Source organism: Seriola dumerili, unplaced genomic scaffold, assembly GCF_002260705.1.
Source record: "Seriola dumerili isolate Sdu_G_001 unplaced genomic scaffold, Sdu_1.0 BDQW01000321.1, whole genome shotgun sequence".
NCBI lineage: Eukaryota > Metazoa > Chordata > Actinopteri > Carangiformes > Carangidae > Seriola > Seriola dumerili.
Window position 1 is genome coordinate 4,375,418 of NW_019174576.1, and position 72,089 is coordinate 4,447,506.

The 72,089-nt window shown below is 41.5% G+C and overlaps 1 protein-coding gene across 1 annotated transcript; it reads left to right on the top strand.

Annotated features, from left to right (window-relative positions):
* Positions 1 to 380: 380 nt before the first annotated feature.
* hapln4 (hyaluronan and proteoglycan link protein 4) lies at positions 381 to 10,550 on the top strand. The gene is made up of 7 exons (XM_022759309.1): positions 381 to 488; positions 1,942 to 2,074; positions 5,589 to 5,778; positions 6,106 to 6,278; positions 6,461 to 6,576; positions 6,938 to 7,124; positions 9,260 to 10,550. The coding sequence occupies exons 1-7, from the start codon at positions 486 to 488 to the stop codon at positions 9,646 to 9,648; spliced, it is 1,191 nt and encodes a 396-aa protein (XP_022615030.1). The 5' UTR covers positions 381 to 485; the 3' UTR covers positions 9,649 to 10,550.
* The last annotated feature ends 61,539 nt before the right edge of the window (positions 10,551 to 72,089 follow it).

Sequence of the window (72,089 nt, forward strand, 5' to 3'; positions counted from 1 at the left end):
CTGCATTCATAATATCGACACAAACAGCCTCCATTGGCCTTTAATAGCAACAATGTTCTCTCTGAAAGTTAATGAGATTTCACTGCATTAACTGAAACAAAGTGTGACACTCAAACCAATAAGTGTCACACTAATGGGCTTCAATAACACACAGTAAAGACATTCACAAACATTTAATCAGTGTGAAATCATTGCTGTGATTGACTTATCCACGCAGTCTGCACAATCAAGTGTGTGCTGCGTCACTGGAGGACTGCGGGACCCACAAACACCGGTGGTTCCCCTGCAGTGCGAGAGATCAGCGATGGGACTATAAACAGAGAGGAGTGAGAGAGAGAGAGAGAGAGAGAGAGATAGAGAGAGGGAGGGAGAGAGGAGGAGAGAGGTGAGTGCTGCTGCAGAACAACATTTAGCCTGGCTGAGGAGTTAAACGGCGCACAGCGGCACATCTGCTTCATCCAGGCATTAATCCTGTTGTGATAGCCATGGTAAGTTCACTTCTGTGCTCAAATAGTGCGGATCTGCTCTGCAGTTCTCTTTGCTGCATGAGAACTGCAGGGATGACCACTGGACTAACCTTGAGAAAAATGATGCAGCAGCAGGGCTGTTTTTAGTGTGCAATGTGCATGTGAAGTAGCTGCTTTAGTAACTCTGCTTCACTGGGGCCTGTCTTCATATTCAGATGTTATGTACTGCAGCAGTGCTGTTTCATAGGAGGTGATTTTTCACAGGTGGCACTGACGATGCAGACCTCTAGCAGTGCATACAGTGGCAGAATACCCACCTGACTCCTTTGTTATGATGATGTTATTCCATCCACAATGCAGTAAAAGACAAACCTGTGTATCTGAGCATGTGTTGAAGGTTTGTACTCTGCAGAGGGCTACCTCCTTTACAATCCATTATGCACCATCACCACTGGTGTCACATACAGTATATTGGGTCAAAATACACAAGCCACTCACTGTAGTGATCTGTGCATCCACTACAAGCTCATCCTTAATCTAGAGAGGGCACAAAGATAATGAGCACTTCATCAGAATAAGAAGCAGAAACTTTCCAGAAGGAGCTGGTCCATTATTGGTCACTGCCAGAGGAGATTGTTCAAGAGTCCAAAAGTCTAACACCACTTGTCAGACCTTTGGACCACACTGACAGTTTTAAAATGCGTTGTAGCCTTTTCCTGCCCTTCTCTATTATATATGTGTACTATGTACAGAAAGCACAGATTTTACTGTCATACTAGCCTCCACATATTTCTCCATTTACCATTGGCCTCTACTGAAACATGTCTTCCTCCCTCAAAACTTTCCAAATACTTGCTGTTCCTTCAGCTAGCACTTGGCACTGAGGATAAAAAAAGTGCCAAACAAGCTTTAAGTTTTGACTATCCTGTCAGGACTATCTCTTTTTTTCATATTGTGGCAGTGAGCTACAGAGCTGGCAGGTTAAAGCTAGAGAGTGTAGCAGAGTGCTAAGCTATTTTAGAGCATGACTCTCAAACCAAAACACAGTAACCTTATTTTCTTGTTTTGTGAAAGTTGTCTGTTGCCTCTTCCCTAACTCGCTGACCAGCTGTGATACTCAACATTTAAACACTTTAGGTTGAGTTCTCTGGTATGATGTTTGGAGGTTTGAGCATGACTGAAGGATTTTACCCGGGGTGCAAGGGAAATGTGCGGTTATAGTCTACTGCTAATTTCTACTCCATCGCCGTGTCTGTACAGTAGGTCCCACTTTCATACCAAAGTTTCCACTGCTATCAACTCTTTGGAGTGAATACCAGGATGTCATGCTGTTGTCCTATTTCTGCTTCTTTTCACCAATATATTTTTAGGTCTACATTGTGCCCCTGGAATATTAGGGTGCTATTTGTTCAGGTTTCTCCACCTCAGGTGAGAGTGTGATGCTCCTGTTTCTCTGTTGTGTTCTTTCCTGCAGTTCTCAAAATGGTCTGAGCCTATGGCCTTTGGGAAAATGTCCTTTGTGGTTTTCATCCTGACCTCTGCCCTATCAGTGACTTCCCTCCCCGCTGACATAGAAAAAGGAAGGAGAAAAGTGGTGCATGTTCTTGGTAAGGGCATTTTATTCTTCCATATTTCTTACAGCGCTCATAATATGCATAGCTGAAATGGGCCCAGATTTATTTAGGGTGCATACACTTTCTGCAGAGACACTTCCCCCACAGTAGTGAGGTGGCTGAATGGTGCAGTTTTAATAACATGTTGTCACTTATAGACTGATATTGTATAGCACTCGTTAAATCTTCTCCTGGGTTCCACATTAAAGACTTAATGGAGAAAAGCAGTTTTGGAATACTCGCAGGTTTTAATGCAGTATTTTGAAGGGGTTACTGAGACACTGTATGTGATACTGGGCTGTAGAAGTACACTTGACCTTACTCATTTTCTTGGTTTATCACTAAGAATCTTCCCGCGAATTCAGGTTAACAAGTTATCAAAGCCATTAATAACACTGCTCCAAACTATTCATCTGAGGACTGCGATAAATTCCATTTATTTATTTGCTAAGAAAACTGATATCATCAGGGATTAAAATAATCAACTGCATGAGAGCTGGCTGCCTATGTTATCTACAAAGCAGAAGTGAACAAAAATACAGCTTTTCTTGTATTAGAAGATATTCTCAAATGACTGCATTCCTCCTCCCGCCTGCCTGGTATTGTCCAAACAAAACTGCTCAGAGGAGATTCTGTAGATTTATTTTTGCTGCAGTCGGTGGCACAATATTTATATCCTATACTCCTTTACTTGATTAAAAGCAGCATTACCAAAAAAGTCAAAATGATTCATTACATCTTACATTCAATCTTTTTACTTAATTAAAAGTACAGACATAGTATGTGCAAAATATAGCTTCAAAATCAAAATTTCAAAAGTAAAAGTACTCATAACGTCGAGTGTTAAGACTGCATACGATGCGTCGCTGAATAATTATTACTACTGCATTAATGTGCAGCGGTCATTTAAAGATGCAGCTGATTTACTTTTTTGAGTAATGTAATAGCAACATTATAGATTAGATGCTGTTTATGTTTTGTATGTAAAATCTTGACAATCAAACTTTGCTGCTTTGCATATTAAGCAAAGTAAGTAGAAACTAGAGCCACTGCATAAATGTGGTTGAATAAAGGGTATGATATTTCTCTCTGAACCTTTCGAGAATTAGTGGCATAAATGAAGCAGCATAAGATGGAAAGTACCTAAAAAAAAAAAAACTCAATTAAATTGTACTTGGGGGCAGAGGAACTCCACAGTGAGCTGGCAGACACGAACCTCTGGCATATTATTGCTTCATAAGTTGTGGCAAACATGTTAGAAAACAATTGACTATTTAAACAGGCAGAGAGCAGCAAAATCATCCAGTTGCAGTTGTGCTTCGAGCCACCTGTCCAATATTTACTCTCCTTTTCTCACTGTTAGTCTCATCTAACCCTTCAGTTAGTTGGTAACTTTGTCTGTCAGCTGTTTTGTGCTGTGCAGATAGCGTACAGCGGGTTTGTGTGAACTTCTCTGACAAACCAGGGCAGTGTAATGCATGTAGAGGTCTTCAGATTCCCAGCCCTTCCCGCATGCACTTACTAACTAGTAGCAGTCATTAGTGCAGCGACAGGGGCATAAGCCCTCCCCATCTGCAAACACCATCAGTTATTAACAGCAGTCTGTAAACTGCTGTCTCCTTAATCAAATGGTAACATGGTGTTCTTTGTCTTTACATCAGTGTGTTGCAGCCTAGCCCTCAGTGTTGGGAAATAATGTGCTTAAAGTTTTGATCAAACACAACTTCATGCTTTCATGGCTGCTGGTGATAAACAACTTTGCAGCGAGCAGTAAGCAGTGACAGGACTAATTGCTGGCTGGCATGGATAATTGTAGGTGTCTTTATCTGGTCACAACATAGCAGAAAACCTTTTGCAGCCGCTCATTAAATGTTTTAAATGTTTACACCTCACTTGTCATGTGCGTACTCTTTGGTTGCCTAGGTACTCACACACACACGTACAAACTCAAACAGCGTCTGAACAATTGTCTGCCAGAAATGCAAACTAGATCTTGTTATTGCCCATTTGGATGGTGAGGTCCGTGCTTACCATTAGTCTTGGATGATTTTGGTGACTTGCTCTTGGCAGAGGCTGAGGTTAAAATTTTGGAGTGGGTAAACTGTTGACAGATCCGGGCAGAAGAGAGACTACACTGCACACTGGACCCTTTCATAAAAAAATGTTTACCACTATTGATATGCTGAATGTTGAAACTGTAATGTGACTGAACTAGTAAACAGCTCAGGCTTTATTAGCCGACGCTGATTCAATTTTGCAGGCATTGTGCTATGATATCCCTCACAAAGAGAATCAAAGATTGAATTTTATGATTAGAATATGAATAACAGATATTGGCAGTGTCAAGGTTGATTGCAAACAGCACTGAAAGGATTTAACTGTGCATATTTGAATGGTAATGGGGAATTCCTTAGGCATTCACTTTTATGCAGCACTTTTATGAATATTTACCCCTAATTTAACCAAGTTGCACTATTCAAAATATAGATATCTGGTCATGAGAGCAGTACTGTATCAATGACAAGTGTGCAAATTCTACAATGACAATTGGGGGATGAACCTTTTTTCCAGGGCAAAAGCAAACCCAGTACAGTGCAGGCACGTGCTTCAGTGAACTGAATGTTACGGTTCTTACAGTATCTTGCTTGTTTAACTAAAACTGTTGAATAAATCCAGTAATAAGAACAATATTTCCCCCTGAAATATATATAGCGTAAAATGGAAACACAAGTCCAAGTACCTCAAAATTGTAGTTAAGGGTGAAAAGAGTGTCTATTATAATAGTAGCTAAACCACCACAGTCACACAAAGACTAATAAAATTGAATAATAAACTCTGTATTGATGTTAAAACATATCTGTACAACAGCCAGTCCACCATTGTCTCACTTCTCATGACTGAGCACCAGTGTTTGCTAAAATTTGATAATATATGACATTTTATATTCATTGTGAAATGCCAAGTCAACACTGAAAATGAAAGGGTGTGCAGTCAGCCAGCTAAAATTAGTTAGCTAAAGTGTAACTTAAGGCAAGAGTTAGAAACTAACAGTAGCGTTCATCTGTAGATACTTGACACAAGTCTAATTCAGACACTTAGAAGATAGTAACAGAAACAAAACAAGCTAGACAGTTAGCTACTGCTACTTACATTTACCTGTCTGTGCGACGCACGTGGCAGAGTTTTAAGGATGTGAGCCATGGATGGGAGTGAGGCAGGCAGATGAGATGTTCAATCAAGGTCAATAAGAAATGGTATGGTCCACTTTAGGGGTGTCTGAAATCATATAACATGACTCTTCCATGCATGAATATGGGAAATATATTGTAATGTTTACAATTCCAGGTGAGAAGGATATATAAATGTTCAAACTGTTTCTGGGTCCAAGTCTTAAGCCCCCCCCCCATTTCCCCTCGTAATTTGAACCCTAATGACAAGTTACAAACATCAATCATCATATGCATTATTTTGATAATCCTGCCTAGTTTTGTCTTCTACCTTCCCACAGAGGACGACACCGGAGCGGTCATTGTGCAGACAGCTCCTGGTAAAGTGATGACACATCGTGGTGGCTCCATCACTCTGCCCTGCAGATTCCATCACGAGCCAGAAGACACGGACCCTGCCCGCATCCGGATTAAATGGACCAAAGTGACAGATGCACTGCAGTTTGAGGATGTCTTTGTGGCGCTCGGAAGGTAAATTCTGCATCTGCATTTTTCACTCATTCAATCTGTACCTATTGTTTTGGTTAAATTTTCCTGTTCATCAGTTGTAGGGTTCAAACCAACAATGCTGTATGATGATTTGACTGATTGAGTTCCTTTTACTACGATAATACATTATATTATCACAAATCATGTTTCTATGGAGTAAGTATTTTTATGAGCCCACTCATAGAAAACACTCTTTTTACAAGCTATTCAGAGAGGTATCCTACTAGAAATCTACGTTTGAACAATTTCTTGCTAATTGTGTTTTTAGCAGCTTTTAAGGAAAGTACATTTTTTGTGAAATCTCTACAGGCAGCAGCGTGTATTTGGAGGGTACAGAGGTCGTGTGTTTTTGGAGCAGGCGGGCCCTGGTGACGCCTCAGTGATCATCCAAAATGTCACACTGGAGGACTATGGACGCTATGAGTGTGAAGTCACCGATGACATGGAAGATGATACTGGATTTGTCAACCTTGACCTAGAAGGTCAGGAATTAGGTCCATCTGGGATTTTGTCAAGGCTATGATACAGTATATCTAATATTCAATTGTACTCGCTATTGTCCAAAGTGTTGGTCAAAAAATGTTTCACTTCAGATGAGATTTACATGAAATTCATAATTTTACAGCCTCACATTCAACAGCAAACTTGTTTCTGTCAACTGTAGGTGTGGTGTTTCCCTACTACCCCCGTGAGGGGCGCTATAAGCTCAACTACCACCAGGCTGAGGATGCCTGCAAACAGCAGGACGCCATCCTGGCCTCCCACTCTCAACTGCATAAGGTACATTCACACCTCAAACGGACAGTCTGTCATGTTCAAGGCAGAAAGAAAAAGGGTAGGGTGGAGGTCTCTGATCACTACAAGTACATTAATTTATAGGCCTATATTTAGATGTAATGATGCACTGACAGGCTACAACCCTTATACAACAGCCTTGGAGCAGCAGCAACTCTGAAATTAAGAATATGCATGTGACCAGAAAACTTACTGCAGGTCTGTCGTCAGACTTTTAAAATCCCTACACATTATAGAAGAGTGTTATGGAGTTATGTCAGAGGTGATAAACCACATTTTCTCTCCTCTTAATAATGTGTTTAATCCTTCACAATAACTCATCAACCTACATTATCTCTTTCCACAGGCCTGGCTGGAAGGACTAGACTGGTGTAATGCTGGATGGCTGGAGGACGGCTCAGTCCAGTACCCTATCTCTCATCCCAGAGACCAGTGTGGCCGCAAGGACACCCCTGCTGGTGTTCGTAACTATGGCTACAGGCATAAGGAAGATGAGCGTTATGACGCTTTCTGTTTCACTTCCAAGCTCAATGGTGAGAATCAGAGAGTTATGTAGGTTGGCGGCTGCAGTTTTGTGCTCATGCATGTGTGTATCTGAAGATCAAAACACTTTCATACACGATCATACTCCTGAATGCCGATATCCTGCCCAGTATCCAGCATCTGTGGCTCAAGATTGGAAGGGAACAAGACACGAGCGGAGCTGGATTGTTGTGATACTGTATAGAAAGAGGATGTATCATGAGTGTTGGACCGTGGGGGAAATGAGGCCCATGTCTCTAATCTCTGCCTGTGATCTCACAGGCCTAAGGCCATTGGATTTAGATCAAGCTGTGTTGATTCAGCCCTGCTTGGGCCACAGTGTCCGCTGGGTGCCGAGCAATGCCTTTCATCTCCAAGTTCTTTGATTTACATCATATTCCCTCAGAGAGTCTGTGAGTGTCTCCGTCATACATGCCACCTCCAGGTTCATAAGCTCAAACAAACTTTGGAAAGTGGGAGGCTGGATTAGTTTTTTGTAGCATTAAACTTATGTGTAGTTTCTGGGCAGTTGAAACAAGTCAACATTGGTTATTAAAGGAATAGTTTGTTGATTTGGGCTTATTTACTTTTATGCTGAGAGTTAGATGAGAAAATTAGTACCAATCTCATGTCTGTACGATAGCTAGTCTTTAATAGTCTTTTTAGTTAGCATTCGGTTAGCTTAGCAACCTGAAACAGGGGGAAACAGCTAGCCTGGTTCTATGCAAAATTTTAAAAATCCACCTCCAAATCTCACTCAAAAACACATTTGTTTAATCTGTGCAAAAACTGAGGTGTAAAAATTTTAGAATTTGTTCTTTTACAGGTGACCAAACTATTTCTTTCTCAGAAACAGGCAAACAACAGAGATAGGAAGGCAGTTGTCCCAGCCAAGAAATAGTACAGACCTGTCGTTTTCATAAGTTTTTGTAGAGGTTAAACAAATCAGATGTAACATGTTAATTAATGAGCTTTAGAATTGCAAGTAGGTGGATTTTCTTAGCTTCAAATGAAGCCAGGATAGCTCTTTTCCTCTTCTTCCAGTCTTTGTGCTGAGCTAAGCTAACTGGCTGCTGGCTGTAGCTTCATATTTAGCTGACAGTGGAGTTAACCATATTATCCAACTCTTGGCAAGAAAGGAAACAAGCATATTTCCTACTTCTTTAAGACATTTACCACATTAGAGAAGCATACTGTATCATTGGTTGACAGGGAATTTTAAAAATTCAGTTTGGAAAAGCATGGCTTCAAGCCTGCATGCACCTCTTTGAAGTTTGAAAGAGAATTAAAAACTTCTCATGCATTCTAAAAAGTAGTTAGATAAAATATAATGCTCTTTATTTGAATGGCAAAACCGTTTCGGGACAGCCCAAACTGTGACAAAGAAACGATTCCTTTCCTCAGTGAGAAATAGGTAATGTGACAGAAACCTTAAATGATTGCTCATGGCTTCCCTTGTGTGTTAATTATTGTGGACAGTCTGTTGTGGGCAGGAGGTTTCAGCAGTGGTCGTGACCGATACTGTTTCTCCGTCCAGCTGGAAGGTATTTACTGAATGTCCCCTGGGGAAATATGAGACAATATTCTGCCTCTCTAATAGCCACCAGTCACATAAACAAGCATAAAATCAATAGCTGAGCCAAGTGCAAAGCTGAGGTTGCGACATGATTTTCATGATAGCAGTAGCTGTTCGGAGAATTCTTGGTTTGGTTCTTTCTCCTGTGCTTCTTTCGTAGGGGAAGCTACCTTGTGATGTGGCTCAGTACACCAAAACAATTCAACCAATCAGGACACCCATTTCTTTATTATTGCCGGGTGAAAAGTCTCCCTAAGGTGAGATGAAAGTAAAAATGGAAGCGTTTTAAGAGTAATGTTGAGTTAGAGTGCTGCCCGCTGACAGAGTATTGCCTTTGATTTTGAACAGCTGCCCAGACAGTTGTTTGAATGAGTTGATATTCTGAACACAATCAGGCAGAGAGGCCAGGAAAACTGAGAATATCTACCCTCAGGGCTCAGCTCGTCTCTGGGGCTTCGCTCTCTCACTCATATCTCTCTCTCTCTGAACAATGCACTTGCTCTGTTTCTCTTCACCTTTTCACATGTTCTTATAACAAACATCCTCTCCTCTCCCTCAATATTCCCCTAGGCAAAGTGTACTTCCTCAAACGTTTTAAGAAGGTGAACTATGGGGAGGCAATGAAGGCTTGCATTCGAGATGATTCTGTGGTGGCCAAAGTGGGTCAGCTCTATGCAGCATGGAAGTTCCAGCTTCTGGACCGCTGTGAAGCCGGTTGGCTGGAGGACGGCAGCATCCGTTACCCCATAGTCAACCCACGTTCTCGCTGTGGAGGATCCCAGCCAGGCGTCCGACACTTGGGCTTTCCTGATAAAAAATTCCGCCTCTATGGGGTCTACTGTTTCCGCAAGACCAAGGATGAAAGAGCAGGTGCTGAAACGACAAAAAGCCCTAAAGATAGTTTGACAAGGAGGAAGAGCAGCAACAGCATCCCCATGAATGCTACAAGGGTGATTTAAAGCAGAAAGACTGAGAGCAAGAGGGGGATGCAATTTTAGATTTGACTGCAACAACTGTCGCCTAGCAGCCAGACTCCATTCATCGCTTTTAAAGTAAAACACTCACAGACGAGATGTACTCATTTGCAGATTTGCCAGAGAGAAGTGAGGCTGTGTAAAATTAAGGGTGACATCTTTATTAGGGTGATTTTCCTTTCGTCTAAAGTCAGTCAATCATCTTAAGGAGTGAGTATGTAAGCACATCTGTCGCTGGAAAACTGTGAGATTAAACAGCAGCTTGATCATCACTCAGGCACACATCAGATCAGAGAGTCTGCCATGAACATCCTTGTTTGCGTGTATGTGGAGCACATTTTTGGCCCCCACTGTGGCTCCTGAGCACTAAGCCCCAGTCTGAGCCAGAATGCCAGTGCCAGGGTGAAAGCATTCATTACTGGGTGAGACAGCATGATCTGCCTCACTGTATGGAAAAAATCCAAGATGCCCTGTAAGTTTTGATTGTACAAAGTGTAATTGCCTGTAACCGGGTGCCATGCTTGGTTAGCAACCCTCTGGCACAATGTGAGTCATTTTTCTCATTAACTAAGACCTGGCAATCTCATTATCAGAGCTGAACAGGCCAAGTAGTAAATATTTTACTTGCTCTACAAATATTTGCACTTTAGAGCTTTATTTTATGATAGCATCTTAGCTTAGACTTTAGTGAGCATGAATAGTTTGGCTGAGAGTAGCCACTGAGGCTGAATTAGCAGAAATACACAGCTACAATAATTGCTATTTACCTCACATAGTGCACTTCTAAGCTATCTGGGCCACCAATTGCACTATAAATGTTACATGCACATAGCTTTATTACAGAGTATGTTTGCCACTACAAAATGGATAACTGTTCTGAGAAAAATAAAAGTCTTGAAATTGTTGGTTTGAACAACACGTGTTTGGGTGCATTTTTTTTTTCTGTATCAAAATACAAATCGGCGTTAAAGGAAAAACCTGATTAAATGAGAGGAAGAATATAATAAATGCTGCACTGCTTCCATCAGTTTAAAGGTGCTATTTGTACGTTTTCTCTGCTGCACAATGTGATTTCCTGCTGGGAGCGAGTGGTGGTGGTTGTGGGTGAGCAGCACTACTTCTTCAGAGCAGATTGAGGGCTACAGTTAGCCCCTGTCGGAAAATGACAACATTTGCGACGTTTCTTTTAGACTGGTTAGTAAACAGCTGTTTAATACTAGTGCTGGCTATGTAGCAATAGCAAAACTTACTAAGTACTAAACTAGCACTAAACACAAAGTACAGCTGAGGCTGATGGGTATGTCATCTGTTTTGTATTTAATCATAAACTTAAATAAGTAGTAATAAAGTTAATTGTGACTTGATAATGGTGCCTGCTTAAAAGTTAAGGGATCAACAAAATTATTACAAATTATCTTGAAGGGTAATATGGATGTATGTACCAAAGCTCATGGCAACCCATAAAATCATTGTTGAGACATTTCACTCAAAATTACACAATATCAGTATCACGGTGGTACAAAAGGAAAAGTCATGGTCACACCAAAGTCAGTGGGATATAAATCCTCTGGGAACCATGAAGATCGGTACCAAATTTTATGTAAATCCATTCAGAAGTCGTTGAGACATTTCACTAAAAAACAAAAATGTGAACCTCATAATGGCACTTGAGGAAAATCCAAGGCATCACCAAAGTCAGTCAGCTTCTTCCTCAGGGGACCGTGAATATCTGTACAAACTTTAAAGGCAATCCATCCAAAAGTTGTTGAGATGTTTCAGTCTGGATCAAAGTGGGGGACCAACTGAGTGGCAGACCAGTAAATGACATTGCCACCCATAGAGCCTCGACCTAAAGCTCATCATATTTTATACTAACAGTTCTAAATCAATTATGTGTGTAGGAGTCACAGTTGATAAGCGATCAATGTGTCGTTCTGGAGTATATGTGCTCCACTCTGCCTCATGTGTCCCAGTGTTTGCCAGTGAGAGAACCTGAGTGGGAGTGAGTTGGTGTTGCGCCAACACAGCAGAACAAACCATGTTATCGTCATAGCAACTAACAGAATGTAATTAAAGTCAAGTTCATGGCAAGTCCAACATCATGAAATAATTGCTGTGAGTAACGAACTTGAGCTGTAAACAAAAAAAAATCACATCAGTTTGCAGCGTATTGACAGGTTTGTGCTGTTTTTTTTTTTTTTTTTCCAAAGAGAAAAAGAACCTCTGAAATGACCTGGATGATCAAAGTTGATGATTTTAATGATTCGCTGAGTACTCTCACCAACCCCATTAGTCTCTGCTACTGTGTGAATTTAGAGTCAGAGCCACTAAATTAATAAGCAAAGTCCTGCTTGATGCACTATGACATTTATAATTTATGGAGAATTATGTATCCCGGATTTCAGTGCCGAAGTAATTTAGATGTTTTTTATGTGCTCTGGATTGTGATGGTAACCCATTTGATATTCACTTTGCATGGCATTTAGCAAGCAACTCCATCTTATGTAAGAGCAAGGTCATCATAAATAGCATCCAGTACTTCCGATTTGACTGCCAGCTCTTTGGCAAGCAAAGAGATGGATCTGTATGCAGTATGCTTTTGTTAACAAGAATAATAACACTAATAGTAGCTACATGTTGGATCAACTGAGTGCTCAAAGAAACCAACACATTCCACAGAAGATGAGCTCAGTTGACAGGTACTGGTTAAAGTTCCTTCACACTTCACACTTTATTGAGTGAAAAGATACCACTCAATGTAAGGACAGAGAGAAAAAGACAGTCAGGTAGAAGATGGTGACACACTGCAGGAAAGTGACTGAAACTGTTACAACTAGTTTGCTTAGAAGATGACAGCACTGTTTTCATTTCATCAGTTCTTCTCATCACCTTTCTTTTCTGAGAATGAAATGAAATCAGGTGACACTATAACAGCAGAGTACGGCCACACTATAAATTCAAAGGGGTGGGATGACGCTGGCTCTGACTTGGCTGTCATTTATCAGCCTGTGACAGAGGTCAGGGCTCGTGAACACGCCTGACGTAGAAGCAGAAAGAAGGGGAACAAGTCACGGAAAGGTGACATAAGAGATAGATTGAAATAGGATTAATACCAGTCAAATGTAGCAGTGGAAATGGATTTAAAGGCACTACAAACAGACTGACTGACATTTCACTGATTCTCCCAGTAGTTTTTCTTTCACCTGTCAGTCGGACAAATTATACTTTTACTGTCCTTATAGACACTTGTCACAGCAGACATCTTCACTTGTTATATCAAGAAAATCACAGGTTCCAACTTGTGGTTACAGCAATGCTGGCTCCATTCCTTTTGACTACCCCAACGGGCTATTTCAGTGAGTAAGGATGGTGAATACCCCGGGCACAGCCTGTGAAAGAAAAAGGTATATTAGTAGATGGATCCTATATCATTCCCAGTACTGTTCTGTCTAACATGAACGTGAGCAGAAGTCTAATCAGACAATAAGTGCAAACACCTGTGTGGGCCTTTAATCTTATGAAGGTTAGAATTACCACCTGGCAGTTCTTTGACTCCACCAACCAGCCAAGTTGCAGGAAATATGGTCTCTCTTCCTGAGTTACAGCACTGAATAATTTTTATTTATTTATTTTTTTGCAAAACATGATGATGTCATGGTGAAGTTGACCTTTGAACTTTGGACATAAATTGTCATCATCTCATCCTTCATCCTATAAGACATTTGTGTTAAATTGTGTCAAAATTAGCGCATGAAATCTCCAGCATGCCTTCAACCACCCCCGACCTTACCAGACGTCTCATCAGGCAATAAGTGAAAACACCTGTGTGGTTGTCCAGTGCCTTTAATGTTCAATGTTTAATGTTTACTGGACAAAGGAAAGTAAAGAACACATCTGACTATGAACTATGAAGTTTTTTTTCACAAACGTGAGATCGATATTTGGCTCTGTGTCAATAAAGACCAAAATCCAAAGGAATAAAGAGAAAATACTGGTTTGGTAAGGTCTTCATCACAAATGAAGAAAGATCTCAGCTGTTATAAATTTGTGGTTATTGAACTGAACTAACTGGAAAACTGAACAGAGACTCTTCTTTATCTTTATTCAGGCAGCATTATTCAAGAGAGTCAAAGCCCAGTGTTGTTTCAGCTCAGGCTTTCACCAGGCGCAGGCAGATGTGATGGATAAGAAACTTCTTTATACATATTTTTATAAACATGCAAAAAGCATCCAGTAGGTTTATTGTATCAGTCAGTAATCAGACTATCATCTGTAGCACCTGTGTTTCTATTGGTCCTTGCTTTTGTTCTCCATATCAGCACCATCTTGTGGTCTACCCCGTTGCCACATTGTGACTTGCTCTTTTCCTGCATTTCATACTGAATGAAAATAAAAGCTGAGCAAAATCCACACACTTTTGAGTATATTAGACCCAAACAACACTTATCACAATGAATTAAACTTACTCCCTAAGAAAAGATATGACAACTATAGCTCTTTGTTTATTTGTTTCTAAATTGCTTTCCGTTTGCAAAGCTATTATTCCAGTTTGCCACCTCATTTATAGCAGTTCCCTTTCTCTGTGCCTTGAAAGCACAGTAGTGTGGTCCCAGGAAATATTTTGCCATTGCAAAAGCTGGATTTTGTCTTCTGATGGGACTCTGACGTGTGAGATTTTCATTTGCTGCCTTGCTTGCCATTTGCTGTTTTCACAATATACATTAAACCACAGGCACACTGAAAAATGTAAATAACCCCACTAATGTCAACAGTAAGAGTAGTTAAATATAAGAAAAGTAAAACTTGTAACCTCATTATTGCAAATCTTTTTCACTGACTCATAATATTGAAACAAAGGATGTCTTTATCAAGATGTGGAAACTGGAGAAATGCTTCCCCGCATCGCTCTCTACAAACGTCTGAGGACATGATTCATTTGTTGACGGTGTACATTTCAGTCTAAGGCAGGAGCAATGCAGTGCTTGTAGATTATCCCCACAGGAATTAAGTTTTATTGTGCATCAGACATCAACATTGTTATGATTGAACACACAAACAGGCACCATATCCATACAACATTAGCCCTTGGGAAATAGCTTCTTAAATTACCCCATCTCCCTAAACGATCTCCCTTAATGCCTTATGCATTCTGTGTGTAATTTGGCTGAAGCATGCTGCTACTGATACATATAATGCATTGAAAGCAGTCGGTTTGTGGAGATGGGTAATTGGCCAAATTGTGAAAGGTTTCCCCCAGAGTGAGGGGCAGATTAAACAGGCAGCAGTGCCGAGTTAATTGAAAATGTTAACCATCTAATGGAGTGCACTGTGTCTAATGAATGGGAGAGAGTTTGCCCAGTCATCTATAGATGCCTCTAAAGAAAAGTGGGTTTTAGTTTTACCACAGTCCAACCTCCATTCTTTCCATTAGCTCTCCTCTTTGGTAGCGAGCTGTCACACTCACCACATCAAGAGTGAGTCACGCTGGTTTACTCGCCGGGCACTTTCAACAATCCCGGAATGGGTCGAAAGAGAATAGTGGGAGGTTAATGAAACAGTTCAAGCCATTTGTGTGGGAATGGGGTTGTGAATCTATGTGTGTGTGTGTGTGTGGATGGATAGATGGATGGCTGTGTTTGTGTGTCTGTTAGGAAGAGATGAAGGAAAGCAGACAGCCTCAGCAGAAACACAAAGTCACAGGGAAGGACAGAGTGAAAGCCAGGCAGGGAAAGCAACAGAGAGAATAAGAAGTGTGGAAGAGAGATAGGTGGCAGAAAGGAGTTTGAGGGAATAAAGTGAAGGCGGAAAGATAAGAGGAAAAAGTGGGGAAAGGGAGAAAAATGGCTGGAATGCAGAGTGCAGGGGAATGCAGGATATCAGCAAGCAGAGATTGGCTGGCCAGTGAGCTATTGTGGTCCTGAAGGGGAGGGAAGGAATTGAGTGGCTCCTGAAGTAAACAAACTACTGAACCTTATCTCACCTTGGTCACAAAACCTACCCTCGCAACGCCTACAATTCACTCCATGGCCTGCGCGCACTTTTATCTTCTAAGGAACTTAGAGTATCGTCCCTGAGGAATCCGCCATTAGAACCTAAACTTATGACCTTAAAAACTGTTCAGACATTTGTGTGTTGGTGTGTAGATACAGTCACTACCTGTCTAGCGGCTACATCACACATCTTTCTGATTTAATATTTCATAAGTTCATTAGAACTACCACACTGCACTGCCATTTCCTCCACGCATAACCTCACGTGCGAGCACAGGAAGTAGCCTGTAAGTAGCAAGTAGTTGAGAGCAGAATAAAGCAGGTTTCCTCACCTTTCTTCTTTTAAGATGTGAAAATCCAGTTGTGGAGAGACAGTGGAGGAAGAACTACTCAGATCTGAGGGTTTTTTTTAGTCATTGACTGAATTTTTTTTTAACGTGGCGTTAACTAAATTCCCCCCGGAGCAACCCGTCTTACTGTCCGGGTGCTGACAGCATGTTACTGACAGAAGGCCTTGGAGCAAATCTGTGACCACTACACAGAGAGCTGCAGTCACGCCCTTGGTGCAGAAGGAGAGCTTGCTGCGGGATTTCCTCTCGGTGAAGCGAGTGCTTGTTGGATTGGGAAATTCCACATTCAGAGATCCTCGCCGACTTCTGTGAGAAATTTGAGATAGTGCGAGAAAGTTCCTCAACTTCAAAACTCTGGCTGAAGTGGTGCTGATAATTCCAGTCTCCATTTGTGGCGGCGCAAGTTCAGCCTTCAGAACAATATTACAGAATGAGAGGTCGTCTGTCTGTGGCAAAGACGCAAAACCTAATTGCCTCTACAGCAAGCTCCCTTGATGCCTGCACCCAGTTTAAATCCATAGAGGGAGGTTTGAGTTCAGGCTGGGCTTCAGCAGGTCAATTGAGTTCAATCTATTTTCTTGTCAATAGCTCATATCTTAAACTGTAATTGTCTAATTCTGTAAAATGTCATTGTTCATATTATCCTGTTTTGGGCACAGTGGCTGCAGTTTTTAAGTGCCCTCCAGTGTCACTGCGGGAAAAATAATTCATTCGCTTGCTTCCTGTGGAGTTGACATGAAAAGTCACTGCACTTTTCATGTTTTCATTCATTCATCTTTTCTCTCCATGCCCTCATAAATGCATAATCCAAGCTGTTTTTAAAATTATTAATAATGCTATTAAAAAGTATATACCTCATTATCATTCAAAGTGAAAATTAAAATGAGAGGTAGCCTAGTTATTATACTGTTCATCGAAATGACTGATAAAGTGCCAATACAGCAGTGCAAATCTACTCCGTTACAAGTAATAGTCCTACGTTTAAAGTTTTACCTAAGCGGCTGTAATAGATATTTCCCTCAGAAGTTGGTAGAGACCAAAAACAGAACAAAAAGAGAATGAATGTTGGATTTACATTCATCAGAAACTGAGCTGCTTTCTAACAATTCAGTATTAATTCAGTAATAACAGTTCACCATATCAACTTGATGATGAAATTTCAGTGTTCACAATTTGCTGATTTCTGTGAGCCTGAAGACAAAGTCCATTTCAGGTATTATACTACTCCTCTTTTTACTAAAATATCTTTCATTTGTTTCACCCGGTTCAACTTAAAGCTATGTTTTTGGAGTGACTGTTTTTTTGGGGCATTATTTTGTTTGCACGAAATGTTACATGTATGACTTTATGTTTGTGTTGGACAAATGTTTCACCACTGCAGCTGTATTTTCTGTGTCTTATAAGCCCATGTGTGTTGGCCACTTGTCTGAGTAAATGAGGTACGAGTAAATATTGCAAAAAAAGTACAATATTTCTCTTTAATATGTCGTGTTTCGGTGAGCAGCATAAAATGGGAATACTGAAGTAAAGTACTTGAGTAAATGTACTTCAACACTTTCCAGCGCTGTTGAGGGATGAGCTAAAAGTAGCTTGATGAAGCCAGATTTCCAGAGTGTCAGTCAGGGTCATATAACAAAACACTGCACAGTGTACACACAGCTGGCAGAGCAGAATGCGAGGGCGACGGTGTATGCAAGACCTGGCTCACACTGATGTTTTTGCTGGCTTTGCTCCTCAGTTCTGAATCATGCACACACACGCACACACATGCACACACACGCACACACACACACACACACACACACACACAGACAGACAGACACGACTGCAGAAGAAGATGTTAGTGAGCCGACGCGCCGCCATCTGCAGCCATAATTAGGACGGGTGTGAATGCAGATTCATGGGTGAAGCTATTCAACAACCTGGCTGCAATAAAGATGAGAAAGATAAATGGGGTTACGATGCATATTAATCCTTTTTTGATTTGGATAAGCAGCTTGGTGTGTGTGTGGAGAAAGAGAAAAAAACTAGTGTGCTTTCGCCTCCGGCCTCTTATGTTTATGTGTGAGATAAATACAGACAGTAATTCTGGAAGGAAAAGAGGCAGAGCAGCTTCGAGGATGCGTAGGAGACTGTCAGGCCTGAGATGATGCTAAACCCCTTGTTGCTTTTCATAATCTTCTTGAACTTTGGCAGCGTCATTAGGAGATAATGCAGGATAATGCCAGAGATCCAAATCGATTCGCGATGCCTGCCAGATGAGCCTGATATCGACCCAAGAACAAGGTTATGATGAGCAGTCTTTTCACGCCTTTAATTTATCTGCTCATCTCAAAGCCAAGTTGTTGTACAAGAATCAGGACAAATCTGGACTATCAATAGTACGTTTTCAAGTCTTTTCATTTGTTATCATTAGAAAGTTATGGGATGCTTGAGTGTGTTTTTGTAAGCTTCACGGACACTGGTCCTCAGAGCCAAACATTTTCAGGGCTCAGGACATTACGTTAGTGATTGTTTGGAGTGCCACTGCGAGTGGCTGTAACAAATCTCTTGCTGCTGCACAGAGACAGAGGAGAGCTGAAGGTCATTTTCAGCTGTGAATTTAAGAGAAACTCCCCGGCAAGCAGCCTTAATGAGCACTGTCCTTGGAATTCACCGAGTTGAGCGAAAAACATCACTCAGCCAGCCAGAACAGAGGAGGAGGATGTGAAAGAGATGCTATATTCAGTGTGATTGATTGTCGACGGAAAACAGAACCCGGCACTGTGGCTTCTTCCGGTGTTTCTGAATAATAATGAAATGAGTGAGTCACATATCAAAAGGAGATGAAAGGAACGAAGAGAACGAGTCAGGGAGAACGACAGAGAGAGAGAGCGAGAGAGAGGGAGAGAGAGAGAGAGAGAGAGAGAGGAGGTTGTGTTTTTACAGGAGACAATGCTGCGAGGCAATGAAACCATCCACTGATACGAAAGGACTCTCACATTCACCTGATCAGAGGAAGCTCAGGTGAACTCAAGGTCTCTGAGGTTACACCAGACAACAGCAGGCGTATTCACTAACTGTTTGCTGCCAAAACAAAATCTCTCTTTCTTTCTCCTTCCACTTTCGCCCTCTTCCCTCCTTTCTCCCCCTCACTTGTCTGTCTCCTCCTTCCTCTCCCTCTCTTCCTCCTACTCTTTTCCACTTGTGCCGCTGAGAGATTTGCCCTTGGCGACCTGCTCCGTTGCTTCACCTGTATGCAGCCGGAGAGGTGGAATATAAAAAAAAAAATGGGAGCAAAATTGTATTAGTTTTATTGATATCCTGGCAGAAGAGAAAAATGTTTCAGCCTAATCCAAAGAGATTTGGAGATACACCTCTTCAGCACATGAGGGTCAGAGAAGCGCAGATTGTTCTCCGGTGAAAAACATCAGCAGCTTAGGGCATAACTGAATCTCTCATGTACCAGAGGAACACGATGATAGCAAAGAGAGGACACAGAGAAAACAAGTCTTTTTTTTTTTTTTTTGCATTGGCTTTTCAGGAGCAAGTAACAAACTCTTGACAATTGGGTCGATACGATCATTCTATACAAATTGATGTGTGGAACTGAAGAACACTGCCCTTGGCTACATCAGTGTGTTTCTTTTTCAGCACATAATCATTTGAAGTGCTAGACCTTCTAGTTGCTCTGGTTTTAAAACTTTGATCAGTGTGTTTAATGGGTTTGGAAACTTTCAAGGTTTTTTTTTTTTTTCTTCGTTTTTTGAAGAGTCAGATCAACATATCTCATACTTTCATAGACATTCAACCTCAGTCAGGATATCTGTAGCCTCGAGTAAGATTGTAAAATATGTGAATGCTATCTATCTATCTATCTATCTATCTTGTGACACAGCTAACTATTAATAATCATTCATTAAAAGAATAGTTTGACATTTTTACTTTCTTGCCAACACTTACATGTCATGTGGTCTTGGTCTATTGCTTGGCTGGGACCAGAAACTTCCTGGACTCTCCGCTGGTTTCCTGGCAGTTGGTCCTGAATTGTTGCAAAATTTTCATTTTTACACAGAAAAGATTGAACAGGCTTGACCCCGGCTAGCAGTTTCCCCATTTCCAGTTTTCATGCTAAACTAAACTGGCTTTTGACTGACTTGTATAATCTTATCTAATCTCCAGGACAATTTAATGTAATGTTTTAACCCATTTCTTTATCTCATTTATCTGGTTTTAGCTTTTACTGTATAATTTGACTACTATCACTCGTGTTTTGTTGAAGAACTTAAGAAAAGTACCATTTGAATTCAATCAATATTAAATATTATATTGAATCCTCTTAAAAGAGACTACGGCAGCTTTAAAAACACATAACTGGCTTTAAATGAACTAAATGAAGTAATAACCACTCCAGTCAAGCCAGATAACGGATCTAAACAAGGGTTTCCTTTAATGATCATTTGTCTTGTAAAGAATATAATACAATGACAGGACTGGAATTAATAAGAACATACATCAATAAATGTGGATAAATAGTCGTGGACCACATTCACACGGCTGTAGACCGGCTCAGTTGCAGTTACATTGTGTCTGTGCTCACAGTCGATGTGAACACACAGCTTGCCACAAACTGGAGTGTTGCGCAGGGGACAGAGCCAAAGAAGTGATGTTTGTCTGTATGGTTAACTATCACCTCGCTTTCCAGCTCTCCTGCAGAGTGTGTGTTGACTAGAGCGTCTGCGTTTCCCTGATGCAGCAGTTTAAAACAGCAGTCTCTGTGTGTGTGTATGTGTGTGTGTGTGTGTGTGTGAGCAGGAGGGAGGAACAGAAAGAGGGAGATGGGTTTTGCTGTATGAATATGGTCCAGATAGGCTAAGCAACAAACACACCCAGAGTTTAATGGATTTAGAAAAAAAATGAAAAGTATTTACATCACAGAGGAGAAAAGGAGTGTTTGTCATTGGTTTCTGCTCCGCGTTGTCATTCATTACTCACTCTCTCACTGTAACATGTCTCCTTTCATCCATCCATCCATCCCAACAGAATACAGCCATTCTCTTGACGATGACAAATTGTCCCAACTAAATATCAGACAGAGACGTAATGTCATACAAATACCACTAGGGGTGTACCTATGCATTAGATATTGAACAGTTAAGAAGCAATGCAGCAGTCCTGCAGGAGGAAAAGTTTTCAAAGTTTCGAAGAGATGAAGATAAGAGTACAAAAACAAGACAAGGATGCACATGATGCAGAGAAAATATGTGAGCTACACGAGAACACAACTTGCTAGCTCTCAGGGACACAGAGGAGTGCAGCGAACAATGCTAGTCTGTTTTCCATTTAGAAAAAACATCCAGCGGTCAGTCGACATTATTGTGCCGTCAATGCCATCGACAGACTTAATAGGAACCCAAGACAGACAGCCTAATCGTGAAATCAATAGTCTGTCTGTGTGCGACTGAGGACAACGGCCTCTACCACTCTCATCAGGTTGTCATTGCTGATGAGAGCTGCGTTTACGCGCCTCAGGTGTACGGTCGTGGGCCCAGCTGTTACAGTACATGTAGGAAACAGAGATCCTCAGCTTTCTGTCACACTGTTTGCAGATGGACTCACACACAGGGAGACATGCTCTCTCTCACACGTTGTACACACAGTCACCCGTCACTTATTGCCCTTGACAATAAATGAACAGGGCAGGGAGAGCTCTTAAAAACCCACTCATCTTATATATATATATAATGATTTTTTTTTTTTTTTTTTAAACTTTGCTGTCTTCCTGAAACATCAATCGATTGATCCATAATTGTCCCCTGGCCAATTATATCTTAACAAGCATTAACTATAGGCACGGCAGGCATGTTAAGCTTTGGATTTCTCAACATGACAGTGGTGTACACAGGGAAATAACGAGAGCGATACTCTGCATTTAAAGGGTTTGGAGAGTTCTGTCTTTCCTCTTAGCCTTCCCAAAATCGAAAACACATACGCTTACGTGCATGGAATGGATTAAACAGTGTGTTTATCGGCTCAAATGCTGCAATTATTAACATGTTCAACTGGCTCAGCTCTGCAGTACAACAACAATACTGTTTCTTTCTTTGCACATTCATCAGCTGGTGAGAATGCAGCTTTTGTGCTCAGGTTTTGTAGCTTTCCCCTCAGTCTTTTATCATGATGTCATGTCTTTACAGGGCTCTGTTTCCAAACTCCGACAGCAACAATAAGTGAGGGGGCAGTGCTTAGTGAACTTGTGATACCTGGATTCATTTCTATGCCTTGCAGGTACTTGTTTTCAACTCTGTGGAGGTCTAATTTTTTTTTTTGTTGTTCTATTATATATAACTTCATGCTTGGATTTTAGATGAGAGTTCTACAGTCCAATTTCATCTTTCTCCCTCTCTCATATTTTTTAGTTGTTCCTGGTTGTGTTTTTTTGTGTTTAAAAAAAAAAAAAAAAATTATTAGTATTTATGAATGCTGTTGCACCCACCCGCTGAGACACAAGCACACCCAAAGTCGATTTCCTCTGACTTGTTCACATCCTTTCTGTCACGCTGATTCAACCACACTCACACTTCCTCACAACATATAAAACAAATTTAAACAAGCTGAGCTCCCGCCGGTGCTGTTTAGACAGAGTGCAATCAAACAGTCACAGCTACGAGCACACAGAGATGCGGTCGCACTCTCTTTCGATCCCCGCACTTATCTCATCTCGGCTGAACTCAAAAGTCTTCGGCTGTGAGCTGTGAGCGAGTGGGATGACTGGGCCACAATTAGGATAGGTGGCCTCAGCCTGAGAAGAAGCCTGCTGGCTGTGAAGACGTTCAATGCTTCGCCCGCTGCTCTCGCCTCAAGTGTGATACTCGCTGCTGAGCCAAGAGACAGCTCAGATTAACTAAAAGAAATTAAGACTCACAATTATAAGGCTTCATCACTGTCTGCCTGCCTTCAGGGCGTCGACTACAAAGACCAACGTGGGGGAAGGGAGACGGTGTGTGAGAGGAGGAGATGAAAAGGTGGGAGGAAACAGCAAAGAGAGACAGACACTTTTGAGAGTCAGGGTCAATGTGTTTGAAATGTGAAAAGGGAAAAATGTGCGGGAGAATGTTTGTTTATTTATGCGGTCAATACTTAAAGGTGTTACTGTGAGACAGATGCTGTGAGAGAGTCCAACACCTTCAAAAAGCACATAGCAAAAAGTGACCAGTCCCAGAGGATGTGCCAAAAGCAAGCTGTTCCCTATACCGAGACAAGACACCACACAAACACACACAGCCCAGGCGGGAATATCACCATCACAAACCAAACAGATCTTTTTTATTAAACTTTTAAAACTTCACAAAAACAGGACATTATCAGTTGAAACCAACTTATTAAGGATGGATGGTTTACATAAATGCGTGGTGTTGTTGTGGTAGAGCTAATAATCTCTGCAGAGGCGAGAAAAAGTATCAACACAAGACAGAAGAGTAGATTAAATGTCAGTTCAACAAGTAGTCTTATTTCATTTAATTTTGTCCACATTTTCTGGTCTGAATTTAGTTCCTTATCACTTCATCATTTTTTATAAAGTTTTCATCTCCTCTGACACAGCTGAACTTTTACACAACCATAATTACACTGTCTCTGGGCATCAACTCAGATTTGAATTACTGTGAAAGGGGCTTCTGTCTGCCCTTTCATTCATCCTCCCGTGGTCATCCATTTTCCCGAAAAGAAAAAAAAAAAAAGAAAAAAGGCCCATGGCAGTCTGACATCTATGAAACGGCAGGGGTTTGACGGCTGTGACACTTCTCTGAGTCTCCTGTCCGTCACCCTAAACCTTCCACTGGCTGTCCGTCAACCTTACCCTTCCCTTGTCATGGCAGCTCTGTGGTTCCGAAGATAATGCAACTTGTTAATTAGGCATGCAGTAGATTAATTAAACTGATACAGAGGTGTAGGTTCACTATTCTTCTTAGTGCAGAGGAGTGTTGTCATTGCCAAGGTGAGAAGAGACAAACAAAGGCAGAGAATAAATGTGCACAGAATTGATTTTTTTTTTTTTTTTTTAACCTGTGTGGCTTTATATAACCCAATCCTGCTTTAGTGTTCTTTTTATAAGATGTTTGAAAGGCTGCTGAAAAGACTGCGTGTATTCTTTCACCAATAAAGAACCCGTTAAACTAAATTTAGGTGTGCTTATCCTCCACTATTTTTCTTTTGTAAAAAAGACAGTGACAGTAAAAAGAAAATCAAGTGAGGAGGAAGATAAATGAAAAGTGCTAAAAGAGGTGGTGAAGGAAAAAGCAGAACACGACGGAGAGCATCAAGGATAAAAGTGCCGGAGTCAGTATTTGGGACATAATCCCAGAAGCTCCAACCTCAAGTGCTAGCTTTAAAAAAACAGCAATTTAACCTGGCAGTAAAGTGGAGAGAAAAGAGAGCAAAGCGCTTGTTCTATCCATCTCAATCCCCTCTTAAAGCAGGACACGCGGCAGGAGCGAGCACAGGTGTGAACAGCTGTGAGCTCTGTGAGACTCTGTCTGCCCCAGAAATGGGGAAGCCTTAATCTCCGCTGACCCTCTATCATCATCCTCTGGGACCTCAGCCACTGTCAACATCCTCAATCATAAACACACACACGCACGCACGCACGCACGCACGCAGAGCTCACAGAAACACACACTGAGATCAGAAAGATCTCAACATCTCCGTCTCCTCTGACTCATATTCATCCTCATACCCTGTGCACACCTTTGATTCATGATCCAGCAGTCATCAGCATTAGCTGCTGCTAGCTATCATGTCTGTTCTCCATCACAAGTCCAACCCATCCTGGTTTAGAGGACGGTTATAACGGCAAAGCACCGTACACTGCAAAAAAATCAACATCTTTTAATCGAGTATTTAAAGCTGCTGCAATCGATGTTATGTTCACAATGGAAAAGGAAATGCTTGTAGTAACAAACCCCATAAAAATCATCACCCATCTCTGCAGTTTCCCCCCAACTCAATAAAATGTTTTATCTTATTGTTTTGGTTTTAGGGCAACGTTATTTTTTGATTCAGTTTCACTACTCTCATCAGTGTTGCAGCTGTCGCAAACAGCTGTTTTCAGCTAAAAGGCAAGTTAGTAACTACCTGGTAAACACAGTGGATTATATAGCTGCTAATGATCCAGACATTTAACTTGGGTTGGTGGAGACCAAAACTGAGCTAAAAAGAAGAGACAATGTTGGTCATTGAAGTCAATAGTTGGCATTAACATGTTAACAATAACAACTTTATAAAGTAGTAATATGTGAATGTTTTTGGGGGGGACCCCCCCCCCCAAAAAAAATGTTTATGTAGGTTTAAGTTTTAAATTCCTACTCTTAAATTCTTAAATTCTAAATACATTATGGTTAAGGTCTGGTTAGATTTAAGCAAATAAAACTACTCGATTAAGACAAGTATGTCATTATTAGCACAACTGCAAGAAGTCACATAAAAATGGTCATTTTCAGTGAGTGAACAAAAGACAAAAGTAGTTGTTTCTCTGGCGAGGACAGTCTCTTCAAGAATAATACCTGGACTGTGGAAACTAATGAAGTATCTGCCTTATTCTGTCCTGTTTCAATATGACGACTCCTTTTTGTGAAAAAATCTAAACTAAATGACACAATGCGAAACACTTGAAAAGGCAAGATTTTTTTCACCCTGACTGCAGAATCTATTTTATTGGTTTTAGAAGGCTGAACATAACATTTTGAGATTTTCTATGACTTTTTTTTTTTTTTTGCAGTGTACGCTGACTCTGTGCATGGACTTGTCTTATCTTGTGCTATGCCGTGACATATGAGGATGCTCTGATCTTGATAGATAACCTGCTCCGCCTCTCTCTGTATCTCTCATGTCTGGCGGATGGGATAATTTCTTCTCGTCAGACCAAAGAAGTAAAACTCCAACATGAAGGAGAAACAGAACTTCACCCTGCTACATCCCCATGATTAATTCACAGCACACATTCCCACAGCAGAAAAAAATGACGAGAAAAGGCAAAGCAAATGTGGGAATACTGTGCTGAGCTGAGACACGCTGACATCAAACGTTCAGATTAACCCTTGATAACAACAGGTGTGGATGGCCGACACAACAAGAGCAGTTTGAGATTGTTCGACACTTCTGAAAACTGTGATGTGTGATGAGACGTGATGGAACTGAACTGAGATGCAATGTGTTTTTCCATTTTCCTCTGGGGGGGTTTTAGCATCTGATCTAAAGTAACTGTCTTACACTGACAAGAAGATACAACGCTAACAATCAAATAATTCAATTACAACTGCCTCTGATTCAAAGAAAATCAATTTCAGAATAACTCCATATCGCTTTAAGTCAAGTACAATGTCTTACAAAGAGCAAACCAAAAGCAGCAGAGTCAAGAAATAAACACAATTTGTAAAAAATAATGTGTGTTCAACAGACAAAAGGCTCAAGTCAACAACATATCTTCCTTGACTCGTTTGATTTTGATACGGCATTTTCAGCGATGTTGTCCCTATTTACAGTTTGTACTAAACCACTTCTCTCTGAAGAATGTTCGCTGTGGATCTCAAAGGTTTTTTTTTTTTTTTTTTTTTCAAAAACAGGTCAGCGTAGCCCCATGTTTCAGGTCATTGTTGAGCTCGAAGGGAGAGTAACTGGGTCACCTGGGAGGGTGGGTGAGAGACAGACACGTTAAGACAAGAAAGTACAACAGAGAAGGGAAAGTAAAAAGAGTACAAAGGGATTTGTCATTGTCCCAGTGACGCCTGGCAGCACTTTGGCAGGCCTCAGAATTGACTATGATGCAGGCTGACTCGGAGAGCCAGGGGTGGAGAGTGAAGGGCAACGCAGGGCAGGGCAGTGCAGGGGGGGAGGGGGGAGGGCAGGGATTTGGGCAGAGAGTTTTGGGCTGTAAGGTTGTGAAGTAGTGTTTGGGGAAATGTGGATGACAGGGAGACAGGCAAACTGCAGTTAGCAGCAGAGGAGAAAAGGAAAGGGGATGTTTTTTTGTTTTGGTTCAGAAGTGGCCGTGGTTGTGGCCCTGACCCGGCTCTCCTCCGTGGTGGCCTCCCTCTCTGTGGCCGTGCCTCTTGTGCTTCCTGCGCTCCCTCCTGCCCTTATGGTGGTGGCGCCGGTAACGGTGGGCTCGCCGGGCTGGTGGAGCAAACAGAGCGTAAGGAGGAGACAGTGAAATTAAAGAAAGGGCAGAGAATTTATTAAAGAAGTAAGTCGGAGATGGAATAAGATGAAAGTGAAAGGTGGGAGAGATGAAACTGATGATGCAGAGAAACTGAGAAGCATTTAGAGTGATAGTCGGAGGGAGGTGAAACCAGGTGAGTCGTGAGGGGAAACAGATCAAAAAGCAGGAAGGTCAAATCCACATGTTCTCTGAAGATGATTTAACTGTTTCCACCACACTGAGGGAATCTGTTTTATCTCACATCCAGTCAACTGGGAGCCTTCAGCAAGAGCACACTGAGCTAGCCACCCACTCACAGCCTGAGTGTAAGCTCGTTCCTGGGGTGTGCTGCCAAATTAGGTTGCTCTGTCCCTTCCTGGATTTTGCCAACAAAGAAATGTCGTCTGCAATGAATGATAACGACGCCATAACTCTGAGCCATAAAAACAACTCTGTCCAAAGATAAAGAGTCATAAGCAAAGGAATCTTTATCACTTTGAACAGAAGCTACATTATTTCAGTATTTCATCATTACTGTCACATTGTGAGCAGAGCAAAAATGAAATACAAGGCTCAGCTTGTTGAATATTTATATATATCAACCCTTCATATCTCTGAAGAAGCAAGAAATTATGCTGAAAAGTTATGACATCTATTCGGTCTGTCAGTCAGAGTGAGTCCTATAACATCATTTTAAGAAAAAACATTTATTATAAGTCTATTTTAAAGCTCAGAGGAGATAAGGTGTGTGACAGTTGCATAATAAAAGAATCTTATTGCTGATTTTAGATGCTACACTGTGCTAAAATAAGAGATAGCTTCTGCGATGACACCGTAATGTCATCATTTCACTCCATGTAAAAAAAATAAAAAAAAAACCCCTCTGAGCAGATATGCGAGTATTTGCAGCAGTGTTTTATTCCATGTGCCCAAAAGCTCTTACATGATATGGGGTATAAAAGTCATATTTCACTTTGGTCGAACATTTAAAGCTTTTAGCACACAGCTTTTGTCTTCCATGGTCGGTCAACCACTGCAAAAACATTGTCTGAAAAACTCTTAAAAAAAATAAAAAAATAAAAAATCCCACCTCAAGCATGAAACACTTCAAAGGAGACCTTACCACTTCTAAGTAAGCCCAGGGGATTTATTCAGTCTGCAACCACAGTTATATTTTTGCTTGCAATTATTAATAATGAGAGCAGGAATGGGAAGCCTGAATGCACATGGTGACAGCAGCTCCCGAGGGCAGTTAATGTAGGAGGCTCGGTCTTGCAGACCTATGGTGGTGTGCATGCTAAATATAAGAAAAATGTAAATGTGAAAATGACCTAACAAATGGAAATACTGCTTTAAGTCTTGTTGTCTGCGCTCCTGCTCTGTGAAAATCCTGTCGTGTAAAACTCACATTTTATGCAGATGATTTTAGGTCGATCCCACTTGCCGTTGGCACGACACTTAGCAGTGGGCACGTGGCGTTGCAGGAAGCCGTCGACACACTGGTAGCGCACTACAGAATGGATGTCATAGTGGGAACGCTTGCGACCAATCAGGAAGGCATTATCCACAGAGGGAGGGGCTCCGCAAAGCACTGTAGGGACATAGAAATACTGAATATTAATCAGGTTGTTCATTTCGGTTTATTTACATGTCCTTCTGAGTGATTAGTACATAATTAATTAAGGAAGTACATACATGATAATGACTTTTAGCTGGATTCCCCTTATCAGTGTGCATCAAAACATTTCAGTGTCCCGGATCTACTTTAAATGTGTATCCCTATTTAAAGAGAGATACACTGCAGGACAATATCTTGGCTCAAACTTATCTTTGAAAAACAGTCACAACACAAGCATCAAAATGTGGATTTAATATCTGCAGGACAACGTATCTGTCCAAGTCTGTGAGTGAGTAGGTGGCTGTCAAAGTAACACAGCGTTTTAGACTTTTACTTCAAAGACTAGAGGCCGAATCAGAAAAATCAGTTTACACATCAAAAACATCAGTTTACACAAGCTGAGATGGAGAGAGGACTGACAAGACGGACAAGCCTCAGGGCAGCACTCCAACGACTTCACAGACTTTGTAACTCGCCTGTCAGAGGGTGTCAGTGTCCCCCCGATGGAGACAGCAGGTGAATGTGTAGTTACTCTGGGAATCCCTATAGATGGCAGTCATACAGCTGAGGCCCAGGCGCCTGAGCTGATATGCAGCACAATCATGTAAAGGTTTAGAGTTTTAAGTCAGCACCTTGAATTTCCATTTCATTCATTATAGCTTTTGACTTAAGATTAGCTAGGTAGACTAAAAAGCTGTCATGAGTCATTACACAGCTGCTGAACCTGTCATTAAATGGTTAGAGGTGGAAGAAGTCGTTGCATATTCAATGTGCTGGTAAGAAGATTTTCAACTGAGAAGTAGACAGCATTGTAACACTGAGTTTTTCTTTTATCAACTAGTAAAATAACTTTGGGAATAGTCAAAAAAGAAAAGAAAAGTTGAAATTTAATTCAAAAGGCATTATGAGGACGATGAACGGCATGTTTCTTTTCATGTATTTTACTTTACAGTAGGTTTAACCAAAACCTTGACTGTCTGGAGGACACACGGCTGTGTGCAGCGTCCTTAAGATAATGCAGCCTCTGAGGTGGAACACATCTACTACTATAGATAAAGACCACTAATCTAGAAGAGGATGTGTTGCAGCACTTTGAAAGCCGGAGTGCAGAGGTGCAGATACTGCGGCATGTTGTTGGCAAACTCAGTTAGAGGAGGCAAGTCACTGAATACTATCATCTATGGAGCTGTTGAGGATCACAAAGAGACCACAGACACCTTGTCATTGGTAGGGACATGTCCCTACTGTCCATACCCAAATTTTACACCCATGGTGGAAACTGAAGGGGAAAAAACTTTCATGCTGCTCCTCTCAAAGGTGCCTTTTTGAAGACACCAAAACCACTGATCCCATCCTTGAATCCTTGAATGTGATGTACAAACTTCAACGCTAAATGCGGTCAGCAATCAGAACATGTTTACAGTCCCTCTTAATTCCCTTGTCCTTGTCCTAATACCTCTTAAATTCTTAATAAGGGAAAGCAATGTCATTAGCTATGGTGAAAGGTTTAATGCCACATTTACAGTTTAATGTGTTGTGGAAGAGAGGGGGCAATAAGCACTTCCCTCCTCACTTGAGACGATGCCCGACTTAACACAAATGGAAGGCTAAAAGGTAATTTTCCATTAGCCCTCACCTATCAACAATGTTGAATGATTTCTCACAGTGGGGGCAAGCAAAGTCAGAACATATTGGAGTAGGGATTAAAGAAAATGTCACTAATCTCAGAAAAAGGAGCCATGATTTTATGATGCTTTAAGTCAGAAAGGTCTTTTGCAGAATAAAGCCTGAAGGCTGTACAGGGCTGTGACCGAGACAGGACCATGGTTTCTTGAAAAACCCATAAAAGCGTGCTTTCCAAAATTTTCTAAAGCCACTTCTCAGTCTTTTAAGCTGGGACTTAAATCCTTGAAATACAAGTATGGATTTTTGGTGTTGTGAACCGCTCATCATTTACCTGCTACTGGCATTTCTCTGATAGCAGATGAGTCACACGCACTGTCAGACAATAAGTTTTCCTACATGATGAGATGAGCTTAAATAAATATATGTTTATACCTTCTACACTCTCTCCTCCTGTGATTTCTTTCTATGCACAGGAAGATTTGGTTATACTAATGGATCAAAGTGTAACGTGAAAAGTGGCTCACTGCTCTCATCAGCGTTGTTTTAATATTAGACTCACATTCATTGGATGGCCATAAAAACAACTCCAAAATGAATGCTAATGTTCCTCTCTATCTGATGAATATTTTTGCTAACACATTTGTCATGAGCGCTCTATAAGGTTATAATATGTCATTGTTGTCTTCACGGTTGTCTATAAAGCAGGTCTAGGTTCTGTATTAATACTGTGAAAGTATCAAAGCGCTCAGTCCACAGAGAAATGCACACAGCCTGTATTCAGAAACTGTGAGCCATAAAACGAGCCATCAGGACTTCAGTGACTTTGTGATGTCACAACAAAGCAGTCACTGCCCTCAGCCATGCCCCAAGCAACACCCACCTGGACCCACCATCCAGCCTTGTAGGATTTCGTTTCTCTGAGTGTTTACCTGAAATCTTTTATATTTTTTATTCGATCACTCAGAAAACAGTCAGCCAATCAGGGAAGAGGTTCAGAGCCTCTCTTCTGATTGGCTCACCGACCTGTTGTTGTTAGAGCTCCAGACAACAGCCTGAGAGAGGAGATGTAAAACTACATTGAGATGGTTTTTGGTTCTTAAAACCACAAATATATCTTCTCACGGATATCAAGACTTCAAATAAAACGTAAAAATGTAAATCTGTGTACGGGACCTTTAAGAGCCATCAGGTCCAGACCACATATTGCCACAGTAGGTAAGGTCATTCAGTGTTTGAAAAGTTGAGACACACTTGCAATAGCCACACACACACACGCGCAGTCAGACTTACACAAATACTAAAATTCGCAAGCATAAGGACACTCATCGAAAGTGTCTGGAGCACAGCTTTGATGAACAAGACCATGGAGGTGCAAGTATATAAGTATACTCTAGAAACAACTGTCACTGTGCGCCTGTGTCTGAGTGGCAGGGGGTAGTCCTGTGAGTTAGAGGCATGGGGAGAGCTGCAGACGGTAAGATGCTGGTTCCTCCCAACACTTCTCCATGGCCTCAAAGCATCCGCACACCTACTAGCAATCACGTTAGTACAGAGAGACATCAAAGTGTGTGAGCATTCTCACTGAAACCCCACTGGGAGTGAGTCTCACATGGAAACAGTAAATGCAGACAAATGGTGTGTTGTATATTAAAAAAATACGAACTGCAGCGGTTGTTTGAGTGTCTGTTTGCTGAGGTGCCAGTGACAGCCGCTTAGACCAACTAACAGATAGGAAGGCAGACAATGGTGATGTTTTAAATCGTTGTATGAAACGCAGTGGGAAAATACTACATGGCTTAGGAAGCAGCTATAGTCCAAACCTTCCCTTGTATGTTTTTCATTTTCCTGGTCATTTCTTGCATTATCAAGTGGTGTACATCCCCACAGCACTCTGCTAAAACTCAACTAACAAAAAGAAAAGTAAATAATATTAATATAAAGAGAAAACTAATAAAGAGGAAAACAACATCTGATGTAAGATTTCATTTAAACTTTATTTGAACCAAAGTAATCCAACAGGCCTCTTTTCACAGCAGACATTTAAAATGGTCATTGCTGTTTCTCCTTGCTTTCAATCTATGCTGTCACCGAGCTACAGCACTGCACTTAACACACAGACATGAGCGTAACATTGGCCTCCTCATCTAACTCTCAAAAGCAAGTATATTTCTTCCTTTAATGCAACAGCTTACATCTGTGTCGGGCAAGTTAACATCTCTGTTCACGTAATGAGTCACTATTTTAGCTGAAAACGTGTTGAAAGACGGACAGCTCGTCCTTCAGCTGGTGAACAGTGTAGTGTAGTAAAGGAGCAGCTCCTTGGAGGTCTGGTGGCAGGTCGTTGACTTCTGCTGTGCTCCTGCACACACCTCCCTCTGGAGAATGTAAATCTCTGTGGCAGCAATGTCAATGAAATGATAACAAATGTCTACAGAATGATAAAGTCATGTGGGAGTGACTGTGGTTGCTCATGTGGGACTGGTGAAGAGGGCCTACATCGTCTCCTTGCCTTCCTTCCTTTCTAAGACAGGCCAGATTCATCATCAGCTCTAACACACAAACAAAAATAAGGGTTATTATAACATGAAAATATTTGGACCTTTTCAACGCAAACACACATATTCCCTCCTTCCCCCACGCCCAGGTCAACCTATCTTTTTCCCCCATGTCTCCTTTCAACAAACATGTCAGAGCTAAGCTGAGTGGCTAATGTACAACACTGACACACAGCTCTGTGTGCAGACACACACTACTGCAGACATGCACTCTAGCTAGTTCGGTAATTCATACAGAAGTAAAAATAGCTTTTCAACGTTATGTCAAAATACACTTCAGAAATGGCAGGGTTATGTGTATTCCACAATGATTGCATTACACACCAATGGGCACATCAACTACTAAAGGCACTGACAACAGCCTATCATTTCCCAAAGCGTTTGGAGAGCATGCTGAGAATGTCATGCAAAATTAGATTTCCTCTCTCTGAACATAATAACCCATCAAAATCGTGGAATAATTTCATAATACTTACATGTCCTGTTGTGGGTAAACTCTCTCTCATCCTTGCTGGTGCAGCTCAGAGGCAGAAGACTACGTGACTCTCTCTTCACTATAATCCAAATGTAAAAGCAAATCTCGATCTGTGCCACTGTTTTCTATTAAATAAAATCATTTTTCTTTATCTGTCTTTATACAATGTTGATCCAGCAATCAAATACTGCTTCTGCATGTTGAAGCGCCTGTATTTAATCCGGCAAAATGTTTTTCTCATCAACATGAAAGTAACTCCAGGTGACAAAGTTCACTGTATACATTCTTATTTGGGAAAATTCTGTCCCCTGATTGGCCTTTATACCATGTTTTAATGATGTGAAAATATTTGTACAACAGAAGATGAAAGCAGCAAAGTGCATCAGTTGGAGGAATCAGTCAATGGTTTTTACACAGTTTTTACACACATTTTTGAAAAAAACGAATCGTGGAAAATCAGGGTTGATGAAAAATCAGCAGGTTTAACAGGGTTCAATATACTTGTGATTGGTGATTTGAGGCTTGTGTGAGTGGTCTGTACAAATAATACACATGATGAGTCTGGCTCTTTTCCCCCGGCATCTGACAATCGTCTCGTCAGATGCATGATACGAAAAAAAATATCATCTGCACGACACGTCACTCTCACTGGCCCTAGGACGGCTGATTAAGGTGTCCGATAGGCTCGCATGCTGCTGCTATCACTTCATCAGTCCCAGGGGCGGCTGATGAGCAGACAAACAGATCACATGAGCAGTGAGCATTAGAAATCAGGCGGAGAATGCTCAGCATGGAGCTGACAAACTCCACTGATAAGTACATGGGGTTACTTAGAGTGAAAAAGAGGCTGACGGGGAAGCGTGGGGGAAGATGAAACGATGCTGGTAATTGTAACTGACTGATTAAGGTCAGAGGTGGGCAGGATGCTGGGGACTTGTGACAGTGTGCATCAGGGGTGGTGCAACACCTTGCTTGTGAGGGAAATACCTTTCCTTTCATACAAGAATAGAACAGGATGTTTCAGGGAGACATGCTCGTTGAGGCTTTAGAAGTACGTTCTCTACACGTGTGGCCCCTGATGACAAACCATCTGGTAATGCAGAAATAATTTGCTCAGATTAACACAGTGACCATCAGTAAGGCCTCTGAGGCTTTGACATTAAGGCTCATGCAACATTCAGCGATGAAGAAGGATGATAAGGGAAGCTATTCTACTTAGTTCTAAGGAATTTAAGTTCAAAACACCCAGCAGGGGTGTCCTGTAGCTTAGGGGTTAAGATACCAACCATGACCTGCAACATTCATTCATTCAAGTGCAGACGAGAATCTTTGTTGCGTCTCTCTCTCCCTTATTTTAATCTCTGTGTAAAGGCTTAAACCAAGCCAGTAAAGATAGAAATGAGCTGGTTATTAGCTGACTCATATCCTCATCTACCATCATCATTCATGTCCTGATCAAGGTGGAATTTATTTGGATAATTCTATATTTATCAGAATTCTTTAAACGCTAAACTAAAGAGTCGATTTAGGAGTAAAAAAAAAAAAAAGTTCTTTGTTTAAAGTGATGAATAAGAAACGTTTATAAAGCAACTGTTCTTCACGAGAAGGGTCCAACTGTGATCCCAGATCTGTGAGTCAATAGGAACAGATTAGCGTCCCCAGACGAGAGGTGTGTTTTTAAATATATAATTTTACTAGATCTTAAAAAGGCTCATGTTTCTTTGCTCAAGACTTTAAGTAGCGTTAATGTAATGTTTTTTTGTCAGGTAAAAAACTAGCTAAATATTTGTTCTTGTTGTATGTCACAGATTAAAGAAATAATATGCTAAATTACCTACAAAAAACCAACAACAACCTGGTTGACATTACATAACGTGCAGGTAACAATATGGCTACTTCTACACAAAATCACCATATAAAACAAGACATCATTTTTTACACCTTGTACATTTTTGTGACAGACTAAGGTGAAGCTATATTTGTCCTGTAATACTTGAACATTTCACTCTTTGTGTTGCTTTCTAGGATTTTTATTCCACTATATACAGCAGATTTTTTGTTTTTTTTACAGAGAAGAGAAGATACTGTTACCCTCTCATTCTGAGTGAAAAGTAGTTTAGTTAAGTTTGAGTCTGACATTCATTTCATAAGTGTGAACCTGTAGCAATTAAAGCAAGAACAATCCAGTTTATTAATTATTTGTAAATATAAAAACGGGGATGAAATAATAAATAAACGGGCTGGAAACAAAGGAGACCGGAGGGGATTCTGCTGCTGGTATATCAGAGAAATCATATGATGAGGAGAATAAAGTATCTCAGACAATTGAAATTGGATGAAAAGTGATGGCAAATAAAATAAATGTCAACGTTTTCTTCTTTTTTTGCATCACTGACAAACGCAAAAACAGAAAAAAGAAAGCAAAAGAAAAGAAAAAGTAGAGTAGCATCCTGTCAAATATTCAAATCTGATGCAAATAACCCACTTAAACTACCCTATTGTGAATTACACATATTATTTCAGCTCATATATTATTCATCATGATGATGATATTTTGTACAATCTCTCCAAAACATGTTGCGGAAGGTGTGTGCTCATCTCTGTTTCTGTGCTGCAGTCATCTATAAATGATGTTATATAGCTTTTACTCTTAAGTTTGTGAGTAGGAGTAAAAGTGAAGTGATTTTTTTTACTTTTATCTTTTATCCAAAGTCAAAATTTGACTCTTAGCACTTTAAATAAAAACAGGCCAATGATCTACGGATAAAACACAAAGCTTGTCCTATTCTGAGCTCCAGGGAAAGTTTGGGGGAATGCAGCCACTAGTGGTTTCTTGTGTCCCAGTATTTCTTTAAACCAGCCTCTCACGCCAGCCAGCTAATCTCCGCCTAGCTATTAATGTGTCTGTCTTCTTGCCACTGGTCATAAGTCTGACCTGTATGCAAATGTGTGGCAAAAATAAGCTCTAATAGGCTCTCAGAGGAGCATGTAGTGGCCTAACTCCTGAGCCAAGGAGGGGCAGCTGCAACAGGGGAACATGAAGCGAAAAGACAGCAGCGTACACAGGAGCTAACTGGTAAGTTTGCTCATCTTGTTTTGCTGAGTTTAAATTTCCTGGACATAAAGCGGAAAGTACTTTCTGCCTCAAGACGCGCTTCACCTTACCACAGAACAGAAGAGTTGACAGAGGAAATGGAGCCTGATATGAGAAGTACGTGGAGAACTTTTTTTTTAAAGTCGAGCTGGAGGATGATGAGAGATGGAAGAAGGAGCGCTGGTGAGCAGTAATGAGTCTGAATCTCAAGTACGTGGACTGATTGAAGAGGCTCGGTGCTAATCTCTTCCACCAGGCAGAGACATGTCTAATGTAAAGTATGACACAGACAGTACGTTCACCTGAAGGTACCTGTGCTCAGTGTGTGTGCTTTAAAAGAAACCAGCTGCAACACTTATGAGCTGCTTTACATAAAAAAACACAGTCTCAAGAACATTTCTATCTTATGATTCTCCTTCAAAGAACTTACAGGATTTCAGACTAATGAACCGACAGCTGAGAAAGGTTTTTTTCTCATGACCTTTTCCTCACGCTCCCTCTGCCTCCTTCTGTCCGATTCCTCACTGTCATGCTCCTTAAATCTGATGTCTCTCATTCCTCTCAGCTGTTTATCAGTGTTACTGTTTTACATCCTGCTCCTCTCTGCTTTTTTTCCCCCTACCTCTCTGTCAGTCATTTTAATCACCTGTTGAAATCGCAGCGTACTCCATCCCACTCTCTCTCCTCCTCCTCCTCCTCCTCCTCCTCTCCTCTCCCTTCATCCACCCCGCTGTTCTCACCTGTTCCCTTCTTGCAGACGTAGGGCAGATTGTAGTTGCAGGGAACATCGTTCCATTTGCCATTCTCATGAGAAATCATAACCACGCAGTCCTCTCCTCCTGCGAAGAAGTTGTCTGGTTGGTTTTCACGCCAGTTCTCGTATTGCTGCACACACACACACACACACACACACACACACACACACACACACACACACAGAAAAATAAATGTGAGAAACCAGAACTACGCTTTTTTTTAAAACCGCAATTAAATGTAATTTTCTTGACACCAGACACTAATCAGTGATCCCGCAAGTCTACATTTTTGGCAATAATCAATTCTGTACAAAGCATTGTTTATTCTATTTCCCTAATTTTCTCTTTTGATGTCCTGCTTTGACTTTTTGTGTTGTATGTAATTATGGAAAATGAGAAAGCAACTTTGGGCAGAACAGTCTGTGCAACCTGTGTATTTCTATTATTCGTATACAGTATTTTTTCAAACTGCTGTTCAGGATGATTCACGCTACAGTACTTAGAGTCTCTGGGTTTCTTTTGTGTGTCATTCTTCACAAATATTATTATGTTATTCTGTCTCTCAGGGGCCTTAATTTAAACCGTGATCAACAGACAAAACAGCCACAGCTGGTCCTCACCAGGTCCATCTTGTCGGTCCACTGAAAGTCGTCCTCCACTGTACGATCGTTTAATCCGATCCAGGTGTTGTCATGGCTCAGACCTGAGTAAGAGGTGATGAATGAGGCGACATTAAGACACACTTACACAGAAAGAAAAAAGGCATGCACAAAAAAAACAGACGTAATGAAGTCCAGGAAACAGCTTCTATGAATATAATACAATCTAGTACAAAAATAGAAGAAATAATGGGACTAGAACTTTAATTGTGAATTAACACCTCCCTGCCACAGTCTCAACAAAGAAGAAGTGTCTTTTACAGAGATTATTAGACAGGTTTCCATCCAAATGTTGCCTGAATTTCCAGAAAATCTGCAAAAGAAAATGCAAATGTGCATTTCAATCCACTGCCGTTACATGAACATTTCGAGCTGAGCACATCAGGACTGACAGTTGGTGGTGCAAATTATCCAGTCGGCTGCCATTAAACTATCGCAGAAGACGAGGGAGTAACAAGACAACATAATTAAAAGAGCTCCAGTCAAAGCGCCAACAATGGAAAATGATGTGGAAAATGTGATGGAAAAATTAAATATGTTTGTTTCATGTAATTTGAGAAACGTTATAGTCTACTTATCGCTCCACACGGATCTGATGTTTGCATCTGTGGCTGGTTTCTGTCTCCTCAGTGGAGCAGAAGCTTGACTGATGAATAAGCCACACATACAACACAACAGCAAACATGTCTGGAAATGGGGGTCAAATGTGCCAATACACAGGGTTTTTAGCTTCTAGCAAGAGTCAAGCTTCAGAAATGCTGGATCTTAAACTTCCCAAAAATACAACTAAGATTTTTTTCATTAGTGCATCTGTGGCTAGTAAAAATACCCACAACGTTCAGATTCCACATGCCCAGTTTGTAACACAGGCTCTGTTACAAAAGAGTAGAAAATAACCCCAAACCACGAGACACCACAAAGCCCCTCCAGAGTCACAGGCAACATTATACGAGTGTTTTCACAGGTTCACTCGTTCTCCCTATGAGTCGTAAACTGACCTTCAGGTGTGAAATTGTTTGCATGTTCATTAATATTACATAATGTGATTAAGGTTATTCTTTGTGCAACACTGAGTCCTGGAGATGAGCAGCAGCAGACACAGCTCTGAGTTCCTCCCTCAACAGAGATATGAGCAGTAATAGAGATACACTGTTTCTGTCTGTGATGCCCTGGTGATGAGATCTTTGTTTGTGTGTGAAAGGAAATTTCACTAATGGCGTTTTGGGTTAATCTTATTTGTGTGTGTGGTGGGAGCCCGTGTGCGTGGTTGTACGGGCGCGTGCATGTGCACGCTTGTATGTAATGGAATTTCAATCATGGTGTATCTGATTAACATCATTACCAGGCCCATTAATCTCCATAATGGCTCTGGTCCCATTATTGCAGGGGTGGAGACGTCTATTTTCGAGGCGATTAAGCACACTTTTTGGTAACTGTGCGCCTGTAGAAGAAAGATGGCTGCTAGATGGACGGCGCTGTCCTGGCAGCTGTCCGAGACAGAGGGTGGATCCAACATTACAGAAGCTTGCTGCTGGTGATCTGGTCTTATCACAACACAAGTGGCTGTGGAGCGCTGCCAGGGGGTGAGAAGCTGAGAATGAGGAGATGAAGGTTTACGAGGCACCAAAGAAAGACTTTATGGATATTAGCATGGAAATGCTGCCTGGCACAGACAAACTGCTCTCTGTGGCCAAATATTTAAGTCTATGAAGAATACCCAAAAAGCTTGCATTAAAACACAAGTGTACCACTGTTTCCTTCTTCACTCCTGTGCCAAAAATTCAAATAAGATTTGCAAATAATTCAGGACAACATAAAATACCAGATGGGTTGGCTTTACTACATAGGGGAAGACGATCAATCGCAGATGGCTTAGACAACCAGAGCTGATATCTGATGATGATTATTATTAAATATCATCAATAATTAGAATTTTAAAATTACTTGACATGAAAAACTCACCCACTGAAAACATAGAGTGCAAATAACTAAAATAAATAAATAAAACAACTGAATCTAACTGTGAGTCATGAAATATCATTTTTGTAAATGTAAATATAGATAAATCTGCTCAAGTCATGAGACACTTCCACTTCCTCTTCAAACAAATCAACAAGTATTATAATTAAATCATGTGCAATTTTTAAAATCTCGAAACATGATCTTATTTCATCCAGCTTCAACATACTGACACTTGCATTCCATCACTGGACACAAACGCAGTTACAAGCGCACCCACTGTAAGGCTTTTTCACCTGTTTCATAACAAATCACATTTGAAGAAGGAATATGAAGGTTTATTAAATGTTGTGTCACAGACACTTACATCAGAGCCTGTAGCACTATTTCATTGCAGCAAATGGTGATACACATTTATTTGGCTGAACAGACTCGGCTCCTGAGGGAGTTTTTCAGCGGGGACCGCAATAAACCCTTCAAGGGCTGTTCAGAGCTGAACCAGACAGACATTTATCACTGAGTTACGGAATACACATAAGACAAGAGGTGCCATCACCAAGTATGGTAATAATAAAGTGGAGGAGTAGATATAAATCAAAAGCCAGTAAAAGCAGCGTGTCGCAGATTGAAGGCAGACAGGGTGAGAACTGGTTAGAAGACCAAATCACTGACATGATTTAAATTGACTGGTGTCTTGTTTAACTGTGATGGGTGAATGTGAGAGTCACCAGATATTTTGTTATGGAGCTGTGGAGTGGGACAAGCAGGTAGTTTTGTGAGTATTTTTAATCACATAAATTTTCATTTGAAAGTTTTCTTTCAAAATTTAGATCCTCAGCTTTCCCTCACATAGAAACCTGGAAGTCTCCTAGATAATTTAACCATACTGTGACACAGTGTATCATCAGGTTTCAAAGAATAACCATTAGCTTCAGCTCATCTTGCTCGCCTTCAGCGATGTACCAATAGGATTGGAACATGGGTGATTGGATTTGAATAATTTCAATAAAATAGACGATTCTCCTCCTTACATGTTTTGGTACTGCCATGTCACAGTGACATTTTTTATCATAAAACTAGTTTTCTACCTCAGGTGCTAATATGGTGCTAGCAACGTCCACCACTTTGGCCCAGGTACGTGTCACCCTCAGGCTGAATTCTAATAACTTTGCTAATCCCCTTAACACTTCATTTAGAGCCATCAGCAGGTCAGAATTTTAATTCCAGCACTTTATATTTTGGTTTAAGACCAACTTCCTGAAAAACTGACGACATCCTCATCAGCCTCAGCTGCACACTGTGTTTAGTGCTTATTAGCACATGTTTGCATGAACATGTTAAACATTACACCTGCTCATCATTAAAATGTTTTTCATTGCGGGTGTGTTGCCATGCTAGGTTTAGCATTAGTTCAAAACACCGGTGTACCTAAATACAGCCTCACACATCCGCTAGCATGGCTGAGACTCCTGTTTCCTCATGATTCAACCAGGAGATTTTTCATGTCCATCAAACCTTGGAAACGCTCCCACCAGCAGTCGCCTGACACTGCAGAAAATGAATGGGACTTTTATTTACAGGAGCCTGCACGCCCAAACTTATCGGCCTAATTTAAGATTTCCTGCTGTGTAATCAGATAAGAACAAACACTTACAGCGACTACACTTTCTGTGCCAAGTCTGTCCTTGCCCTCTCATTCTCCTCAACCTCCACCCACCTCTGATGAAGTTCTGCTCAGCCAAGCTGTGGATACTGGCCAGGTGGCCGCTGTGCTCTCTGCAGTCCTTCTCGGCGTCCTCCCAGGTGTGTCTGCGGCTGAAGTACCTGTAGCAGTGGCCGTGGAACTTCCTCCACGTGTGCTCGCAGCCCTCGGTGTCTGCAGGTGTACGGGGGGGGGGGAGGTAATTGAAAACGACAGTGATTAGTCAAATGGAAAATCCATGTAGGAAGAGTAATGTGGCGTTTTTGATCGTTAAACGCCCACAGCCGACAGCTGCAAAAGAACAATAGTGTTGCAGAGGAAAAGAGTAGGAGGGTTTTGGACTAAGATGAGGAATACCACTTTTTTTTTTTTTTACTATTTCTTTTTGTGTACACACACAGAAAAATTCCTCTTTGTGTCTTGCAGCCTACAAGATCTACATAATACATTCCCCCTCTGTCCCTCTCCTTCTTTCTTTTCTTTCTTCAGTACCATCTTTGCCTTAAGTGACCTCTGTGACACTCCCCTCTGTCTCCATCCCTCCATCTCTGCCTCTCTCTGTGTATTCTTCTCTTTGATTTGACTTGGACTTTTAATCCACAGCAGAGGCAAGCCTGCGGTGAGACAGCTTTAGTCCAGTGAAAAGGCGTTTTAATCTATTCAAATGACAACAATCCTTAGAAATTGCTTCCAGTGCGCAGCGCCTGCTTGGTAATTAAGCCCTGTCACAGTACTGTCAGCGCATTGACTCTCCCTCCACCCATCCCTCCATCCCTTTCTCCTCTCCCTTCATCTCTCTCATCTATCCCCCCTCATCTCTCTGGGGGTTAGCTGTGTGACTGTGAGCTGTACATCTCAAATGTGATGTGTGTGTGTGTGTGTGTGTGTGTGTGTTCTGTTCCATGCAGGATTGTCTGTGTGTGCATAGACATGGGTATGCAAAAGTGTGTATATCTGAATGTGTGTAAATTTATGTGTTGTTGATTTGGTTCAGGCTCGAGGTGTCAGCCAAGCCACCTCCAGTTTCCCCTCATTCTCACCCCCTCTTCTGCCCCCTCTTCTGCCCCCTCCTTTCCTACAGTGCGGGGATCAGGGGAAAGGCCTCAGCTTTTCCTCCAACAAATCTGAAGCGACACCAGTAAATTGGGCAGTGCAAATTGGGCCGTATGGGGCCCTGCTTAGTATGCAGGGAGATGTAGTTTGGCCATGGAAGGAAGAGGAAGAGGAAGAGGAGAGTAGTCCATTATGAAAGCTCTTTTACACTGTAATATGAAATAAGGGCCTAGAAACCTTCATCCTGAGAGAGAAAGTGCTTTTCATACTGTTCAGCTTTCCTCCATTCACAGTGTTGTTCAGGGCCATTTGAGTCACAGTGCTGTGAAGTGCAGTGACATCATTTCACAAAATGCAATACAGCGTGCCACAGTAAGACTGCCTCCACAGGTGAAGCTACATTTTGCCTCTTAGACCAAACGTTTTTGAAAGTCACTTCTTTGAATCAACTCATTCAATTCATTAATTCAACAGATATTTCTATAGTTTCCCTCCTGCAGCTCGGTCCATTAGCTGGCTCAGAAGCAGTACACTGATACCTCAGCTGCCCCCAGCGAGTGTGAAAGTGACATTGAGCAATGATGATGAGCAATGTGTAAGAAAAATGCTCTATGTACAAAGCCTCGCAATGTATCCAACACGTTACAATATAGTTATATCTTGTGCTTGGAAGGTGATTTCTTTGTCGTGTCCCGTACAGTAAACATAAAGTTCTGCCTTGTCAAAAGTCAGACACAGATGAATGTGTACCCATTTAAACATTCACACATGCAAGATGGCAACACGTGGAAACAGAGGGAAAGAGAAATGGGGAATAAAGAGAGTAATGTTTGCTTGGAGGCAAGTGTCTGTCCAGTTTTATCACTCTTTCATGCTTGGGTGAAATTCAGCACTGTTTGAAATTCATCATTCACCCACAGACTTATTTGACATGCATTCATTCAGACCCCATACAGTCGCCCTGATGCAAATGGAGTTCTACACGGAGAAGAAGCCTGTTCCCACTGTTACAATGAGTCACAGCAAGGGCTGAATATCAAATCTCAATATTTTATTTTTTTTGTATCGACTGGAATTTGACCAAAGTACCGAAACCCGTCAAGTACTGAAAGCTGGCATTCAATGTCTCGTCATATTTGTAATCTTGTTCACTCATTGTTTCATCTGATAGTTGCTGCTTTAATGAAAAGGTGTCCAGTATGTCATAAAGCCAAAGGTCTTGTGTTACTTACTAAATTATGTTACTTTATGATGTAAAATTTCAAATGTTACCCAGCCTTAGCAAGCAGGCAGGGGTTTAACTCTCATTAACTGGGCAGGGTGAATAACGGCTCACTAACAACTGATTAACAACTGCAGTGGCTTAAGAAAAGAGTGACTAAGAGAGGATGTATTCATGCATACACAAGACGTGGATCGCGTACAAATAATTATTAGCATTTCTTTACATATAAAATGAGGTTTACCACACCGTGAACATTTTGAGAACATAAATCCATGTCATCCTCATGAAAATATGACAAAAATGACATTAAAATAAATTCCTGTCTTTCATCTGGCTAAACCGAATTTACAGAGTACGTGTGACCATCATTAGACCAAGATCTGTCACGCACTCAAACTGCAGTGGTGAATCACCAGCTCTGTGTTTTGCTTTAGTGCCATAGTACATAAGTATTACTTTTAGCAGATGCATGTTGGGTCATTAACATATAGTAACAAGCACTTAGATTTCTTTGGTTTCTTTGAAGTATTTTAAGCAAAATAGAGCATGAGCTGTCATGTTTTATCTGTTGTTAGTCCAACACAAACATTTAGTGGTTATAGTACTGCATGAACTTCAGGTCAGATGATCAGTGGGATTACTGGATCGCCTCTTTTCTCCCGTCCTAATTTTATCTGATGAGGTCTTCTGAGCAATGATGTAAATTGCTCTGACAATTATTGTAAATGTAAATGTGGAGAATTGCTTCATTACTTTGCCAACTCAAATTTCTCCTGATAGTCTGGGGATTTAATCTGATGACCTCGAAACATGCTGATGACATGAAATCCAATTAGCCATTTTAACGTTCTCAGCTTCCTGTGGGCGGCTCGGTGTCTCTCTGGTTATCCCTGTTGCTTTAACAGCAAGATGAGTCTGGATTTAACTTCCCATTTGGGCTTCAGTGTGCATGCCCTCCTCATTTAAGAATAGATTCCCATTTACAATGCACGGTGGGAGCGCTAATCTACTCATAGTTTCAAACATGAGTACAATATCTGTCTGTTATAGTTGGGCCAATTCTTTCACTTCATAGAAAGAACTGGATTCATATTTTGGTAAAGATGGTTTTTTCCAAACTCTTTCATAAAAACCCTTTGACACAAGAGCAAAGTTAACACTATATGAAGCTACAATTAACCTCAAAGTATCTTTAACTTGCTGGAGATCATTGATAAAAAAAAAAAAAAAATACGTGATGGCTTTCTGTGTTTTCATGGTTTCTGTAAAGACTGGGACAAATACTATCATATCATCAGGGAATTACAGCTCTTTGAAGGGAGCCGGATCTTATGGCTCGTTCAAGAAGAACGGCCCATCATTCTTTTTTCTTTTTGGCTAGAGGCAAGCTTTATACATGCTAATGTCTGTCCCTCACTGAGTGAGTGAGTGAGTGAGTGATGAAGTTACACCATTGCTGTGTTTTTTAAGTGGTGGTGAAGGCTTTTTTTATTTGCAAACACTGCACTCTGCTTTATTGTTGCTTTTATTGCTTTACTGCGTCCAAATTCTGCTGTGTTGTGGCTCATTCTTTCTGAGCACACCCAGCTCGTGTGACTGGCTGGTTGATGTAAAGGATGAAACGATGTAAAGAAAGGCTCTCAAGAATGATCCACTCTAGCTATTGTTTGTTATGAACTCTCACTCTGTCTAAGCCTTATGTCTGTTAGTGCTGGGACACTAATGAACTGGTAACCATTACAGATTTTGTGCAGATTGCTTCCCTGTGTTTGGATTAATTAATGCTGAAATAAGAAGCTTCAAAACAAAAACAACATTTGGTATTTATAGAAAGGCTTAGCTTCAGACTGACAGTAGCCCTGCATAATAAATACTACCTTCTTATTAATTTGACTGAAGCCAGATTGTCCAGCTCTAGCAAAATAAAATGCAGCATCATCTGTCAAAAATTTAACCTAGGCTTAATTTGTCAATGGACCTTTATGTAAAAGTTTGTCTACATTGAATTCAGTCAGTTTCAAAGGAGACCGAGAAATATTTGAATCAGCATTTTGTAGCCTTACACCTCCTTGTGCTATGAGAGTATGCCTCTGAACACAGTTGCAGATTAGCATTATCTTTCCCAGTGTTACTGCTGTTATCTCTGGCCTCATGCGGCTAAAATCACTCACTGCTGCTGTCATTTTCTCTGCTGACTGCTACCTTACTCTTTCACTCCATCATCAGACCTGGAAGCTACCTGTTCAAAGTGTTTGCCCACATGGCAGCTGGTACATTGTATTAGCATTTGGGAGTGGGGCCAGTTTGGCTCATGGAGATGGAGAATGGGATGTTATCTACAGGAACAGGGACAGGAGAGTCAGGGTAGGTGTCACACAGAGAGAGAGAGAGAGAGAGAGAGAGAGAGAGAGAGAAGACATACACACACAAATATGCACATTGATAAATCAAACATACACACCTTATTTGAATTACACACCCTCTGCTGTGGGGTCTCAACTGGCAGTCGGCCCAGAGTCTGTGTGTGTATATAAGGCTAACGCTGGCCAATTTCTACCAGAAAACTTTGGTGTCCAAGGAAGATAAAAACATAAAGATAGACAAACTAAGTGCATCAAACACAGAGTGGGAGGACAGAAAAGATAGAGAGAGACAGAATAAGAAAATGAAAGAGTCAGAGAAACAGAGATATAGAAAGATGGAGAGAGAGAGGAAGAAAAAGGAGTGATCAAAAATAAACAGGCATGTTTTCTCCCCCTCAGATCTTCAACCAAGTCTCTGCTGATTTCTTCTCCCACTCGCTGACAGTGAGGCTCAAAGCCCGACATCACATCAACCTCTTCAAATATTTAGACATTATTCAAGTCGTCTTTTTTCCCCCGTTTTCCCTCTGTCAGGCGGAGAGAGAAGTAGGGGGTACGTTTCAGCGATTAATATTCCCACAGATTTAAGCGAACGGCAGTTAGGAAATAAAAGGCCATACACTTCCATCTGACTGATTGGGTCGTTTATCCACATCACCAACTGATATTTTTGCTGCTCGGCTTTTTTAGATCCCCGAATGATGAAGCGGCATGTGTTTGCATTTGTGTGTGTATGTGTGTGTGTGTGTGTGTGTCTGTGTGTGTGCGCTGCCATTTTGCCTCCTCCCTGCGTGACTCTTTGAAGGCTGGCAGCTCAGTGTCCCATTTGCAAGTGGGCATATGACAGCAGCCCAGAGAGAGAGGAAATAAGTGCAAAAGAGAGAGAGAGAGAGAGAGAGAGAGAGAGAGAGAGAGGAGGGAGAATCTGCAGATAGCCAGTGACAAAAGGTGAGAATGTGAGGAGAATTTACAAACAGCTGGGGAATTATTAATGGTTATTACGAGGGCAGTGTTGATTAATGGAACATCCTAATAGTGTGATTCTCACAATTAGGAGTAATGGATGTTACAGTAAAACAGCTATGGAGCTCAACATGAATGACTGATGCCGGTCTGAAGGCTCATTCTGCATAATTAGCCCATAGATGTGTCTTTGCAGATTGATGCTGATGGAGGACGCTGAGGTAAAAGTGAGGGCAGCAGAGCCTTTTACAGTAAATAGGCAGAAATTCATACAGCATGCACACAGCTGGCCCGGTTTATGTGTTTTGTCACTTTGTGTAATAAGTGTATAAGGCAAGGACAGCGCACACAATTGGCACATATACTGTATTCATTTATGCCCACTGTCTGCATCCTCTGCAGTATTATTCTAGGTAGAGTGGGAATGCAGGTTAATGCTACATGAGTGTGCAGCTAATGTAAAGGTAAAAACATAAGTGAAAACACCTATTGCAGAAGTGCCCTCATCACAATCATCCTCAAAAAAACATAAAGTATAAGGGCACAGACCTTTTTTATGTGTGTGTGTGTGTGTGTGTGTGTGTGTGTGTGTGTGTATTTGTAGGAACGATTCGACATAACTAGAATAGCACTCAGGGGAACGCATACCTCCGCCAAGGCCAAACAATCCTACGCATCTATTTTCTTCTCGAGTATAGCTTTATTTATTTACATCAAGATCCATAAAAAAGTACTTGTTTTTCCAGGAACACCAAGTCATCATGTTGATCTTTGTAAATAACTGCTGTGAGACTGTCTGATGTTTGTATGGAAGTTGAGGACCGGCAGAAGTGGATAGGGAGAGTGAAAATGCCAGACAGGCTGGTCACGTGGCTCTGTGGTGATGAAGATCTGCTGGGTGCTTATTTTCCTGATTTAATACATAATCTCCTTAAATCTTTTAGCAAATACAGTCTTTTACTTTTTATTTCTCTGCAACCTTTTTGAGAATGGTTGGGAATTCAGCTGCACAACTTCTTTTTTCTTCTTTTTTCAACTTTTTTTTTCCTTCAAATATCATATTGATACTCATGACATGCAGCCTCTGTCTGTTTGCAAATCTGAATGAACACCGAGAGTCAGAGTCAATGGAAAGTAATACCACAGGAGCAGGCATTTTGGGTGGGCAGGAAACAAAACTGGCACGAGGTTGCTGTGGTAAAGTGCAGGTAGAGTTCCAGAGTTCCTCGAAAGCTTGCTGGAAAAGTTCCTGTGGTGGAGATGAACCATAGGATGTCGGCAAATGAAAGACAAAAAGGAGTGCAACACTGTAAGTCAGGCTTCATAACTTTGCTGTCGGAGTGCTGGTACAATTTTCCTGGGAATATCAGAAAGAAGAACAGAGGCGCACTAAACCTCTAGCACAGCTCAAAGCACAGTTTTACACCTCTCCATCAGGAACATTCAATAATGCACTGCAGAGGAACACAGAGCCTCCTCTCTCCCTCCATCTCTGTCTCTCTTTTCATCTGTTGTAACACCTGCTCTGATGCTCCCTCTTCTTTTTTCTTCACAGTTTCTTTTTCTTTTCTGACTGAACTTCCTTCCAGTCAGAAGAGAATGACAGTTTCTTCAGCAACATTGTCTAATTAAGCACCTTGAATGAGAATGAATTACCCCCTCATCTATCCAGCTCTCCTGTTTGGAGAGAAAACTGGCAAGTGTTGAATACAATAGCATATGGAGTGAGAGCGTTGGCTTGCTTTTACTCCGTACGAATAGCCTCTGCCAGGCTGAGGCAAAACTTCAGGGAAATGTTGTGTGTGTACCTGCCTGTGAGTGCGGATGTCTGTCAGTGTGTTGCTCTCTTCAGGACACTGCTGAGGGCAAGGTAAAACAACGAGCTCCATCTCCCTCTCTTCTCAGTCTTGGCACGTGTCCCTCCCGACAAGATTTTAGAATGCACAAATCTTCATTAGCATTAATAGGCTCTAAAGACCCGGAGGACGCACGAAAAATAATTTTGAGCTGAGCTTTCTGCTGAGTCACCAGTTTAGACAGCGACAGCGCCGGCTGCAGAGAGAAAGCAGCAAAGTTGGCGAACCTTCCTTCTCCCCCCCCCCCCCAACTCTGAGAGCAGATGCTGAGTTGCGAAATCACTCCAAGAACAATAAGATAAAAGAATAACAAAAAACAAACAAACTGAGAACTAGGAACTAACACTAAACAGCAAGCTGCAGTTTGTAGACCACAAGTTCAGCCGAAGTGCTCAGTGTACTGTGACTTCCCAAGAGTGTGGGGAGGAGATAAGCTTGGAGTGACATATCTAATTGACCAATAACATTTCAAGAATGAACAAATCTGACCCTGAGGCAATCACCTGTGCTGAACTGGTCTGAACCCAGATCAGTTGAAACCTGCAGCTACATTTCAAGTAAGATTACTACAGTATAGAGTGCCGCAGGAATGAGTCCTAAAACAAGTGGTTAAATGAGACTACAGAGGTTGTCGGTGACGTTAAACGCCATCACGCTGTATATGAAAACCAATCCACTCACCAGTCCGTCTTTACAGACTCGCTGTATTTACACTTTGCAGACTATCACTGTCCAAGACAAAATACAACTTGACCACCAACATTTCAGTCCAGACTGTCGTCACAAGAAGAACAACAGCACCAGTCATTTCAGCAAAGTGCCCCAAGTGACATATGTTTACGTTCAAGTGACGACGCCCTCTAGTGGTCACAGTTATTATTATAGGAACAAAAGCGGAAGTCAGATGATGTCGTAGAGCGACAAAGTCTGTGATTAAAGGAGGTCATATGATGTCAGAGTGGATGGATGCGTCAACAAAACATTGAACTTCAACACAAGAGAGTCTTGTGTCAACGCTGACTCAAGTGACATCACATGAGGACATCAGTTTTCACACACCTCCCTCTGGAGTCACAGAGGACTTCATACAACTTTTTCCACAAATGCAGTGTTACTACCCAAGACCTGTAAACAGACTATGATGTGTAAAATCGGCATAGTTCCCCCTTAAAGAATTTTAAGATTAGTGTTAGACAACTGAAACATTTACTTAAGGCTGGGGAAATACTGCGGTTAGAGCTCATAAACATGTGAAAATGGGATGCAAATTCTAATCTCCTGCATGAAAGTCGGATGTGTCCAACATAAAAGGTACAATACATCATTCAATGACATTTCATTAGATGTAAACTGTATATGGTGAGCTGCAGGGCTGTTTAACGGGGCTGTGAAAACAAGAGGATACTCAGCATGCCCATATTTTCTGTAATGTGCAACCGAGTCAGTATTTTACCTATACTGATTCCACATCACAAGTAAATTACCTTCACTGTGACCAAGAGAACCTGCATGCGATAAAGAAAAAGGTACGCCATGAAAGCGGATGAGTTTGAGCAAGACAGTGATAGAAAATGTGCGGTGACAGAGCGACAGAAGGACTGCATCTGGTGCTTTCTGAAACACTTCCCACTGCTGTTAGTCAGCTCAGTCTGCTCTGCTCGTCATTAGTCTCAGTGTGTAGGCTACACTACATCGTCTGCTCCCAATATGCAGCACCGGTGTTGCTCTTGGCGGCAAGGTACTCAAAAGTCTCCGTATCCGTCTGCCCCAGATTCACCTGCCGTCCTCTTTGTGGGGAAGCTGTGCTCTACTCTGCTTTAGGTTCCCTGTTATGCTGTTTTGTTTTTGTTTTCCTGTCAAATGCAACTTACCACTGTGCGTCGATTCATGCGTGTGTACTATATGTTTGAAAATGTGTATATCCTACTGCCTGGAACAACATAACCTGTACTGGATTCAGCTGTTGTGGTGTATAATAATGTCGCTGCACTTTCTGAAGGCTGCAGACTTTCACCAACACACTTCTGGGGTAAACTCATTTGCATGCTCGCCTTTGTGTTAGCCCTCCGCTCAACCAGTAAGACGCCAGTCGCACTCGCCAGTAGCCGCTGAACAGCCTACTGGGGCATGTAGCATGTCTTACCAGAAATAAAAGTAATAAATATTAATGATTTGACGTATGGAAACAGGGCGAGGAACAGACGGGGTGTTGGAGAAGATGGATGAAATGTCAGCCACTCCTTGCTGGCCTTCTCTGTGAGTTTAGGGCGGCAGCAAACACATTCCTCACAGATAACCAAGCAGCAGCCAGACACCTTGGGATTAATTAGCTACACAATCCTTTTAACACAGGCTTTTTGTTTCCAATTTGTGGATTATTTGTTCTGTAAGGAAACAGAGAGAGAGAGAGAGAGAGAGAGAGAGAGAGAGAAAGAGAGACCTTATTTCCTGTGGATTAGATTATTGTTTTATTAACCTGGTTGTTTTGTAACTACGAGTTATTGCACCCCACTGTAATTTCACCGCTTGGAGTCGGGAGCGTGCGACTGCCATCAAAGATACTGTTGAATAAACAAACAGGGAAGAAATCTTTTGATATTTGGAAGGGTACATGGGTAGGTAGACCGAGTTTTGTTTGTGTGTGTGTGTGTGTGTGTGTGTGGCAAATAATGTATCAGTATGTTGCCAAAGTGGAAACGAAACAGAAGAAATTTGACTGTGCTTTTGTATCTTTGCGAGGCCCAATTTGAGTTTTAGGCCTCAAAGTGATTTTATTCTGGTCCTCATTTTCTTCAAAGGCTGTTTTAGGGCTAAAGCTTAGTTTTAGGGTTAAGGTTAAAGTAAGGTGTTTGGCTAATGTTAGCTTTGTGGCTAGGAAGTGCATTATGTCAATGACGGTAAAACATATGCATCTCTGTGTGTGTGTTGGTGTGTGAAGGTCTGTTAGCTGAAAGATCTCTAACTTCACAGAAGCATCACACAAACATCCGCATACACGCAGTCACTGCAAAACAGCACATGCACACACACACACGCACACACACACACACACACACACACACACACACACACACACACACACGCGCACGCACTCACAGAGCGTGACAAAGGCTCCTGCTGTGCACAAGAGATGAGAGGCACAAAAAGATGGAAGAAGTGCAAGGAGTGACAGCAGAAAGGTAGGGAGAGAAAAGAAAAAAAAAAAGAAGGAAGGCAACATGAAACAGAGGTGTCTACAGTGGAATAGTGGAATAGCAAAGTAACAAATCCACACTCTCACTCGCACACATTATGCCGTTTTTCTCCCTAGAAAGACTGAGGAGGAAACGAATTGCGGCGTGAACGATGGATAAAAAGACAGACTGGGGGAAAGAAGCTGTTGAGAAGGAGGCAGCTAATACTTTCTGGTTTCTGCCTCTGCTGATTAGGCAGCAAACCAAAAAAACAGCAGGAGACTCAACAGTCAGTTTCAGTGCTGGGGTGAGATGAGAGTGAAGCAACTGACTGATGTCTTTGTTGCTCTAATTACAACTGCCTATTCTTTCAAACAAATATCCACTCATTACTGATACAGAACTTTTGATAAGATAACTGCAAAAGGATGAATTCAATTGTTTCGCACAGCTATAACTACAGTGTTGATGATTACGATCATGCAAACACTGCTGAAAGCCTTCGCTCTTGATAGGAAATGATCATTAATGTGTAAAACTCCTGCGTTTCAAAGTGTGTTACAGACAAAAAACTAATCTTGTTAAAGTTGCCTAGAGGTTAGAGAAGCAGTGTTTGGACCAAAAGGTCGTCAGTTTGAATCCAGTGCTCAGGGGTGTGTGTGTGTGTGTGTGTGTGTGTTCACCATTCAGGGATGGGTTAAATACAGAGGTCTAATTTCCTATGTGCATAAAAACATAGTTGGATAATAAAGGGTTCATCTTGTTCTACAAAAAAACTAATTGTAAAAACTGCAGAATAACTAGCCATTTCCTCTGTCTTACTACACTGACTTCAGCCCCGTCAACTCACTATTATTGACTCTCAGAAGGGATCACCATGGTAACAGGCCAGAGGGAGCCAGCAGCGGACCGTATCTACCCAGTATCCGAGGCTGTTGGCTCACAATGCATACATCTGAACATGCACAAACACACACACACACACACACTCAAGTACACACAGCAAATGAGACAGAGAGAACTGGACCACTTTAGTGAGACAGAGACCAATTGGATGACATTTAAATGGATGAAAAGCCTCGGTGGAACGAATGAGTTCATTTCCACCGTTCGTGTTGCAGTTCAGACCTCCCTCTGGATATCAAACTGAGATCATGCTGAAATGGCAGAGCGACGCCTGTTGCGAATTGTACTTTTCACAGCTGAATCCTATATTTCTGTGAACGTGAAGTGACGAGAGATAAAAGTGACAGGAAAACAGAGACTTTAGATTTACACAATCAGAGCTGCTGCTCCCAATCAGCCATGAAGGCAGCAACGCAGCGGGAGAGGAAGCGTACGCACATCCCCCGTGCATGCCGAACGAGAGGCACGCTGTGGTGATGCATGTGTGTGTTTGGGAGAGAGGAAAGACCACACTCTATGGCGTGTGCATGCAAAACTGAAAGCTTGTAACATCAGAACTTGTGAGATACTTGAAGATCGATCAAATGTTTCTACATCTCACACTTGAATGACTTAAAGATGCTGTACATTTAAGGTGAGCTTTAAACTTCCAAAAAGTGGATCCCACTTAAAACCTCTACATACAAATTCACATATGTTCAGTGCTGTGTTTGTTTATTTATTCATGAGCGCTGCCACAGGAGGGGGATGAATATCTAAGAGGCAAACATAAACACAACATCAAAAAGGGCAGCAAAGAGTTAACAGGAATCTGGAACGCTGGTAAGATTAAAAGGAGCACTCCAGCAATTTAGTGTTGCGCTTCCATGAAGTTGGTGGACTTGCAAGAGACAGATTAAAAAAATAATGATCAAAACTGAGGCAGCCCAGGCCCAGATATACTGATTTTTAGTCAGAGTATGGCTCAAGCTCCAAAATCACTAGATCAACTAGACAAAAGGAGACAAGTGCTAAAACAACCTCGGCGTGTTCACTTAATCAAACCCAAAGAGAGCTGTGAGAAGTTCTTTTGTTTCATTTAGTGAATCTTTAGAGAGAACTAGCCAATATTTTATGAGATAAGAGCAAAGAATTACAGTCCAGTCTGGGAAAATGAACATCTATCTGTATCCCAGAAACCCTTCCCTTTTCCTAATCAGTTAATCATCTTGTAGCTCCTTGCTCAAATATACACCGGCCCTGCGGCTTCCACACCCCCGGGTTGGGAACCACTAGAATTGACAGTTTAGTAACAGATGTTAGAGCAGAGATGTAAATTAGATTAGATGAGGAAAGGAGAAGCTTTTCCTCGAGTCAACTCAGCAGAAATGTGACATTATAAGTCAGTAGCTGATGTAGGTGAGTGAGGCTGGTGTAACAAACTACCGTAAGAGCGGAGTGCAAAGAAAATTTGGAGCTTAATTTTTTGCTCTGCAAACATGCCATTTTCTCTGTTAGATCCTGCCACACCTACTGTAGTCTCCATGAAATTTAAAAATTCCTGTTTTATTCTGTTTTACTCTGGCATCACTCTCTTCTCTCGCTCCTCTCTGTATCGATCGCTGTGCCCTCAGAGTCCCAGATATGACCAGACCACAGCTGTAAAAAGCAGACACTGGAAGCCAGACACACGGAGAAAAGACAGATATTCAAAGCTACAGCTCTTCTGAGAGATGAAGTCAAAGGTTGAACTACACCAGTGGAACTTGGCTTTATGGGCTTGTGTAATTCACTGCGGATCTCTCCACCCTCTCCCTCGTTCTCTCACTCACCTTCTCCTTCCCTAAAATCTCACACTTTCTCCATCTCTCCAGCTATTATTCTTTGTTATTACTCTTTAAAATTTAATCATACTATTTTAATTCTTGTGTTTTAAGAGATGTACAGTTTGCATTATTCAGACATCATCTTGCTAGTTAGTAAGGAGACTCCAAACACAATTATTTCAATCTCGCTGCATCCCTGTATCTTTACAGTGGGGGTTCTCAAAGTCTGACACTGTGGGCAACCTCCAGGAAAAACCGAGACAACTGCGCCCCCCTTAATATCCTCCATCTTTATTTCTTTTCCTATAATGTTTATATTTGGCAAATACATACCATTAAGATAATTTCGTATAAGCTATTAGCAGGTCCTGTTTGCGATGTGGCTGTGGATGTAGAGACAACTAGCACAGGAAGTTCTGGAATTTGAAGTTTCTTTCATCTGTGATTCCAAAGCATATTCATGGATGTTTATTCACGATGGACATGGGAGATGATGATATCCCTGGAAGGTGTACGTCACGCTGAATCTAAAAATATGCGGCTCATGTCCGTGTGCTCAGATGTGACTGAGTGATGGTTGCACAAATGTTTTATTTTTCAAATTGCTGCTCACGCCTCGCGTCTCTCCCTCTGTGCCCCCTTTTCAATCCTCCGGCTCCACCCTGGGGAATTGTGCTTCACGGTTTGAAGACCTCTGCTTTACTTTACACTGAAGTGTCATTATTATATTATAACTTTTCTTTACTTGGAGGGAGTCTGGCACATGATAGTTAGCTCATTTGCATTTCTTCCTAATTTTTCCCGTCAGTGTCTATTAAAAGAAGCATTTTGTCACCCTTCACAAAACCTTGTTTTCTTTAACCTGCAGTGATTCGCTTCTCTTTATACAACAGGAAACATAAAAAATCTTGGCTGCATGGGGATATAAAGTCCAAGTGAAAATCAGATTCTCAGATCAGATCTTCAGATCAGGTTGTAACTATCAGGGTATTTTGCCATTAAAATAGGTTAAAAAGAAAACCAAACGGTCAAAACAACAGCTGTGGGTATTCCTCAGTGTTGTTCGGCCATGTTTTCATGTAACATGCAGTTTGTGAACGGCCTCTTTCACATCCCCCTTCTCACAGGGGAATTCCTGTAATGAGAGTCGAAACCAGTTGGACGCAGGTGTTATGTATAAAACCGATACATTATTCCACAGGGCTTCCCTCTCCCCCCTCTGTCTCCTCCTCCACCTTTGTCTACATTCACATCCTCATTCTCCTCTGTCTCGATTTACACATCCTCATTAACTCCGTCTTTGTCAGTCTCCTTGTTTTCTCTCTGCCTCTGTCTCCAGATCTTGATCTTTTAGCATCATCTTACCCTCCTTGACCACATCCTCACACTCCCTCTCCCTCCCTCTCCCCCTTTTCATCTTCACCCTGCTCCCTCCACCTGCTCCTCCATGCTCACATCACTTTGCTTCTCCACCGTCTTTGTCTCATCCCTCTCATCCTCCACTGCCTGGTCTTAATTCTTTATCAATTTTTGCCATCTCCTCTGTCCACACTATTTTCTCATCCCACCTTCATCATACTTTTTGTGCCACTTATGTTCTCGTTCTCCATGCTGCCTCCACACAATACACGCCCCTTTATGAAGTGAACCACTGAGTAAGATGAGAAAGCAGTGTTTTCCTCCAGATAGTTACCTTTCTCGCAAGTAGCTCCTCCGTAGCTGGGCAGACAAAGACACACAAAGGAGTTGATCTCATCGATGCAGGTTCCTCCATTCTGGCATGGATTAGACTGGCAGTCATCAATGTCTGGAGGGACAGAGGGGGTGGAGGAGAAAAAGAGAGGGGGTGACTCAGGTTAGATACGTATGTACACACACACACGCACACGCACACGCACACACACCGACTTACACGCACAAACAGCACTTTCCAAACGGCTACTTTTTAAAGTACCTGCCACAGCTTGTTACCGAACAAACCCCTGAGAGATCAAACTTTTGGAGAGATTAGAGGTGTTTCTGAGAAAGTTATAATTAAAGCGAATTGATTGAGCTTCATCAGTGATCGGTTTGGGATGCACTGAAGCGCATGATGCTAATTGCAATGTGTTTGCAGGACGTGCCGCAGTTCTGCTGTCAAACTGGAGCCGTGCAGAGCGAGGGAGAGAACGGAGGCTAGAGACACAGAGAGACATTGAGACAAGAGGGAGGAGGACTTTTAGTTGGATGAGCTTCCATGTTCAGCATCAACATTAGTAATTTTGCTTTTGGCTACAAAAACATGTGCAGGCTGGTTTACTGTGGGTAAAAGTGACCAAACCGATGCGCATCATCCCTCAGCTGTAATGTCAAAATCAAGTCTAAACATGCAAATCAACACACACTCATTTTGCAGGGGTGAGGGTTCTTATTCGGTTGAAAAAACGGTAACTGTAGTTCTCTGGCTGATCTGAGCCTGGGGGCAAAATCATTAAAACTGCAGCTGCTATCCCACAATCCTGTGCCATCATAACAACTGACTGAGTCCCTGGGGCCTCAGCAAGAGGTCATGGGAGGGAAGGAGAGGGGGCTGGAGAGGAGGGAGTCAGGGGAAGTCCAAAGAGTGAGGGAAGATGTGTGGGATAGAGAGCTGCTGAAAAACATGGAAGAGAACAGGGTGATGAAGGAGAGGTGATGAAAACAAGGGTGAGGGGGACAAAGACAGGGTAGAGGTGATATGATGCTGTGAGTCTGGGACGTTGGCAAGTTTCAGGGTTGGATTACAGGGGCTTTGCAGGCAGACAGCATTTGGGGGGGGGGGGGGGGGATAAAACAGTGTGACAGCTTCATTGCTGGAGCCCTGGCTGATATCAAAGGCCGAATTTGATGCAGGAGCTAGAGACCCAGCCAGAGGAGCCGGATTGAGATGGCATTTGTGTTGGTTCAGTGTATCAGCGTGTATCCATGTATAACTGACTCTATCTGTCTGACTCATGATGAGGTGGAAAAATAAGTATATAAAAAGAAAACAAAATAACAAAGCAGAAAGAGAGAAAACACCTCCCACACCAAAGAAAATGGCAATGAGTTTTAAGTCTGGTGAAGCTAATCTGACACCAAGAGGATGGCCGGTTCAAATTTAGAAATAGCAAACACTTTATCACTTCTTAGTTAAAAAAGGCCACTCCACTGCTTTTATGCATGAAGTTCAGTTTACTCGTCACTAAGACCAACTGTGAGAACAGCTGCGTAATATCTTCAGGCGTTTTCAGGGAGCGTTTCAAGTAAAAAAAAAAAAAAAAACCCCTGATGATGTCTATATTAACATCAGTAGCATCGGTAGCATTGTTGAGGTGTAACTAGCTGTTGACAGACAGCAGCAGCATTGCTAAAGCCAGATATTAGTAAACTGCATGGGGTGTCCTGTAAGATACATCCAGCATGAGTCTTAATGTTGCTTGAGATTTCACACAGACCATTCTGACCGTGCAATTTCCTGTCACCACTTTACATTACTCGGTAGGATAATTGACGAGTTGTGGGTATTTACTGCCACCTACAAAGAGGCCTGAGTCTCCTGAGCTACTTGATCACACAGTCCTTTGCAGGGAGGAGAGGCCACACTGAGTTAATGGTGTTAAATGGTGTGGCAGATGAAGGACAAACAGCAGTATATTAGTCCAACCAGGCGTCAAGTCATCGCACCTTGGCTGAGGAAATTAAACCACTTGCAGAAGCCAAGGTGCGATGACATACATGTGTGAATAATGTTCTTTTCTGATTATTGCTATGTTTTAGATCAGGAAGAAACACGTGATTTCACCAAACATTTCAAACCCTATAATTTCTGGATTTGACTTGAAGTATTTCTCAGGTAGAAGAAAGACAAAATGAACGGTGAGAATGATGTGACTCAAAAGTAGGATATTAAATATGACTACATGAAAACACACCCCTGAATGATTCTCTGTGGTGTAATTGGGATATGTTGTATGATGAATTCTACATGCTGAAAACCCCCCCCCCCCCTCCCTTGCACTCACTGTGAACCAACAGATGAGCAGGTTGTCAGTACAGCTGTTTGAAAAAAAAAGCTACTGGGCCTAATATGAGCCAGCATCTGGTCTCATTAAGCGCTGTAGCACAGGGGTAAAGAGTCGAACAACCCCTTGGATTTTAGGAGCGCTGGGGTCAATAAAGCGCAGCTCTAAACATCCGCTATCAGAGGGGCTGCAGTGGGCAGGCAGATGTTATTATCTGTGATAAGAACCAACATGGTGGCACTATAGGTACTGGTACAATGTGTAGACTGACCTTCATTTCTTCAAGGTCACAGGTGTCTGAAGAAATCTGAACACAAATGATATTGATTTATATTGACCAAACCAATCTTTATAGTTAAAGGTCCCATATTGTGGAAAGCGAGATTTTCCATGTCTTTTTTTGATCATAAAGCAGGTCTAGGTGCTATATAAATACTGTGAAAGCATCAAAGTGCTCAATCTGCGGGGGAATGCACACAGCCTGTTTTCAGAAACTGTGCCTTAAAATGAGCTTTCAGGACTTCCATAAATTTGTGATGTCACCACCCTCAGCTATGCCTGGAGCACGGCCCACCTGGACCCACCGTCCAACTCCAAGTTTCTCCAAGTGTTAACCTGAAATCCGCTGCATTTTTTCTTTATCTCTATTAAGTACTCTTCCTTTGGAGCCTTTAATCTTTTCAACAGTATTCTTCTACTGCTCATTGGATTACTTTTCCTGTTGTTTGGTGAGTTACCCTTGGACTGACAACAAGCTATTATTATGGCAGTGTATGTTCCTGTCCCAGCTGCCTGATCACCCAGCTCCCTAATGTCCCCAACGGTCTCGGATTCTGCGGCCACACGCGCTCCTCTGGCCTCACTGTACACTGGCACTGTACTGGTCCGCCCGGAGGGTCTGGCAGCCAAGGAGAGTGAGCTGTATGCAGGAGCAGCGGGCTCCGCTCCTACAGAGGATCTGGACACAGCAACACCGCAGACGGTCACACCGATGCTACAAGATGATCCAGCGGTTTGCGCCGGAAAAAGGCCCAAGGCTCCAGTGTATGGCTCCACACCAAATCCTGCTGGAACATTTCAGTCCAAATTCAGCCTGTTCGGCTGATTTCAGCGCTGACTGACCATCGCTATTTGCATTTACTGGTGAATTTTACCAAGCTACAGTAAGAGGCTACAATCCTTTATCTGTGGTTGGCCCGGCTGTGTGTAACTCAGAGAACAGTCAGCCAATCAGAAGAGAGGCTAAGAGCCTTTGGCTGGAATCACTGGCTCTGGAGAGAAGCTGAGAAAGGAGCTGTAAAACTACATTTTTGGTAGTTAAAACCTCTTCTGCTTCTTATTGATACCAAAACTAAAAAAAAAAATGAAATACCAGAAAAGAGTAAAACATGGGGCCTTTGAACCTGTGTTGTGCTTTAGAAAACTCACATTCAGACTGAAAATGAACCACAACTGTATCCTCCAAAGATTTTTTTTCATAACCAATTTAACCAATTTAATGGCCTTGAGACTAAAACTCACAAATTTTTAATGAGATTTTCTCCAGGCTCCCGAGAGCTTAATGAGATGGAGATCTTGATTAGCAGCTGTAAGAAACAACACGGTAGCTTTGGATTTAAGCATGCAGGTGTCTTTGTACACAAGAGTGTATTGATCATAAATATACAGAGCTACATCAATAAGTGGCCATGCTGATATATCACTTGATACTTGACTGGACTGTTGTAAAGTTATTTAGAGACAGTGTCTCCATTACATAGTTGGTCCCCCAGAGAGCATTTATTCATATACTGTATATACTGTACGCTTTTTTCAAAAGTAAAATGTCACGCACAGAACAATGAAAACAATAAAGATCCCTTTTAAGTGAAGTAATAATTAGCAAAATATTGTTTTTAATTGCTAAATCTGAATAACTGATTTCATAAAAGATATGTTATTAATACTGTGTATACCATATGGGCGTGACAACACACTGTTCCTCAGTATCTATGTGTGTCTACCTTCCTCTCCGCTCCTCAGACAGAGCGATGAGGGCCAGAGCGCAGCAGGCCTGTCCACTCAAAGTCCATTCAGTGTCCTCTCTGTCCAACTGGCTTAATTAGAGACTCATCCAACTTAAGCAGGTGGCAGTGTGTACGCGTTTGTGTGACTGTATTTGTGCATTTGTATGTGCGTCCATCATTCCTTGGCTTACTCCCCAGTACAACAAAATCAGGCCTGGGCACTAGTCTTGTCTCCAGAGAGTTGAGGAGAGCAGTGCTCCACTTATCTGCTGGCAGAGAAATGGATTGGGGGATAAGCAGGTGCCAGCCACTGTGGTAATTGCTGGGTGCAGCTAACGCACTACTGATGCTACTAGCTTCTGTTTGAGCCAACATTATTCATTTGGATCTGTCAGGAGTGGCAGCAAATGAATGTGAAAAGTTGATGAGGCTAACATAATGGCAGAGGAGATACAAATATGAGATTGAGGTTTAAATGTGGTTCACCGCTGATTGAAAAATACATAGTTTGAATGGGAATGTTTGATTGCAGGATAAATATGAAACCTGCTCTTGATGTTTATCTCTGCCTCTCTGACGAGAGCTGGCGAGTTTGAGGATGGAGAAATGGAGACAGAGAGAGGAATATGGGGGGTGAATGGTGAGAAATCGGACAGACAAACTGGGGGTGGTGTCGGTTGACAGAATATCTGGAGGCTTACTGCGGGCATGTGTCAAAACCAGGATGTGAATAATTGAAAAGGGACAGAGAAAGAGACAGAGAGACAGAGAGAGGGGAAGAGACAGAGAGCAAACAGAAAACAGATGGGAGAAGGCCCTGGGCCAGCCTTTCCCTATTTCCCTTTTGGGATTATTTGTCAGGTTCAATAGATCACATTAAATTCATATTACCTGTGTACTCGACCAAAGCTAAGTCCAGCCCAAGATCAACTCGGACACTCGTCCTTCTGTCTCTAACTCTGCCACCTCTGGAGGGTCTTTTTTCTACTTTACAAGAGTAAGATTTATGCTTTTAATTCTGGTCCCAGCCATGGTGTTGTGGATGTTGAGGCCAAATAAAAAGTAAACAGCTCTTTCTCCATTTTATAAATAAGACCTCAACTGCAATCAACAATTTCATGGCTATGAATCTTTGTGGGTTTATCCAGGAAGAGTCCAGCAGAGAAAGTCCACTCCGAGGGTAATAAAAGCCCTGGAGAGAACAATCGATATTTCAGCCAGGGAACAGCATGCATTTAAACATGGTATATTATTTTAGTGGTCTAGTAACAATGCCATAAAGAGTGTGAGATGGCTAGAGGAGAGGGAATGTCCCATCCTGTCACGTTCTGCTGCCATCCGTTATTGTTAAATAGGAAGTGATTTTTCAAAAGGTCAGACTCGACTCAACTCTACAGGATTCTAACATTACAATCTCCACTTTTACATTCAATAATTGGAAAGTGGAGAACATCCTGTACTCAAATAATGAGGCAGAATCTGGACTAATAGTGGCAAATTTTCCAGAGGCTTCTTCATCTCCAGATAAAAGATTCTGTTTAAATCACACATGAGGACTCTTAGTGAATATTAGAGAATCCTGCGAGCTCAATGTATTAATTAAAAGCCCACTTTAAACACAAATAACATAAAGGCTATTTTAAATGGATTTTATGTTGTTGGTAATTTCTTACACCATAACCCTCTTGTTCGTCAAATTTAATCAAACCACACCAGCACAGTCCTGATGAGGCAGATCAGCTCGGTTTTTGAATGTTTAACTTTGAATGTTGCTTATTTAATCATGAATATTTAATGCTATAGAGAAATACTGAAGACTGGAAGTGTTCAGGGACTTTAAAACCATCTAAAAAAAAAAAGTGTTTTTGCTGAGCTCTAGTTGTTTAGCCTCTCACTTTGCTCAGGGGTGTGTCAGTGAACTGTGACATCGCTGCTGGATGTGGTTACTGGTGATAAAGAGCATACCTCTAAACGCACCCAACACTGCTTTTCTATGGTAATTTCTGTTCAGTCTGTTTTGTGTCTTTGGTTACTGTGCTAGTTGTTGATCCTTTTCAAGTTAAACAGTGTTATTTAAGTCAATGCGTACTGCAACACTAGACTGAAAAATGAATCTTTAATGTCATCCAAATATGATGAAGACTTTTTGACTTAACTATTCCACAGTTAACACCTTTTGCTGGCTAATAAAAGATGAGTGTGATGAGTGCTTGAAGATATTTCTCTAAAATCAAACCAAAAAAATCTTCATTTTATTCTTTGTATTCACTTATATATTTACAGGAACTGTCAAACATTACGATACAGGGTCAGTGAAATTAGGTCAGAAGTCATTACATCAGATAGCAAAAACATGATGAACATGATGTTACTTATATAGGTATTTAGTTGCAGAAAGAAGGCCTGTTTAAATTCACTGATCAACAATGTCATATCTATCCTCCTCTTCTCATTAAAATGAACTCAATACCATCTGACTTCTTTTGGTCATTTTATTTTTTGATTGTGCAGTGAGCTGTTTTGCAAATGCCCTATTCTCTACTTCAAGATCTCATAAATATTCACCCTCAACATCAAATAATAGGAAATGTCAGAACGAGGAGCATTTGAGATATTCTTTACTTGGCGTTTGTTGGCTTTGACACAAAAATAGCTACAATTTCCTCTGTGGCAGTCTTAAAAGGTTCATTCTGAGTGTGATTTTAAGTGATTGCTATTCCTGTGTTTAGGTGTTTGCTATGTAGCTTGAGTGAGAGGGAGAGGGAGTAAAGATGCTGGCTGCCAATTTTGAATGCCAGAACTAATACAAACATGTATTGAGAGGGTCAAGATTGCAGCCATTTGCCTGTCAACCTAATGAGTGTCTGAAAGAGTAGAGTAGTGAAATTTAGTGCTGCATGCCTATTTTTTTTTAGTGCAGCTATTTAATATTTGAGGGAAACGTCTGTTTCTGAGTGTGAGTGCTGTTTCTGTAAAATGTCTCAGACATAATTGCTTTGGCCAATTGTGAATAACCTGAGCAAAAATTGCTTCATTAAGTGAAGAGATGAAGAGGATAGCAACAATGAAAAAAGTTGAAGAGTCAGGAAAGGGTTATATGGAGAAAAAAGGCACTAATGAGGAAAATGCGGACGGTCAGACAAAGACAGTGGAAAAGATCCATAGGCGACAAAAAACACAGACACTATTGTGCAGACAGTCCTGTGCATAAATGCATCAGAATTGTGTTGATTTACTGTTCAAGTACACATGTATAGACACGCAAGCAGGGTGTGGAAGGTGAGCACAGAAAATCTCATTACATGTTTCCATCCACACCAAACTTCTGATGGTGGCAGGTGTGGACATTAGAAAGCCAGCCAGTTTGTCCTAACTGAGCTGGAAAAGCACATTTTTCTCTGTAGACTAAATGCCAGCTGTACAGATCAAACAGCAGTCTGATCAATTACAGCGAGAACCTTTGAACCAGCAAATGCCACCCAGAGACTTCACATCTGACAAGGTGGTATGGAGGGCATGAAGGGACAAAATTAATGCAACAGAGGAAGACTCTTTTTTGTCAGATATTAAAAAAAATAAAATAAAAATACACCTTCATGCAAGCGCACTCCCATTCACACACCCATAGAGAGACACACACTTACAAACACACTGGGTGCCAGGCTGCCCCGTTATCAACCACCAGCAGTGACAGATCTCATCACCCTTTTTACATTCTCCTAATTGCCTCCAAACCACAGCCGACATTATGTAAAAATAAATTGACATGACATCCTGTAAAATGGAGGCTTTGAAATGGAAATGTTTGTCAGACAAAGGTTTTCGCTGAAAGGTTCTTTGTGTTTGTCATCCTTCATTGTGCAAGACCCTGGATGATTGACTTCCTTTAGCTAGCTGAGGGGCATTGACATTTCTATGCCCTTCTACAAAGATGGATACCTTTCTATCGAGCCACCGCTCGTCCAAACAGCATGCCCACTCAATGGACCATGTTGTGTTGTGTCAATAACTATAATGTTGCTGTGTGTGTTTTGTTGTGTGTGTGTGTGTTTACAGTGGCATTAATGAGTATGAGCATATTGTTGATGTGAATGTATATATGTGTGTAAGGACTATGTGAGTGAAGAGTAAAGGAGTCTCTAAACCAAAGTCACTGAGTGTTTGTATTCTTGTGTGTGTGTTTGTGTGTCTTCGCAGACTGGATATCCACAGCTGCGAGCATAAACTTAATGGATGTGTGTTTTAGTACACGTGTGAATGCACCCAAATGCACAAATGTGAAGTTGCCAAGGGATTCTCTTGCCTCCCACCTCTAACTCTTTAGGGCAAAGGCGTCTTTCTGTTCCCAGAAAGATCGCCTACGGCAACAATACCATTAAAGCTTCACTCATCATTTTATATTAACGGATCAAATGACTTCATGTAATCTGAAGGGGGTTCCTCATAGTGATAAACCCACCAACGGATTATCACCTGACTCAGCCCTGTAGAGCCTTTTAGTGTCTGTAAGCTCATTGTTATAGATTTCTTCCCCGCAATTTAACTGTTCTGGTTACCTCTCACTGCTCTCATCAACTTTGTTTCCAACCTCAGCAGGTTGCTGTTTTCAGCCAAAAACCTCTGATTAACTCAATACCTACCCAGCACCATGTGGCACACAGACAAGGTTAGCAACTAGCTGGAGAACACAGTGGAGCATTTAGCAGATAAAGAGCCAGATATTTCCCTCAGGAGTTGGAGAAGACCAAATGGGAAAAAAGGCGAGTAATTAGAGATCATCTTGTGATGAGATCACACCAGCTGCGACGCCTGTCAACATGTTGACGTCGCCGGTACTCAGTTCTTACTGCTCAGTGCCCATGGGTTGGACCACACCTATCTTCAAACTTTGCCTTAATTTTGATCTCAGCAACAGACCTGCAGGGTTGTGATGCTAGCGTGCTGACAAAATCTGTCCACAGACAGACATATGAATAACTGCCAGACACACACACACACACACACACACACACACACACACACACACACCTTAATAATAATACAGGAGATCCTCGTTTGTCACTGGACTTCTGCCCTGCCCCCAAAATGAGTTTGCTTTTGCTCCCTCAGAAAAAAAGTTTTGGGTGTTAAAGTAGCACANACAGACACACACATATATATCTACCACACACACACACACACACACACACACACACACACACACACACACACACACACACACACACACACACACACACACACCTTAATAATAATACAGGAGATCCTCGTTTGTCACTGGACTTCTGCCCTGCCCCCAAAATGAGTTTGCTTTTGCTCCCTCAGAAAAAAAGTTTTGGGTGTTAAAGTAGCACATCAGGGAATAGTTGAGACGAAAACAATTAAGAGGTGTTCATTTTAAACTTTTACTCTAGAAAATACCTTCCATGTTTTTGTACCTAAAACGCCTGGATTGCAACATGAAGGATTATGGAATAAAATGATTAAGTGAAAAGATGTGAAAGATGAGGAACATGGGTTCTTACCCATAATAACTAAAGGATTACTGTGTGGTAAGTATAGAATTATGATAGGATTATTATATTGCCAGAGTGGATACCGTATATTGGTCTTCTAAGAGGGCTACATATCCCCTAATGTTCTTAATCTCAAAGATACTTGAAAATGATTGCAGAATGTGATCTGAATTCAGTCTTTAGAAGAGGCTCTATAAATAAAAGAAATCCTTCAATATTATATCATTTCACCACGCTGGATTTCCAGTGTAAACATGGCATCAATCCCTTTAAATTAACTTCTTTAAAGGAAATTACATATTTCTGTTTAGCAAGCAGCAGACAAAGGTTAATAGCAAACAGGTTAATTAGCAAACTATGGTTGCTCATACATGCACATAACGCACTCAGAGATTCTTGATTCTATTCTATTTTGTATCTGTTTTGGAAATCATGCCACATGATCTTCCTCCTCACCAGATGGATTTTACCCATTCGTGAAAGCTCCAGAACAGCTACTAAATGGACCTGGTGGTGAGATTGTTTTGTCTACTGCTGCTTCAAGGATCCAAAGTTAACTTTCAGTCTCAACTCTTAAGCCAACATGGATGAGATATTCGCATTGTGCTCAGGAAAAAATTGAAATTCTAACATTAATAATTCCATGACCAGAGGCAAAACTTGTGCTGGTGAAGGTCATGGGATATGATTGAAAACTGCTTGAACACCTGCTAAACAGATGTTATATATTTTGACAACTACTGTTTTCAAGACTAAGACTTTTTTAATGTTTACAGGTATAGTTACACTAAGTTTATTAGGTATATATTGTATGTTTACTCTGACAAGCAATACGTGTCGTACATCTGGTATCCGTACTGTAGGCATACGTTACCTGTGTGTCTGCTTGCACTTTTAAATGAGTTGCTTGTGTTTGTCTGTTTGTTTGTGTGGATGTGTGTGCTAGCAGTAGACTGTGGAGTACTGGGCCTTCAGCTGTGTTTAGGTGCGGGTGGATTAAAAAGGGATCAGGATCAGCGGGGAGAAGAGGAAACAGACAGACTACACAGCAGCTCTGGTACAGCCCAAGGCTCTGCTGTTCTCCAGAGAGCTCAGCACAACCCCGATCTAACCTATCTGAGGATCCACAGTCTGGAGAAAAGTCCTTCATCCTGGGGTTTCTGGTGAAAACAGAGACATTTTTTCCCTTCCCTTTTACTTGGCTAAGATACTAGGATGAACAGGGATATGTTACCTAACCACTTGCCCAGGCACAATTACATCTTGGAGCCCAAACGATGTACTCAGAGCCGCACGCAGGCAATGATCCAAATCGTCAGGGTTTACAAGATTTCCTCGTGTGTCGAGGGGAAGCGAGCAAAGTGAGCCTAAAACTCGCCTTGTAGACATTTCCAAAAAAGAAAAATCACACCATGACATGAAATATAAAAAAACAGCTAAAGATTCATCTTAATTCATATGTTGCACTGTGAAAATGTGGATTTGTCAGTGGCATGTGTGTGTGTGTGTGTGTGTGTGCGTGCGTGCGTGCGTGCGTGTGCCCACAGTATGTTTCAGACAGGGCTTCGCTTTGGTTGACAGAGCTGCTGCAACATTCATAACAGCCCTGGGAAAATGTAATGAGGTAAAGTGTCACAACATCTCACATCGCTCTGCTAGTCTTCAGTTCTGACAGCTTGACTCTGCTCACCAACGCTATGTGTATCTGTGTTTGTGTCTGTGTTTGTGTGTGTGTGTGTGTGTGTACATGTATCCACTGGCTCCATCTTCAGTGTCTGTTTATATTTTGCGTGGGAGGGGGCCAGTGGCCAGGAAAACGAAAAACAAGGGACAAGAGAAGCGGTGCAAGCTGCCACAGTGCCACCAGTGTCATACAACTGCACTCTATTTCTATCTCCTCTCCGACGGAGACAGAAGGAAACTTTAAAATGACAGGAAATGCAGAATAGATCCGGATCATCACCATACATAGATTCTTTTCTTTTTTTTACTTTCACTTCCATGTCTCTTCCTTTTCCTTCTCTTGATTTCCTTCCTATAGCTAGAAGTAATTTCCCCTCCTCCTCCTTCCCTCATTGCCTGCAATACTTCTTTTTTATTAGTCACTTCAGAGTCCTCAGAGTCTCTTCACCTTCTATTTTCTCTCCCTCCCTCTGGACATCTCTAAATGGCAAGTTTATCCTCCTTCGCCCTGTGGGTCTTACCAGGCTAATTTCCTTTGAGTCAGGAGGTTTTTACAGGTGTCCCTTTAGGGCTCCTGGTGTTAGAAGTGGCAGTGTCCCTCTGGGCTGTGTGGGGTTTGGCTTGTTCCTTGACAACTTTATCTGCCCGAGACGCCCAGGGTGTGATCATTAACACAAATCAGCTCCACTTAAAGCAGATACAAATCCAACGCTTAAACTGGATTGCATATACTGTCATTCCTCCATCTTTCATTTGTCTCCCTTCTCCCCCAGACTTTATTACTTTTACTTTTACCTTCCGCCCTTCTATCCTCCCTATGTTCTCTCCTTCCCTCCTCCCTCCTTTCTCGCTTCCTACTCTCTCGGTCCTTACCTTTCTGAGTGTGCACACTTAAAAAATACAATAACTCTATTCTTAAAGTAGAGCAGATCCCCGGAGGGACGAATGACAGGCTATTCTCTGCCTCCTGTCGCTATTTCTGACATACTTAAATAGGAAACAGTAGAGTGAATTTATCTGTTTTTTCTTTAGTGCTGTCAAAATCAATTAATCACTGACACTGAAATTATATATGGATGTGTTTCTGAGTGGAGGGACCTATGATGTTGAATCTTTAAATCTATTTCTGAAAAGAAATGCCTTGTGAACCAAACAAACAGCTCCTGGTAAATCTTAAGGAAGAATTATTCACTTTTTTTCAACTAATTTGTGTCTGACAGTCAGTCATACTCAGGCCTGGTCAAGGACTTTACCCTCTCAATCATCTTTGCTCTGTCTCTTTCTCTTTCATGGCTTCACGGTCTGTGTCTCTGTGTCTCATTCTTGACTTAAGCTATTTTTTTCTACATCCCTGGGCTGCTACCAGTGAGATAAGAAATAATCCCCTTTGTATTATTGTGTTAGGTCACCACAGTGTGTATAGTATGTACTCATGTTTGTGTACATACACTATACCGTTTTTGTTACTGTTGATTTTCCTGACAAATATTGTGATTGTGATTTAAATTGCGATTATTTTCCAAATATTAAACTACAGGCCTGTATTTGTGAAGCATGTTATCTTAAAACGAAAAGATAAGATTTCTGCTTGTTGTCGGTCCTTCCAGTGTTTTGCTTTAATCCAGAGAGTCACAGATAAGTAATCTTCTAGATTTAGCTAGTGCTCTGTAGGGAAATTGACCAATTTAGCTTGTGATAAAAGCAACAAACCTCTGGTAAGTTCTTCATTGTTGCTGCTTCAGCTAATGTTAGCTAACCTCAGCATCACAAACTGACAGGACAGACTGTGTCACAGCTCTGAATGCTGGAGGTCTAAATTCAGAGGTTTTAACGTTATCCTCTAAGCTCAAAACAATAGAGTGCTGCAGGGATGAGGGTATTTTTGTAGGCCAGGCCGGAAGTTAGCATCACCCTGGGCCCCCTCGACAAAAAGCCAATGGGATTTTTGGTTTATGATGCTTTGCATTTCATTCAGCATGATAATCTTCACAAATGAACACCACTTTTATGATACATACAATGTAATACCCAGAAGTAAAGCGCTAATGTTAGGCTATAAACAAACTTGTTAGAAACTGGCCTTTTTTAAGAGATGCTTAAAGAAATCACGACGGAGGTGTTTACTGATTTATTCTAAGTTGTGCATAAAACGTGAAAATGTCTTCAGCTTGTGTTAACCAAAGACCTTATTTCAGGGATCTTACCAAGAACCCATTAAAAAAAAACCATAGACTCCAGGGTTGGGGGAACCAGAAGTGCTAAAATGCTAAATTATTTCCTAAAGTTTTAAACAATACTAATAATACATTTTATTTATAGGCGCCTTTCAAGGCACTCAAGGACACCTTACAATGCATAATAAAAGAAAGCTAGTACAAGGCATAAAATGCAAAATAATCAAGTACGGCATTCAATACAGAATAAATTAGAATACATTTTAGGGCACGTTTACACTTGTTAGCTAAAGAGCTACCTGCAAGCTACCTCTCTGACATTGACCTAATGTGATCACCAATATTTTTTAAAGATACATAAAGACCACCATGTTGGTCTTTTATAATTAGCGTCAACATAGAAAATTCCTCTTCTGACCAATATTTTGTATATTTACAAGATTAATTTTTCAGTTGCTTTGCCAACTCACATAATTAATGTTAGTTAGCTATTAGTTAGTTGGCTATCACTTTCCACATTAACAACATAAATTTATTATTAAAAAAAAGCAGTGCTTATTATTTAAAATTTGAATGTTGAAATTGCTATTTTGATATAAAAACGATTAATCATTCAGCCACTTTAAGTTATTTAGAGGTTCCCTGTGGACTTGTAAACAAACAAAAGTTATGTTTACATTCTGCATGTACGGCTGAGGTCTAACAAACATGTTGAGTGCATTTCCTTCCTCATTTGTGACACTGACATTTGCAAAGCAGATTTTTTTTTTTTAAATATCTTAAATCATGCATTGTTGCAACTGTTGATCACAGCTATAACCTGAAACCAATGGCAGATATCTTAGATCCACTCATCAAAACACTGCTCCATAGAACTAACAGAAATCAAAAGCTCCACAGGGGGCCTTTAAAGGTTAGGAGTTATCGAATGAATATAGTCTGTGATGGACCATTCGAACTAGAACATATGTGCGCACGTTGCTGCATGAGTGCATGTGTTTGTGTGAACTCTAATATGAATGTAGCATATGTGATCCATATTTACCATATTTCTACTTGATGATGTAAGTTTGTGTCCCAGTGTGCCAATATTTGTGTGTGTTGTTATGCGAGTATCTCAGGAACGCTGGTAGCCCCCCGCACCCCCGCCCTGCTGAAAACCCAGTTCCCAGTCTTCATGGGAAATCAATTTGTCCCACTTTCTACGTGGCCAGCCTTTATATGCTTCACTTCCTCCTACAGCTGTCACCCAGTGTATAGAGAGTCATTGCCTCCATTTACCCAGCACAACACACACATAAACATGCACACACACGCTGAGCTTAATCAAACACATATCAGCTACATGCATATTCATTCACTGTACCCGACACTTCAGCTGACGAGTAAATTATGGAGCGGTAGAAGGGCGGTACAGATGAGGCAACTCAAGGTGGCAAGTGTGTGAATCTGTGTGGTATAGGAGAGTGGAAAAATGGAAATTGTGTGTGTGTGTGTGTGGTGGACAGAGAGAGTGAAAAAGAGATAAAGAAAGAGAGGCGAGTCCTGGAAACTTGGCCAGCAGCTCATTAATCGGCAGGTGTGTTTATACCAAAGAGATACTGCTTACAGCACTCACATTCGCACACACATACACACACACACACTCACACACATTCACACACACTGACAGCCCTGCTGCTCATTCTCATTCAACTCTGCAGCCAGTATGTCCTTTGTTTCTCATTG

Excerpts from the sequence above, each read along its gene's own strand:
- hapln4 (XM_022759309.1), top strand. Across the intron at positions 2,075-5,588 it reads AAAAGTGGTGCATGTTCTTG|AGGACGACACCGGAGCGGTC; the intron begins GTAAGGGCATTT and ends ACCTTCCCACAG. Across the intron at positions 5,779-6,105 it reads GTCTTTGTGGCGCTCGGAAG|GCAGCAGCGTGTATTTGGAG; the intron begins GTAAATTCTGCA and ends AAATCTCTACAG.